The 72,089-nt window shown below is 38.9% G+C and overlaps 2 protein-coding genes across 8 annotated transcripts; both read right to left on the bottom strand.

Moving 5' to 3' along the window:
* Window positions 1-52,518: 52,518 nt before the first annotated feature.
* Window positions 52,519-57,705, bottom strand: LOC107791341 (transcription termination factor MTERF8, chloroplastic). Of its 7 annotated transcripts, none has more exons than XR_012710809.1 (4): window positions 57,306-57,704; window positions 55,423-57,215; window positions 55,009-55,105; window positions 52,519-52,723 (listed from the first exon to the last, which is right to left on the bottom strand). XR_012710809.1 is itself a non-coding variant. In XM_075255607.1 (3 exons), the coding sequence occupies exons 1-2, from the start codon at window positions 57,559-57,561 to the stop codon at window positions 55,906-55,908; spliced, it is 1,566 nt and encodes a 521-aa protein (XP_075111708.1). In that variant the 5' UTR covers window positions 57,562-57,705; the 3' UTR covers window positions 55,387-55,742; window positions 55,891-55,905. The 7 variants fall into 7 exon arrangements, 2 of the variants coding, with proteins under 2 accessions (XP_075111708.1, XP_016468869.2); XR_012710811.1 differs by having other exon boundaries at window positions 55,661-57,215; XR_012710812.1 differs by lacking the exon at window positions 52,519-52,723 and having other exon boundaries at window positions 54,606-55,105; window positions 55,661-55,742; window positions 55,891-57,215; window positions 57,306-57,705.
* Window positions 57,706-58,365: 660 nt separating this feature from the next.
* Window positions 58,366-67,524, bottom strand: LOC107791343 (uncharacterized). Its single transcript, XM_016613384.2, has 3 exons — window positions 66,490-67,524; window positions 58,885-58,973; window positions 58,366-58,782 (listed from the first exon to the last, which is right to left on the bottom strand). Exons 1-3 carry the CDS (start codon window positions 67,270-67,272, stop codon window positions 58,659-58,661), a joined length of 996 nt encoding a protein of 331 aa, XP_016468870.1. The 5' UTR covers window positions 67,273-67,524; the 3' UTR covers window positions 58,366-58,658.
* Between the last annotated feature and the right edge of the window lie 4,565 nt (window positions 67,525-72,089).

Genomic DNA, 72,089 nt, shown 5'->3' with positions numbered 1-72,089 from the left:
ACTCTGTGATAAACATGATCGTCAGTTAGATTAATCGTCAAATGAACTAATTCATATAGGCCCAGTAATTTAACAAAAGTTGTCTGATACCCCTTAGGTCCCTGAACGTATTGTTTATACGAGCGACTGATTATTACCTGCTATAATTAGTATAGTCGACTCGATAAATGTCGTCGATTAGTTTTCTATAACTAATGAATCGAATGAGCTAATAATGTCGCATGACTAATGAGCCTGTATTGTTATTTGAATGTTGGGCATTACCCATGAATGGTAGTTTGTAACTACATTGTAAACAATTAGAGGCCAGGTTGGGGCAGTTCTGAAATCGAATGTTCAAAGCCCAAAGTGCCCTGATGCTGCAATAGGCAGGGCAGTAATAATCCAGGGTTAAAAAGGGCATTCTAGGGTGTTGAAAAAGACAGAAAAGATTAGTATAAATGGGCTGACAAGTAGGGTACTAATTTAGGATTAAACTAATACCAATGGGGAACAAGACACAAGGGTATGGGGCTTAAATTGAATAATAAAAGGATGCCCATAACTCCTGATTAAACAAAACCAGGCGTGGGGAACAAAAGGGGCTGGCACCAAAGATGCTTAGGCATGGGCTTTAACGGGGTATGGGCAAGCTGCAAGTTGCAGCATGAGGGCAGCCTAGCTGCACCGAGTCATTTGGCTTATAAATAGGCCATTTGAGAACTTAAAAGGGGACATTTTTTTCTTAGTCTTCAGAAAAGAAAAACAAGAAACATAAAGTCTCAGAATATTGTAACCAAACACTGTTTGAAAATTACATAAGAGTTTATGTTGGTTTAGCTGTCTTGGCCAATTACTGTTGGTTGCCTGTTTGAGCTGCTTGTGGTTGTTGAATTGCTGGGGCGTTTACATTGAATACTCTGCTATCTCTGCTGGTTCATACTCTGTTTCTGGGATTGTTGTTTGTTGCTCGACTACTCGGGAGCTTCATCTTTGTTGGCTGTTTGTTTGTTGCTGTGTTGTTGTTGTGAATCTGCTGATTGCCCTTGTTTGCTGTGTGCTACTCAGCTTATCCCTTTTCTTCTTCTTCTGTTCCTCTATACCAGGTACACACCTAAGACACTGTCAGATGTAGCTGGAAATTTGAGCATGAATGTAAAGGAAAGACCTGAAGAATGTTTTTTATAGATATAGATTGTTACATTAAATATTCATGCAATGTGTAGTAGTTTTACATTTTTGTTCTGGGTACTAGAGATAGTCTTCATGCCTATAAATGTCAATGTATGGTAGTTGAATGCTAGAATGTGCATATAGGTTGGTGATGAGAGTATGCCCAAGGCAGTAGTTTGTATCTCATATTTAGTTCAAAAGTGTAGTATAAGCCTGTAATGTATGCCAAGCATGAAATTTGTACACTAACTAAGTTCTTTCCTTTCCAATAAATCGCTATATATGACTCTTAAAACCATGTTTTAAGATCCGGAACACAAATTCAGGGCCTCAACCTCACAAAGGTCGAGTTCAGGCCAAAACAGGCCAAGCCGGCCTGCTTCGAACAAGCAGTGGCCCAGGTCTGGCCAACCACGCTTGGGCTGGATTTGGGCCCGTGATTATTTGTTCGGACAGCCTCGTTTCTGATTTTAGGCGTTTCTGAATGTTGTTACAAACAACTTGCAAGCATGTAATTAATTAGGACTATCTACTGTTTTCAATTGATAAGGACAAACGCGATAAGAAACGTAGTTGCTATAGGATATCCTTTTAAAACAAGAACGAGATGAGCCTCGATGAAAATAAACAAAACGTGCAGATGCGGGGCCCTTGTTTAAATGTATAATATCGAAGCATTTAGGTTCCAGGACGGGTTGTTTAGCAAATCTCACAACCCTCCTAAAATAACAATACGTTAGACTCTTTAGGACGCGCCTTAATAAATCTTACCTTCTTAAACTCGGGTGCGCATTTATGTGACCCAAATCCAATTCTCAACGGAGTCGAAATGTGTTTCTAATCACGGGTACATTGATTGTGACGTGGTTCGAGATGCATGTCCATGACGTTGCAAATTCATAAAAAATAAAGAACGAGATGAGCCTCGCCAAATAAAAATACAAATTGCGGGGCCCTCAGTAAATATTTGCTTTAAAAATTATTTGGATTTCGGGATGGACCATTTAGTAAAATTCCACGGTCTTACCCAAAATAAGTACGCTAGTCACTTTAGGCGCGTCTTTAATAATTTAATTTCCTTAAACTCGGGTGCGCATTGATGTGACCCAAATCCCAATCTCAACGGAGTCAAAGTGTGTCGACGACCACGGGTACATTGATTGTAACGCGGTTCGAGATACATTTTCACAACGTTGCAATTCCTGATAAAAACAGTAAAATGATAAAAGCGGTTAAAAGTTAAATTTTGCACATAAGTTCACACTTGTATAAAATCAGATAATCAAGCCGAATATGATAGTTAAGCGACCGTGCTAGAACCACGGAACTCGGGAATGCCTAACACCTTCTCCCGGGTTAACAGAATTCCTTATCCGGATTTCTGGTACGCAGACTGTAATATAGAGTCATTATTTTCCTCGATTTGGGATTAAAATTGGTGACTTGGGACACCCTAAATCTCCCAAGTGGCGACTCTGAAATTAATAAACCATCCCCGTTTTGATTGTCCTTTAATTGGAAAAACTCCCCTGCGCCCCTCAGGTGCGGAAAAAGGAGGTGTGACACCTGGCCGTTGGATGAGATGCGATGAAGGGCCAGGATCCTTCAGCTCGAAGGAAACGGTGTCGTTTCATCTTTTAGAGGGTTTGGGTCGATCCGGGTGGAAACGGGTCGGGGTCATTAGTGGGTTATGGGGAGGTGATCTTGGCCGTTGATCAATCGGAGATCAACGGCTCAGATCAAACTTAACCATTACGACGTCGTTTGGACGTCCTTGGTGTCAGCTTGGACTGGACTGGGCAGGCCTGGTTTTGGGCTGAATTTGTTTGGGCCAATTTTAACAAATTGGCCCAAGTCCGAAAAAGGAAGGGCTCTTTTTTTTATTATTTCCTTTTCTTCTTTATTTTTAAAAAAAAACAAAACTAAGTAAAATCAAATTAAAATTAAATAAACACTTACAATTATTTGCACACACATTAAAATAATTCAAAACAGGTAAAAATCAAACAAAACAAAATCACGGACAAAGACGCCTGTTTATGATTTTCTATTTAACAACCGTGTTACGGTTCAGATTACGCATGACACGTACATTTTTTGTATTTTGTTTTAATAAAGTTAAAATGGGCAAAAATCATAAATAATAAACAAAGTGCCATGTAAGAATCCAAAAATTGTACAACGGGATCAATTGTTATTATTATTTTTATTTCTTTTGGAGCGATTGTCGCGCGAAACAAAAATCATGTGCTCACAGCTGCCCCTCTTTGTTCGGAAACACGAAGAGTTTTCGTGCAAAGATAAAGTGAGCATGTATGAGCGATTTTTGCCTATGGACTACTCCGTGTGAAGCATGTTTTTTTGAAAGATCTGACCGAATCTTGCTTCAAAAATCTCCTACATATCCTGGGCTAAACAGGAATCAGGTCAATGTAGTTCGGGAAGTTTTGGTAGCTGGGACTACCATGGGATTGCAATGCTTGTTGCTACTGTTGTTGCTGTTGTCACTGCTGCGTCACTGACCGCCTTATTACAACCAAACGAAAATTGGAAACTGAACTAACTACTTATATGCATGTCAACTGCTAGTTACAAGATTCCTATCTATGATTCTTTTTCGACTTGATCTTGGGTCTTAGTTGATTCTGCTTGTAGACTCCGATCTGAATCTTGATGCTTGCGGGTTGCGGCGACTTGTTTAATCTCCGGGATGCTGGGTGAGACGCGATTGGCAGGGTTCAGGACCTTAATCAAATGTTGGAGTCAATTTGTCTTCCATTTACTCCGATATCTCGGGGCATCTTCTATTTTTTCTTTTTCTTCTTTGATTCTGAGTTGGGACTCATATCGTGGGTCATTTCGATCCATGTGGCTCGAGGTTAGACCTGCGGGAGAAAACAAACGAACGAAATTTTCTGCCCCAGTTTCACTAGGAAAATTTCGTTAATTATTCGCCAGGAAGTTCATAAAATTGATGAAGGAAGATAAAAATGCTTAGTTCAGGATTGGAGCCCTAATACCGACTAGCTGGGGAGAAGTTCAGTTTTAGAGTTTGAAACTCTAATACTGACCAACTGGGGAAAAGTTCAGTTTAGGGTTTAAAACCCTAATGCTGACTGAAGGAAAAGTTCAATTTAGGGTTTAAAACCCTAATGCTAACTAAAGGAAAAATTCAGTTTAGGGTTTAAAACCCTAATGCTGATTGCATGGAGAAGCTCAGTTTAGGGTTTAAAACCCTAATGCTGGCTGAATGGGAAAAAGTTCAGTTTAGGGTTTAAAACCCTAATGCTGGCTAAAGGAAAAATTCAGTTTAGGGTTTAAAACCCTAATGCTGATTGCATGGAAAAGCTCAGTTTAGGGTTTAAAACCCTAATGTTGGCTGAATGGGAAAAAGTTCAGTTTAGGGTTTAAAACCCTAATGCTGACTAAAGGAAAAATTCAGTTTAGGGTTTAAAACCCTAATGTTGATTGCATGGAAAAGCTCAGTTTAGGGTTTAAAACCCTAATGCTGGCTGAATGGGAAAAAGTTCAGTTTAGGGTTTAAAACCCTAATGCTGACTAAAGGAAAAATTCAGTTTAGGGTTTAAAACCCTAATGCTGATTGCATGGAAAAGCTCAGTTTAGGGTTTAAAACCCTAATGCTGGCTGAATGGGAAAAAGTTCAGTTTAGGGTTTAAAACCCTAATGCTGACTAAAGGAAAAATTCAGTTTAGGGTTTAAAACCCTAATGCTGATTGCATGGAAAAGCTCAGTTTAGGGTTTAAAACCCTAATGCTGGCTGAATGGGAAAAAGTTCAGTTTAGGGTTTAAAACCCTAATGCTGACTAAAGGAAAAATTCAGTTTAGGGTTTAAAACCCTAATGCTGATTGCATGGAAAAGCTCAGTTTAGGGTTTAAAACTCTAATGCTGGCTGAATGGGAAAAAGTTCAGTTTAGGGTTTAAAACCCTAATGCTGACTAAAGGAAAAATTCAGTTTAGGGTTTAAAACCCTAATGCTGATTGCATGGAAAAGCTCAGTTTAGGGTTTAAAACCCTAATGCTGGCTGAATGGGAAAAAGTTCAGTTTAGGGTTTAAAATCCTAATGCTGACTAAAGGAAAAATTCAGTTTAGGGTTTAAAACCCTAATGATGATTGCATGGAAAGGCTCAGTTTAGGGTTTAAAACCCTAATGCTGGCTGAATAGGAAAAAGTTCAGTTTAGGGTTTAAAACCCTAATGCTGACTAAAGGAAAAATTCAGTTTAGGGTTTAAAACCATAATGCTGATTGCATGGAAAAGCTCAGCTTAGGGTTTAAAACTCTAATGCTGGCTGAATGGGAAAAAGTTCAGTTTAGGGTTTAAAACCCTAATGCTGACTAAAGGAAAAATTCAGTTTAGGGTTTAAAACCCTAATGCTGATTGCATGGAAAAGCTCAGTTTAGGGTTTAAAACCCTAATGCTGGCTGAATGGGAAAAAGTTCAGTTTAGGGTTTAAAACCCTAATGCTGACTAAAGGAAAAATTCAGTTTAGGGTTTAAAACCCTAATGCTGATTGCATGGAAAAGCTCAGTTTAGGGTTTAAAACCCTAATGCTGGCTGAATGGAAAAAAATTCAGTTTAGGGTTTAAAACCCTAATGCTGACTAATGGAAAAATTCAGTTTAGGATTTAAAACCCTAATGCTGATTGCATGGAAAAGCTCAGTTTAGGGTTTAAAACCCTAATGCTGGCTGAATGGAAAAAAGTTCAGTTTAGGGTTTAAAACCTTAATGCTGACTAAAGGAAAAATTCAGTTTAGGGTTTAAAACCCTAATGCTGATTGCATGGAAAAGCTCAGTTTAGGGTTTAAAACCCTAATGCTGGCTGAATGGAAAAAAGTTCAGTTTAGGGTTTAAAACCCTAATGCTGACTAAAGGAAAAATTCAGTTTACGGTTTAAAACCCTAATGCTGATTGCATGGAAAAGCTCAGTTTAGGGTTTAAAACCCTAATGCTGATTGCATGGAAAAGCTCAGTTTAGGGTTTAAAACCCTAATGCTGGCTGAATGGAAAAAAGTTCAGTTTAGGGTTTAAAACCCTAATGCTGACTAAAGGAAAAATTCAGTTTAGGGTTTAAAACCCTAATGCTGATTGCATGGAAAAGCTCAGTTTAGGGTTTAAAACCCTAATGCTGGCTGAATGGGAAAAAGTTCAGTTTAGGGTTTAAAACCCTAATGCTGACTAAAGGAAAAATTCAGTTTAGGGTTTAAAACCCTAATGCTGATTGCATGGAAAAGCTCAGTTTAGGGTTTAAAACCCTAATGCTGGCTGAATGGGAAAAAGTTCAGTTTAGGGTTTAAAACCCTAATGCTGACTAAAGGAAAAATTCAGTTTAGGGTTTAAAACCCTAATGCTGATTGCATGGAAAAGCTCAGTTTAGGGTTTAAATCCCTAATGCTGGCTGAAAGGAAAAATCAGTTTAGAGTTTAAAACCCTAATGCTGACTAAAAGGAAAATTCAGTTTAGGGTTTAAAACCCTAATGCTGATGGCTGGGGACAAAATTCGAGAACAACCACTGACTTCTTTTTTTGAATTTTCTTACTTTAGTAAAAGAAATAAAAGGGAGTTTCGTGGAAACTTACATTTCGAGTGGATTCCTTATTGCCAAAATGTTTCTTGTACCCATGTACCTTCTTCTTTGGGCGACACCTGCCTCTTGCACGGTTGTCTCGGATTAAGCCTGTTCGAACTTTTTCAGACAAAGAACACTTGTTAGTTTGGAAAATTACGGTCGATTTGGTGACCTTGATCGTTCCCGGTTGCCTTGTTGCATCTTCATTTCTGTCGCGAAATCCCGCTATTGATTTAATTCATATGTCGGAACCCTTTAAACTGCTCAAGCTTGCATTTCCATATTCTGTGATGATTTGCCTCGTAAGGCTCCTTTTCTTTTCTCTTTTTTTTGTCCCGTTTTAATTAGAGGTTCTCAACTGGGATTTTATTGGAGGTATTCTGTGGGAATTTGTACAAAAGGAAGCTCTGTGGGGGAATATTTACAAAGTGGATTCTTTGTGTGGATTTTGTACAATGGGGCATGCTAGGTATTTGTTTCAAAACGAGTTTCCCAGGGTTTGTTGGGGTAAGCTTGTTGGGGAATATTTACAAAGGGACTCGCTGGAGATGTGCTGAGGAAATTCCAACGGGGATTTTATTTATTTATTTATTTATTTTCATATTGGGGAGACTCTGTGGGAGATTGTACAAAAGGAGAGACTCTGTGGGGATTTGTACAGAGGGAGACTCTGTGGGGATTTATCTGAAAGTGGACTTGCTGGGGGAAATTTCTCTTTTCCTCTTTACTTTAAACACCGTCACACGTCATGATTCATCAGGCTCGGGCAATAGTAATAATGAAATGAGGCGTTTTCCTTCATGAAACGGAATTCCGTGCAAACAAACCTGCCATCTGCCCTTTCCGGTGTATCCTGAACTTGGGGTTAAAACATAAAAGAGATTCGAAAAGAAACAAAGAAAGGAGAAAACAAATCAGAAAAGGAGTGTCCTTTTCAGGACGAGAAAGACTTATCTGAGGAAGATAACGCTGGCTTTAAATGACATGACATGCTCTTTGGACTGGACGCCTGACCTTCCATGAACTTGCGTTTCTCTGAACCATAACGGATCTGTGATTCCAAACCGGTGGAACGTTGTCGAGACCTCCTTGGGGTGGAGTCATTCTTTTTCGACCAACAGCGCCCTTTGCGGGTTTTCGCTGGCTGACCTCTCTCATTTCTCTTCCTGTCATCGCTTGATAGCACTCTTTGTGAGTTTTTACTAAAACAAGCTCTCTCATTATGGTCGGGTCAAAAACACGGCTAGTCGTTCTTTGTCGGAAAACTCTTCGTGTTTCCAGTCAAAGAGGGGCAGCTGTAAGCACGTGATTTTTGACCCTCCCCGAGAATTTTCACATTTTTAGTGTGAATATGTGAAATTGGGTCTAGTATAGCTATTTTAACTATTTTTACTTTATTTCGTTGCAAAAAGAAAAATTACAAAAAAAGGTATATATATAAATTTTAGTTTATGTATCCCTCATAAACTTGAAAAAATAAAAAATTGCACTTTATTTTTGTACTTTATATAAATTCGAAAATTAAAAAAAATATATATATAATTCTATTAATGTTTTGAAGTCATTTTAATACAAAAAATATTATTTCATATTTTTGTCTTTATTAAAAAAAACGAAAATTACAAAAAAATAGTTTTATTAATATTTTTGTAGCTATTTTAAAATCTTGAAAAATATTTAAAGATATATAGTTTTGTTTAAATACTAGTCTTATTTTTGGTAGTTATTTTGCTTACATAGGACTAGTTAAGCAACGTGTTCCTATTTCTCGGGTCCGGGCAAAAGAATAATATTCGGGTTCAAACTACCCGGTTTTAGGCCTAATTTTCGGACCTAGCCCATAATAAACCGTGTCCAGGATACGTGGGGAACCCCACCACGCGTGGGGGACATATGCCTTGAACCCCACCACGCGTGGGGCTCATTTTTTCTGGGCAAACCATGTCAAATACACGGACTAACACATTTGACAGGGGGGATTTTTGGGAATTTTGGAATTTAAAAAAAAAAAGAAAAAAGAAAATAGGTATTGTTGATGAGCTTCTTCTTCTTCAAAAAGAAGAAGAAGCAAAAACCAGAAAAGGCCATTCCCGACCACCTCCGACCAGTCCTAGCACCCCCCCTCGTCGTCACACCACCTGCCCAACGCCAAAACCATCCCAAACACCACCCCGTCACTACCAAAAACACCACATCCAAACAAACAGCCTCCCCCCCCCCCCGTCGTCAATCCTCCATTAAATCCGGCGACCCCCAGCTATTGCTCCGTCGACCCACTGTCGTAACCAACCCAGTCCGTCGCACCCCTCGTCGTCACGCTCCACATCAACCACCATTCCTTACCAGCCCGTCACCTTCCCGTCGTCTTCCTCCTTGGAAAAACCAAGAAAACCCACTGCGAAACCACCACCCCACGACCCAAAACCCTACTGCCCCCCAGCGCCAAAAAACACCGGCAACCACCCCTCCTCCTCCTAGCTCTAACGAACCAGTCCGCCATTTTCAGTCCGACGAGCAGTTATCGCTGCATGTCGGGCAGTCGTAGCTACGTTTCCGAGCAGCGGTGGTTTGCTGCGATCTTGCTTGGCCGGGTTTTCTATTTTTCCATCGAGGTCGACTTTGGTTCGTCGAGGTCCGGTACGTCGAGGCGTTGTCCGAGGTTCCGTCGTTGTTCTTCGTTCAGAGAGGTCCAGCTTGAGTTCCGTCGGAATCGTGTTTGTCGTTCTGAGTTTGTCGAGGTGCAAAGGTCAGTAAACCTCGATGTATTAGATAAATAAACTTTACGTTGAATGTTCGAGATGCAATATAAAAATTGGTATGGAAATTTTCTGCCTATGTTTCATTGTCTGCATTTTGGTTCATTTTCATGTTATGTTATTCTTGTTTATTTGATGTCATTTAATTAAGTTGGGTTAATTGTTCTACGATGCAAGTTTGATGTTAATTTGTTCGTGGCCCTTTGCTTAGTTCATTCGGATAAAATTGGCATTAGTACTTGTTGTTACTACTCCCGAAACACTCGTTCGCTAAACTCATTTTATTAATTTTTTGACAAGTTATGAGATTTTAGTTGTAAAGAAGTCGTAAGGTTAGTATTGTTAAAGGCGTAGAAATGACATCCTTTAAAAATAAATAAATAATAATAATAAAAAAAATAAAAAAATAATAATAATAAAATAAATAAAATGAGACGAGCCTCGCCGGAAAAAAAAACACAAGCTGCGGGGCCCTCTAAATGTATATATTAAATACTTAGATTCCGGGACGGGTCGATAGCAAATTTCACGGCCTTACCCAAAATAATAATGCGCTAGTTGCTCTAGGCGCGCCTTTAATAATTTAATTTTCCTAAACTCGGGTGCACATTTATGTGACCCAAATCTAAATCTCAACGGACTCGAAATGCGTCTCTAATCACGGGTATATTGATTATGGCGTGGCCCGAGATGCATTTCCATGACGTTGCAAATCCCTAAAAAATAAGAAGGAGACGAGCCTCGCCGAATAAAAACACAAATTGCGGGGCCCTCAGTAAAAATACTTGTTTAAAATTACTTAGAATTCAGGAGGGTCGTTTAGCGAATTTCACGGCTTCCGCAAAATAATAACGCGATAGTCTCTTTAGGCGCGCGTTTAATAATTTACTTTCTTAAGCTCGGGTGCGCATTTCATGCGGCCCAAATCCAAATCTCAAAACATCAAATAAAATGCGTTCCGGATTGTGGGTGCATTTCATGTGACGCAGTCCAAAGACGTGTTTTAAGCGATGTTCACATTCTTGTAAAAACAATAATAATAAAGCGGTTAAAAGTTAAAAATTTGCACATAAGTTCATAATTGTATTAAAAATCAGATGATCAAGCCAAATATAACAGTTGAGCGACCGTGCTAGAACCACGGAACTCGGGAATGCCTAACACCTTCTCCCGGGTTAACAGAATTCCTTATCTAGATTTCTGGTACGCAGACTGTAATATAGAGTCATTCATTTCCTCGATTCGGGATTAAAATTGGTGACTTGGGACACCCTAAATCTCCCAAGTGGCGACTCTGAAATAATTAAGCCAATCCCGTTTCGATTGTCCTTTAATTAGAAAAAAACTCCCCCTGCGCCCCTTCGGGTGCGGAAAAAGGAGGTGTGACAGCTCTGGCGACTCCGCTGGGGATTGGACCCAGAACCACTGGTTCAGGGTTAAGAATTCGAGCTTAAAATAATTGTTATTATTTGGCTTTATCTATTATCTGATTTTTACATGTTTGAGCCTAATGTGTTAAATGCTGCTTTTACCGCTTTGATATTATTTGAACTGTATATAAACTGTGCCGAAACCCCTATACTTTCTGAGTCTTCTAAATCATGAAGAAGGGCATACTTCGTATGACTTCTTTTCTGTATAGTGTCAAATCCCAATTTAGAACGAGGTTCGGATAAGTTGCTAAGCCGGTGAAGCTTCTGTATTCCCGGTACGCTGCCCCCCCCCCTCGGCTCGAGCTGTCCGCTCGGGTAAGCCAGGTCTAGAACAAACACCCAGGTTCTGAACCGAGTATAACAAAGCCACATGCCGGATCCCTAGTAGGAACGTTTATTTGCATCATGTGCATTTGACTTAGGGGACTCAACACAGGGGTTGGGTCCATCTAGGACAAGCAACCTGAAAATAATAGACCAGCTTTTGGCATCCTATGTGCTACATGTTGTATTTAGTCAAGGGCGAATGGGTCATTTGGTCATTTCCAGCATGATGTTATTTTAATCAAAGCATGGGGAACATTTGTGGAATCCAAGAAGCCTTGAAATTCCCTATGTCCCCCACGCTTGCTTTTTGGGAAAACACATGGGGAACATTTGTGGAATCCAAGAAGTCTTGGAATTCCCATATGTCCCCCACGCTTCATATGTTGGAAAAAGCGCATGGGGAACATTTGCGAAATCCAAGATGTCTTGGAAATCCTTATGTTTCCCATGCTGCATTTTGAAAACAACAATAAATATAAAAAAAATAAAGATACATATAAAAACAAGGCATGAAAATTCAAAAGATTTTGTATGTTGTCATCATTTTCCACAAATTAGAAAATCGTGAAAAGATGAGGAAATGGCAGTGTAGAGATATAACTACTTATTTTTAGAAAGAGAAAAAAAACGCAAATGTCCAAGTAGTGTCGAAACTCTGCCGAAATTTTGAGAAATAAAAATAAAAAATATGTCTTATTAGTTTGTTTTATTAAAGCAAAGGAAAAGTAGAAAAATAATCATTGTTTTGCCATAAAAGTTTGTCTTGCCATAAAAATGAAAAAAAAAGAGTCTTGTTTTTAAAATATGTGTTATTTATTTGTTTATGAAAATGACAAAATTAAAATAATCCAAAAATATTTTCTCCATTATTGACTTCTTTAGGAAGTCTTTCTAATTGTTTTCAAAAAAAATAATATAATATATATAAAAAAAAAACAAATCCGAAAATATTTTGATTCTTTTTTCAAAATTGAAAAGAAAATTCAAAATTCAAAAAAAAACATTTTGAGAAGCATTTCTTTTATTAAAAGCAAAATTCCGAAAAATATTTTCTTCTTCTTCTTTAGAATAAAGAAAGAAAAAAAAAGCAAATGAAAATTCAAAAAATATATCTTAGAAGTGTTTCTTTTAAAAAGAAAATCAATAAAAAAAAATGCTTCCTTTCTTCTTTTAAAGTAGTTCTTTTAACCGAACTACGCGGGTTTGATTCTCACCGGATGTGAGATACGTAGGCAACCCTCATCGGGTCCAACCCCACCTTTTGCTAAAAAAGCCAAAAAACAAATAATAATTAAAAAAAAAATACATGTCAAATTTTAGTTTTGTCATAAAGAAGTCGGGTGACGCTGTTTTATCAAGACATAGCCGAATGTTCCCGAAAGGGGACGCCGGAAGGCTGACTTTGCATAAATAGCCACTTTTGGGTCATGTTTTGGGATTTGGTCCAATTGGCCCACACAGCCTTAAAAGTCTTCGTCCCCGAGACGTTGAAAGGCCGTGCTTGCAATATTGAGTTTTCTAATTTGAAAAACGACAAAAGAGTCATAAATAAGTCAGGTGATGCTGTTTTGTCATAAATAGCCGAATGTTCCCGAAAGGGACGCCGGAAGGCTGACTTTGCATAAATAGCCACCTTCGGGTCATGTTTAAGATTTTTGGTCTAGTTGACCCACACAGCCTTATAAATCTTCGTCCCCGGGGCGCTGAAGGGCCGTGTTTGCAACACCAAGTTTTTATTATAATTTGAAGAAAAAAAGAGTCGACGGTCAGGTGAATACCGTCTTTTGTCATAATAAGCCGAGCCAGCTTCGGCCGCGTCTTAAACCGTTCTTGCCGAAATAGCCTTAGAATAATCTTTCAGTTGTCGAAGGGTTATTTTCGTAAAAGAATGGACAAGTTTGTAAAGTGTCGAAATAATCCTTCTCGGCCTCAAAATTCATGTGAGAGTTGGAAAGGGCTACGTTTGCAAAAAACAACCATTTGGTTAAAATTAGCAAATGGAAGAAGGAAGTTGGCCATTTGTTTTGAAGTTTGTAAACCTTTTGTTTAAAATAGGTGGTTTGTTTGATTTTCAAGTTTGTAGGTCATCTTTAAACCTTTGAAACCCAGTTTGTTTAATATGAAAGTGAAAAGAAAAAATGTTCATTATTGTTTATCTTTTATTGGTCCGAACTACGCAAGGTCTGATTCATGCAGGGACATGATACGTAGGCAATCTCCATAAGATTCGACCACCACTAAAATGAAAAAAAATAAAATAAATAAATATATAATAATAAATAAATAAAAGAGAGTGTGGAAGATTTTCAGGGGGCACAATTGTCTAACTGCTTAGGTACATTGTATCTCTGATATATGATTGTCTGTCCAATGCCCTAACACTAACGTGATGGCTTCCCTTTGATGTGTCCATATATAGAAAGTGGTTGGTTGTGGTAACTCCTCCCTGCAAAGCAAAATCAAAGGACAATGGCTCAGAACCGCAGAACCGAGTGGGTCGGTACTGATGACCGACAACAATTGATCGAACGGAACAGCGGGTTGGTAGAAGAAGTGAGATTGCTGAGACAGCATGTGGCAGACATGTATCAGGCATGGATAACGGGAAAAGCACCACCCCCTCCACCGCCAAGTCTCTTGAACTCGGTCAATTCCCAAGCACCCAACACCATAATGGAAGATCCCCCATACTCTCCATCCCAACCCACTTATGGCAGCCTTCCCAGCTACCCGAGTAGCTCCATCACTCCCCAATGCTTCTCCGCTCCCCAACACCACTTTTTTCCCCGCCATACTTCACTTTCCAGGCACCCGGCTCCACAAAATGCCTACCCACCTACACAAGCCTACCAAAAGCCACCTGGATCAGGTTTCCGGCCCTGTCAACATGCAAGAATGAAGAGGTTGCTGAAACGAGGAAATGCTCTCACCCCCATCGGGGTATCTTATGTCAGTCTGTTTGAAAGGTTAAGGCATGCTGGTTCGATTGAGCCACTCCCCGCATGTACTATAAATCCGCTTGCAAGGAGCTTTGATCCGGCAGCACGATGCGCCTACCACTCCAATGTCATAGGGCACAACATTGAGAGCTGTCATAGCTGGAGAAAGGAAGTAGAGAAAATGATCCGAGAAGGGCGGGTTGCGATTAATAACAGTGACATGGAGCACTCGAACCTCCTCGAGAACTTGCCTACGGAGGTTGATGAGGTGGAAGCTGGTAATATTGATGCAAAGCTCAGTGGCTAAAATGCCAATTTTGATAAAGTGGGAGGACGTTTTGTTCCTTGGTCAGCAAGAGAGAAGCTTGTGGTGGCTCATTTTATTGTCATTTCTGTTGTTCGGATTATTAGGGTTATGAGTCGGATGTTGTCTTGTCCAGTTTGTTTTTAGGATTTTGTTCTGGATTGTTTTGTTTGTTTTGTTATTTAAACCATTTCACCGGTAGTCTAATACAAAGTCCGGTCTTTTATTATTTCCAGTCATCCTTTTGTTTAGTCCTTTTACCATTTTTTGTTCGATGCTGATTCTAGGGACATGACATGCGCGCCCAGTTTGGGCCTAATCTTAAAAGTTAATCATAAAACCCCGAAAAGGTGATCAGACCATTTAAAGGAAATAAGGGCGGTTGAGATTATTCAGAGCTCGAGTCATATGGAACTGGGGCAAGTTGAACACAAAGAATACCGTTAAAGAAAGATTCGCCTAAATTGGCATGAGGGTCGTTCATAATAATGAGAATGAGAGTGTCGCCCAACGGTGCTTTAGAAGTGACAAATGAACAAATATATGTTTAACATAATTGTCAAGTCCAGCACCCTCAAAAGAGACTACAAATTTAAATTGTGTTGTTTGCACTTGGCATGTTTTGAAGACTGGAATGACGAAGGCATTTTGCTCTGCTACCCAAACACTTTATCCTTCGTTACCCCTTTTGAGCCTTATTTATTTTCTTTCAGTAGCAACGAAGAAAAAAAGAGAGAAAGAAAGAAAACAACAACGAAAAAAAAGAGAAAAAAAAAGAAAAGAAAAGAAAATTGATAACAAAGAAAAAAAAAAGAAAATCAAATGAAAAAGAGGAATTGGGAACTACGTTTGACCTGATTCCTCAAAGAGGATACGTAGGCGCTTCACGGCTCGGTCATAGTTTTGAAAAATGAAAAAAAAACAATTAAAATATTCCCAAGCAAGAAACTGGGGCATATGTTGCGTTTGATTTAAATAAATCTAAGTCCGAAGGTTGTAACTAATAACCCAAAATGAATGCATTTTTGAGCCTTTAATACCCTTTCTTTCTAGCCCAATCCAAAAACCCACATTACGGTCCAAAGAAAGACCTTCCGATCAGTCTTCAAAAGATGCCAAGTCAGACAAATGAAGAGTCTTACCGGTGAACATAACATTCTGTTCCACAGCAGAAAGGACTCTAATCCCCAGCAGAAAGAGTCGTACCGGCGACACTCCAAATCCCCAGCTGGAAAGTGATACAAATGAGAGAGTCTTATCGGTGAAAACCTTCACAGGCACCATAAGGCGATGAAAGCTGAGAGAAAACCAAAATGAGAGAGACTTGATAGTGAAAACCCTTCGGGCACTACAAGTCGAATAAGATTGAGAATCAGAGGGGGAATCGCCAATGGAAGATCTTAAAAGATGATTGACGGCAGAGGATAGGCCACATACGCATGTCATGGCCATTAGAGTCGGTATCTGCGTTTGATAGGTTTTTATTTATAGTTTCTTTTGTAAAAGAGTCATCGTTTCCTTTGTCTTTTATTTTGTTTCTGTTATCTTTCTCCATTCATAAAAAATTTTTCCCAATAGAGTCTGTCCGGTTAGAACAAGTATGAAATGACTTCAAAATATGCCATCAGCTTTCCAAGATGAGATCTGACTAGTATATCCCAATGGTATAGTCAGCGAGGAATAAGCGCGAGGCCAATGTTAATAAAGATATCCCCAGCAAAAGGGAATTGACAAAAGGATTGACGAGCATCAAGAGGGATATCCTTGCCAAAACCAAGGTTATAAACCTCAAAGGCTAAGGCCCATGGACAGAGCAAGGAGAGCAGTGAGCATGATTTGGCGAAATCCATACTAGACTAAAGGGTCGGGAAAATGCCAGTTTCCGAGTTATGCCACAAAAGAAGATGGATATCCCCAGCAGGAAGGGATTATCCCCAGCACATAATAAAATCGTCCCCAACAAGTTGTGGAACACAGAGCAAGGAGGGAGAAAGGGAACACCATCCCAGCAGGAGTATCACAACCAACCACCATGTTTTAAACTAACAATTTTGTTTGATTTGAAACAGGTAAGGGAAATGGCATTGAGGCAGAAACGCATGCCACAAGGGATATTATCAAACTGGGGCAGAAAATTTTCCTTCCATTTAGAAAATTTTCTGGAAGTCAGGTACCCCCAGCTGATAACATTTTACCCCCAACAGGTAAGTAAATAATTCCTCAACAGTGTTATCCCTAGCAGTTGCGAGGGGTCCAACACAAGGTTGGAAAGTCGGTATCCTCAGCGGTTAGACTTCAAAGGAGGAAGCTAATAATAATAATAATAATAATAATAACTAAATAAATAAATAAATAAATAAATAAATAAATAAATAAAAGAATAATAATAAAAAATGGGGAAGGTAGAAAATGAAAATTCATCCCAATCCCCAGCAAGTATTCGAGGTAAGACATTTTCAAGTCTTAAAGATATTTTGGGTTCATCCGCCCTCAAATAGGATATGTCGGGTTCATCCGCCCTCAAATAGGATATGTTGGGTTCATCCGCCCTCAAATAGGATATGTCGGGTTCATCCGCCCTCAAATAGGATCTGTCGGGTTCATCCGCCCTCAAATAGGATCTGTCGGGTTCATCCGCCCTCAAATAGGATCTGTCGGGTTCATCCGCCCTCAAATAGGATATGTTGGGTTCATCCGCCCTCAAATAGGATCTGTCGGGTTCATCCGCCCTCAAATAGGATCTGTCGGGTTCATCCGCCCTCAAATAGGATCTGTCGGGTTCATCCGCCCTCAAATAGGATCTGTCGGGTTCATCCTCCCTCAAATAGGATCTGTCGGGTTCATCCGCTCTCAAATAGGATATGTCGGGTTCATCCGCCCTCAAATAGGATATGTTGGGTTCATCCGCCCTCAAATAGGATCTGTCGGGTTCATCCGCCCTCAAATAGGATCTGTCGGGTTCATCCGCCCTCAAATAGGATCTGTCGGGTTCATCCGCCCTCAAATAGGATCTGTCGGGTTCATCCGCCCTCAAATAGGATCTGTCGGGTTCATCCGCCCTCAAATAGGATCTGTCGGGTTCATCCGCCCTCAAATAGGATCTGTCGGGTTCATCCGCCCTCAAATAGGATCTGTCGGGTTCATCCGCCCTCAAATAGGATCTGTCGGGTTCATCCGCCCTCAAATAGGATCTGTCGGGTTCATCCGCCCTCAAATAGGATCTGTCGGGTTCATCCGCCCTCAAATAGGATCTGTCGGGTTCATCCGCCCTCAAATAGGATCTGTCGGGTTCATCCGCCCTCAAATAGGATCTGTTGGGTTCATCCGCCCTCAAATAGGATATGTCGGGTTCATCCGCCCTCAAATAGGATCTGTTGGGTTCATCCGCCCTCAAATAGGATATGTTGGGTTCATCCGCCCTCAAATAGGATCTGTCGGGTTCATCCGCCCTCAAATAGGATATGTCGGGTTCATCCGCCCTCAAATAGGATATGTCGGGTTCATCCGCCCTCAAATAGGACATGTCGGGTTCATCCGCCCTCAAATAGGATATGTTGGGTTCATCCGCCCTCAAATAGGATATGTTGGGTTCATCCGCCCTAAAATAAGATATGTTGGTTTCAGTCTTTTTATTTCAAGTGTTGAAATTGGGAGCCAGCCCAGATAACAGAGGCATACATTCAGTCTTTTTATTTCAAGTGTTGAAATTGGTAGCCCGCCCAGATAATAGAGGCATACATTCCACGTCTTTACCCATAGGAGATGCATTTCCTCCTAAGTTTTAGTTTTACCCATAGGAGACGCACTTCCTAAAGTTCAGTTTCACCATAGGAGACGCGCTTCCTAAAGCAAGTTTCACCAATAGGAGACGCACTTCCTAAGTCAGTTTCACCATAGGAGACGCACTTCCTAAAGTTCAGTTTCACCATAGGAGACGCACTTCCTAAAGCAAGTTGCACCAATAGGAGACGCACTTCCTAAGTGAGTTTCACCATAGGAGACGCACTTCCTAAGTTCATTTCACCCATAGGAGACGCACTTCCTAAGTTCAGTTCTACCAATAGGAGACGCACTTCCTAAGTTTATTGTACCCATAGGAGACGCACTTCCTAAGTTTATTGTACCCACAGGAAACGCACTTCCTCAAAGTTAATTTCCTCCTAAGTGGTTGTTAAAGATAAAAAAAAAATATAAAAAACAAAAAATGACCTAGTCTGATGAACCTTCTCCTAGGATCAAAATCTTAGTCTGACGAATTTTTCTCCTAAGATAGAGACCTAGTCTGACGAACCTTCTCCTAGGATCCAAATCTTAGTCTGATGAATCTTTCTCCTAAGATAACCAAAAAACAAAAAATGACCTAGTCTGATGAACCTTCTCCTAGGATCAAAATCTTAGTCTGATGAATCTTTCTCCTAAGATAACCAAAAAACAAAAATGACCTAGTCTGATGAACCTTCTCCTAGGATCAAAATCTTAGTCTGATGAATCTTTCTCCTAAGATACCAAAAAAAAATGACCTAGTCTGATGAACCTTCTCCTAGGATCAAAATCTTAGTCCGATGAATTTTTCTCCTAAGATAGAGACCTAGTCTGACGAACCTTCTCCTAGGATCAAAATCTTAGTCTGATGAATCTTTCTCCTAAGATAACCAAAAAACAAAAATGACCTAGTCTGATGAACCTTCTCCTAGGATCAAAATCTTAGTCTGATGAATCTTTCTCCTAAGATAACCAAAAAACAAAAAATGACCTAGTCTGATGAACCTTCTCCTAGGATCAAAATCTTAGTCTGATGAATCTTTCTCCTAAGATACCAAAAAAAAATGACCTAGTCTGATGAACCTTCTCCTAGGATCAAAATCTTAGTCCGATGAATTTTTCTCCTGAGATAGAGACCTAGTCTGACGAACCTTCTCCTAGGATCAAAATCTTAGTCTGATGAATCTTTCTCCTAAGATAACCAAAAAAACAAAAATGACCTAGTCTGATGAACCTTCTCCTAGGATCAAAATCTTAGTCTGATGAATCTTTCTCCTAAGATAACCAAAAAACAAAAAATGACCTAGTCTGATGAACCTTCTCCTAGGATCAAAATCTTAGTCTGATGAATCTTTCTCCTAAGATACCAAAAAAAATGACCTAGTCTGATGAACCTTCTCCTAGGATCAAAATCTTAGTCCGATGAATTTTTCTCCTAAGATAGAGACCTAGTCTGACGAACCTTCTCCTAGGATCAAAATCTTAGTCTGATGAATCTTTCTCCTAAGATAACCAAAAAACAAAAATGACCTAGTCTGATGAACCTTCTCCTAGGATCAAAATCTTAGTCTGACGAATTTTTCTCCTAAGATAGAGACCTAGTCTGACGAACCTTCTCCTAGGATCAAAATCTTAGTCCGATGAATCTTTCTCCTAAGATGCTAAAAAAGAAAACATTTTGAAAAAAAAGTCAAAGAGTCATTTTCCTAAAGCCAGGCGCCCACCCATAGAACAGAGGAATACATTTCAGTCCTCACATTTCAAGCATTGAAGTTAGGCGCCCACCTGTATAACAAGGGAATACATCCTAATCTAGTGTTTAGTTCACTCTCAGCACTGCATCAGTAGTATCAGTGGGCTACGATTTTGCTAACGACTCACAAACCTTCCCAGTACAAACTGGGTTAGGAAATTTTGTTTGTTTTGTTTGTTTTGATTGTCAGGGGTCTGCCTGTAGAGCAGGAGATTGTTATATGTCAAAGATTGAAGAAGTTAGGGGTCCGCCTGTAGAACAGCGGGATCATTCAAAGTCAAGCCGTAACCCATTGGAAGGCAGAAGGCTACAACAAAAATCCCTAGCACTCAATCCAAGATAGAAGCAACAAGAAGCTCGCCCCAAGAATGCGAGTCAACAGTCTGAGAGGGTCAACAAAATCTAGTCACAAAAAAAAAAGAATAAAAAAGAAAAATGAATGAATCCGAAGCACGGAAGTGGAGAACGGATGTGATCTGCTCAAGAACTAGCGCCTACAACTAGCAAGTATCAAGGTTCAAATCCAAAGTCTGTATGAAGCACCATTCAAGACTCAAGACCAAGTTTCAGAAGACTTAAGAGATAGGAATCCTTGTAACTAGTAGCTGATAGGCTTAGTTAGTCTTTTTCAGTTTTCATTTTTGTTGTAATGACAGGACCGCGGACCGGAACCTCAATGGAACGGCACCTCGATCGGCTCTTCACCTCGGTACACTTCACTATCTCTCTCATTTCCGAACTACACGTGGCCTGATTCCTGTATAACCAAGGATATGTAGGCAGCTCGGATACCAGGGCTCGGTCACATTCCCTCCCTTTCCTGAAGTGTAGTCCGTCCAAGTAATGGTCGGGTCAAAAACACGGCTAGTCGTTCTTTGTCGGAAAACTCTTCGTGTTTCCAGTCAAAGAGGGGCAGCTGTAAGCACGTGATTTTTGACCCTCCCCGAGAATTTTCACATTTTTAGTGTGAATATGTGAAATTGGGTCTAGTATAACTATTTTAACTATTTTTACTTTATTTCGTTGCACAAAAAAAAATTACAAAAAAAGGTATATATATAAATTTTAGTTTATGTATCCCTCATAAACTTGAAAAAATCAAAAATTGCACTTTATTTTGGTACTTTATATAAATTCGAAAATTAACAAAAAAATATATATAATTCTATTAATGTTTTGAAGTCATTTTAATACAAAAAATATTATTTCATATTTTTGTCTTTATTAAAAAAAATGAAAATTACAAAAAAATAGTTTTATTAATATTTTTGTAGCTATTTTAAAATCTTGAAAAATATTTAAAAATATATAGTTTTGTTTAAATACTAGTCTTATTTTTGGTAGTTATTTTGCTTACATAGGGCTAGTTAAGCAACGTGTTCCTATTTCTCGGGTCCGGGCAAAAGAATAATATTCGGGTTCAAACTACCCGATTTTAGGCCTAATTTTCGGACCTAGCCCATAATAAACCGTGTCCAGGACACGTGGGGAACCCCACCACGCGTGGGGAACATATGCCTTGAACCCCACCACGCGTGGGGCTCATTTTTCTTGGCAAAGCATTACAAAAACACGGACAGAATTTGAAAAGGGAGAGAAAAAATTTTTGGAACTTTTGAAAACAAGAAAAAAGAAAACAGGTACTGTTGATGAGCTTCTTCTTCTTCAAAAGAAGAAGAAGCAAAAACCAGAAAAGGCCATTCCCGACCACCTCCGACCAGTCCTAGCACCCCCCCTCGTCGTCACACCACCTGCCCAACGCCAAAACCATCCCAAACACCACCCCGTCACTACCAAAAACACCACGTCCAAACAAACAGCCTCCCCCCCGTCGTTAATCCTCCATTAAATCCGGCGACCCCCAGCTATTGCTCCGTCGACCCACTGTCGTAACCAACCCAGTCCGTCGCACCCCTCGTCGTCACGCTCCACATCAACCACCATTCCTTACCAGCCCGTCACCTTCCCGTCGTCTTCCTCCTTGGAAAAACCAAGAAAACCCACTGCAAAACCACCACCCTATGACCCAAAACCCTACTGCCCCCCAGCGCCAAAAAACACCGGCAACCACCCCTCCTCCTCCTAGCTCTAACGAACTAGTCCGCCATTTTCAGTCCGACGAGCAGTTATCGCTGCATGCCAGGCAGTCGTAGCTGCGTTTCCGAGCAGCGGTGGTTTGCTGCGATCTTGCTTGGCCGGGTTTTCTGTTTTTCCGTCGAGGTCGACTTTGGTTCGTCGAGGTCCGGTACGTCGAGGCGCTGTCCGAGGTTCCGTCGTTGTTCTTCGTTCAGAGAGGTCCGGCTTGAGTTCCGTCGGAATCGTGTTTGTCGTTCTGAGTTTGTCGAGGTGCAAAGGTCAGTAAACCTCGATGTATTAGATAAATAAACTTTACGTTGAATGTTCGAGATGCAATATAAAAATTGGTATGGAAATTTTCTGCCTATGTTTCATTGTCTGCATTTTGGTTCATTTTCATGTTATGTTATTCTTGTTTATTTGATGTCATGTAATTAAGTTGGGTTAATTGTTCTACGATGCAAGTTTGATGTTAATTTGTTCGTGGCCCTTTGCTTAGTTCATTCGGATAAAATTGGCATTAGTACTTGTTGTTACTACTCCCGAAACACTCGTTCGCTAAACTCATTTTATTAATTTTTTGACAAGTTATGAGATTTTAGTTGTAAAGAAGTCGTAAGGTTAGTATTGTTAAAGGCGTAGAAATGACATCCTTTAAAAATAAATAAATAATAATAATAATAAAAATAAAAAAAAAATAAAAAAAATAATAATAATAAAATAAATAAAATGAGACGAGCCTCGCCGGAAAAAAAAAACACAAGCTGCGGGGCCCTCTAAATGTATATATTAAATACTTAGATTCCGGGACGGGTCGATAGCAAATTTCACGGCCTTACCCAAAATAATAATGCGCTAGTTGCTCTAGGCGCGCCTTTAATAATTTAATTTTCCTAAACTCGGGTGCACATTTATGTGACCCAAATCTAAATCTCAACGGACTCGAAATGCGTCTCTAATCACGGGTATATTGATTATGGCGTGGCCCGAGATGCATTTCCATGACGTTGCAAATCCCTAAAAAATAAGAAGGAGACGAGCCTCGCCGAATAAAAACACAAATTGCGGGGCCCTCAGTAAATACTTGTTTAAAATTACTTAGAATTCAGGAGGGTCGTTTAGCGAATTTCACGGCTTCCGCAAAATAATAACGCGATAGTCTCTTTAGGCGCGCGTTTAATAATTTACTTTCTTAAGCTCGGGTGCGCATTTCATGCGGCCCAAATCCAAATCTCAAAACATCAAATAAAATGCGTTCCGGATTGTGGGTGCATTTCATGTGACGCAGTCCAAAGACGTGTTTTAAGCGATGTTCACATTCTTGTAAAAACAATAATAATAAAGCGGTTAAAAGTTAAAAATTTGCACATAAGTTCATAATTGTATTAAAAATCAGATAATCAAGCCAAATATAACAGTTGAGCGACCGTGCTAGAACCACGGAACTCGGGAATGCCTAACACCTTCTCCCGGGTTAACAGAATTCCTTATCTAGATTTCTGGTACGCAGACTGTAATATAGAGTCATTCATTTCCTCGATTCGGGATTAAAATTGGTGACTTGGGACACCCTAAATCTCCCAAGTGGCGACTCTGAAATAATTAAGCCAATCCCGTTTCGATTGTCCTTTAATTGGAAAAAAACTCCCCCTGCGCCCCCCGGGTGCGGAAAAGGAGGTGTGACAGCGACGCTTATTGGTTCCCCACCATATTTGGTAACTGATCTGAAGGCTTGTGCTTGGTAAAGAGAGGTAGATGATACTAACTTCTCAACTGCTCGACGTGCCCCGGTTTCAATTTCAGGGCGAATGGGATTTTATTGTTGGTGCGACTGAGCCTCAGGGAGAGGCTGCCTACGTATCCTTTCGGAATCAAGTCAAACGTAGTTCAGGCCTCAATCAATGTTTTTTTTTTTTGTGTAAGCGGCTCAAAGGTTTGTAGAGAGAATTGGGTAGTGTTTGGGGAGTAGTGGGGAATAAAACCTTCGTCATTTCAAATGCGTCAAGACTACTGGAGTATAATTCAGACGTAGTATCTCTTGACTGCATCCGCATTTACTTCTGTGTCGGGGTCATTTCCTTCGATATCACCTAAATACAATGCTCCTCTCGGCAATATCTTCCTTATGATGTATGGGCCTTTCCAATTTGGAGCAAACTTCCCTTTTGCTTCCTCATGATGCGGCAGAATACGCCTCAGTACCAGCTGACCTACTTCGAAATTCCTGGGTCGGACTTTCTTGTTGTAAGCACGGGCCATCCTTCGTTGGTACAACTGTCCGTGACAAACCACGGCCATTCGCTTTTCATCAATCAAAGTCAATTGCTCTAACCGAGTCTTGACCCACTCGCTGTCTTCGATTTCTGCTTCGACAATGATTCGAAGCAAAGGAATTTCTACCTCTGCCGGTATTACAGCCTCGGTCCCATAAACCAAAAGATAAGGAGTCGCTCCTACTGATGTGCGTACCATAGTGCGATACCCCAACAATGCAAATGGTAACTGCTCATGCCACTATCGGGAACTCTGGATCGTTTTCCTCAAAATCTTCTTGATGTTTTTGTTTGCCGCTTCCACAGCGCCATTGGCTTTCGGCCGATAAGGAGTAGAATTCCTATGCGTTATCTTGAACTGCTCGCATACATCTCCCATCAAGTGACTGTTCAAGTTTGCTGCATTATCTGTAATGATAGTCGCAGGAATACCGAAACGGCAGATAAGATTTGAGTGTACAAAATCCACTACAGCTTTTTTAGTAACCGATTTGAGAGTGACAGCTTCTACCCATTTTGTGAAGTAATCGATAGCAACCAGCATAAACCTGTGTCCATTCGAAGCCTTCGGTTCGATTGGTCCAATGACGTCCATGCCCCAGGCGACAAATGGCCAAGGTGCAGACATGGGATGCAGCTCCGTGGGAGGTGCATGAATCAAATCACCGTGCACCTGACACTGATGACACTTCCGAACGAAGCTAAAGCAATCTTTTTCCATGGTCATCCAGTAATAACCTGCTCGAAGGATTTTCTTTGCTAAGACATAACCGTTCATGTGAGGTCCGCACACGCCCACGTGTACTTCGTGCATGATCTTTCTTGCCTCCTCGATATCGACACATCTTAGAAGATTGAGGTCCGGGGTCCTCTTATACAACAATTCACCGCTCAGAAAGAAACCACTTGTGTGTCGCCTAATGGTCCTCTTTTGATCTCCAGTAGCGTGCTCGGGGTATTCTTGTGTCTTCAGGAACCTCTTGATGTCATAGTACCAAGGCTGCGTATTTGATCCCGCCTCGATTATATTGCAGTAATCGTGTCTTTCTTTGATTTGAATTTCCAAAGGATCGACGTGGGTATTGCCCGGGTAGGGTAGCATTGAAGCCAAAGTAGCGAGTGCATCTGCCAGTTCATTGTGACACCTCGGAATATACCTGAACTCTATTGAGGTAAAGCGCTTGCTGAGGTCCTCCACATGCTGTCGGTAAGGGATAAGTTTGACATCCCGAGTTTCCCATTCGCCTTGAGCTTGCCGGATAATCAAGTCAGAATCTCCCATAATCAGTAAGTCTTCGACATCCTGATCGATTGCCATATGCATGCCCATGATGCAGGCTTCATACTCAGCTGTATTATTTGTGCAAAATAAACGAAGTCTAGCTGTGGCGGGATAATGCTGACCAGAAGGTGAGATCAAAATTGCCCCAATCCCTACACCCTTGGCGTTCACGGCTCCATCAAAGAACATCTTCCAAACATGAGCTTCCTCCGACACCACTTCTGCGGTGTTTACTTCTTCATCTGGAAAGTAGGTGTCCAATGGCTAGTATTCCTCATCGACCGGATTTTCGGCCAGATGATCTGCTAACGCCTGGGCTTTCATTGCCGTGCGAGTGACATAGACTATGTCGAATTCCGTAAGCAAGATTTGCCATTTAGCCAGTCTCCCAGTAGGCATTGGTTTCTGAAATATATACTTCAAAGGATCCAACCTGCTTATGAGGAGCGTAGTGTGGGCTTGGAGATAATGTCTCAACTTTTGAGCAACCCATGTGAGAGCGCAACATGTCCTTTCCAACAGTGTGTATTTGGCCTCGTAGCCGGTGAATTTCTTGCTCAAGTAGTAGATTGCTTGCTCCTTCTTTCCGGTTACGTCGTGTTGCCCGAGGACGCAGCCGAAAGAGTTCTCCAAGACTGTTAGATACAAGAAAAGTGGCCTTCCCGGTTCTGGAGGGACCAAGACCGGGGGATTCGAAAGGTATTCTTTGACTTTATTAAAGGCTTCTTGACACTCAGTTGTCCATTTAATCGCCGCATCTTTCCTTAACAGCTTGAATATGGGCTCACACGTGCTTGTCAGCTGGGCAATAAACCGACTGATGTAGTTCAACCTGCCCAAAAGACTCATCACGTCTTTCTTTGTTCTTGGGGGAGGCAGATCTCTGATGGATTTTATCTTAGTTGGATCTAGCTCGATACCTCTCCTGCTTACGATGAAGCCCAAAAGTTTGCCCGACGGAACTCCGAAAGCACATTTGGCTGGGTTTAGCTTCAAGTCATACTTCCTTAGCCTCTCGAAGAATTTCCTCAAGTCTTGGATGTGATTATCCTGCGTCCTGGACTTGACTATCACGTCATCCACGTACACCTCTATTTCCTGATGCATCATGTCATGGAAAATGGCAGTCATGGCCCTCATGTAAGTAGCCCCAGCATTCTTCAAACCAAATGGCATGACCCGGTAACAGTAGGTGCCCCAAGGCGTGGTGAAGGCAGTTTTCTCGGCGTCCTCTTCATCCATCAATACCTGATGATACCCAGCATAACAATCTACAAAAGACTGTATCTCGTGTTTGGCGCAATTATCAACGAGGATGTGGATGTTGGGCAGCGGGAAATTATCTTTAGGACTTGCTCTGTTCAAATCTCGGTAATCTACACATACTCGAGTTTTCTCGTCCTTCTTTGGTACTGGAACCACATTCGCCAACCATGTTGTATATTGGACTACCCGAATCACTCCCGTTTTCAGTTGTTTGGTGATCTCCTCTTTAATCTTGTCACTGACCTCAGTTTTGAACTTTCGTTGCTTTTGTTGAACTGGAGGACAATCAGGATGAATCGGCAATTTATGAACCACTAGATCAACACCTAGCCCCGGCATGTCATCATATGACCAAGCAAACACGTCTTTAAATTCAAAAAGAAGTTGAATTATCGCCTCTCGCGTTTTCTTGTCCGTGTGAATGCTTATCTTGGTCTCCCGGATTTCTTCCGGGGTTCCTAAATTTACTGGTTCAGTGTCATTCATATTTGGCTTAGGTTTATTCTCGAAATATTCCAACTCTCGGTTTATCTCCCTAAAAGCCTCTTCCGCATCATATTCTGGTTCTGGGTTCATTAATTCGCAGTTAAATAACCCATTGTGATCTGGGCGTGAAGTCCACAAGCATGTCATATTTAAAGCCGCATTATTATGAATGAAAAGAAAGATAAAAGGAAAAATAATAAAAATCAGAACAAAAGAAAGAATGGGAAAGCAATGATGATTTTTTTTATTTTTCTTTGGAAAGTTGGAAGACAACAATGTTTACAACTTAGGAATACAAATCAACAATTGAAAAAGGAGAAAATGTTCAAGTTATGTCCTGGAGATAACTTGTGACACAGGAAAGGTGGCAGGACAGGTCTACCCGGACTTCCGTCTAATCGGGAATGGCGTGGCCTCCTAGTTTTGAAGTTGGGCGTTTGGCCCCATGTACAGCATTGCAGCAGTGCTTGTGCCTTCACCTGGTTGAACCATGTGGACCTCGTAGAGCATTTCCTTCATCGCCCCACATATCTCCTTGATTTCCTCAGCTGTGAAGACCTCATCATCTTCTTCAACGTACCTTGGCCTGATGAAAGTTGCATATAAATCTGGCAGTCGTCGAGGTAACTTCCAACCCTCATTTTTCCTTTTCTTCGCCCACTCTTCGTCTGCTGGAGTAGGCTTGAAACCTAGTCCAAAAGTTTTCTTGGTGACTGGCAAGGTAATGGGTTCTGTTATTCCCTGAAGGGTTCATCCAAGCCCCTTCCCTGGCCTAAACCCATGCCGGATCATCTCTTTGGCCACCATAACCGAGGCGTTAGACAAGAAAGACTGGGGGAAGGGTATTCCCTCTTCGTGCTGCTCTGCCCGTACAATCTCAAAAGCTTGATAGACCGTGTGTTCGCTCCCTTCTCTCGGTTCCAGATATGGAATGGATGGGTCCCGGTAAATAGCATGATCATCTTCCCCATGGACCACGATTTCTCGGTTTTCGTACTCGAACTTCACCATCTGGTGAAGAGTGGAAAGCACGGCTCCTGCCGCATGGATCCAAGGTCTGCCAAGGAGAAAATTGTAGGATGTATCCATGTCGAGTACCTGGAAGGTTACTTGAAATTTGACTGGTCCTATGACCAACAACAGGTCTATTTCTCCCATGGTATCTCTCTTGATGCCGTCGAAAGCTCTTACGCAAACATTGTTGGGTCGGATTTTTTCGGCCCCAATTTCCATTCTTTGCAGCATGGAGAGCGGGCAAATGTCAACGCCTGAGCCTCCATCCAACATTACCCTCTTGACATAATAGTCTTCGCATTTAACTGTTAGATGCAAAGCCTTGTTGTGTGCCGCTCCTTCAGGGGGTAGATCGTTCTTACTGAAAGAGATTTGGTTGACGGCGAAGAATCTTTCTGTCATCCGCTCTAATTGCTCAACTGAGGTCTCAACTGGCACATATGCTTCATTCAGGGTCTTCAGTAAGATCTTTTGATGCTCGGCCGACCTCATCAATAATGATAGCATGGACACTTTCTCGGGGTACTTGCGCAGTTGATCTATTACTTCGTAATCCGGCATTTTCATTTGTTGGAAGAACACTTCCGCCTCTTCAACACTTACGGGCTTCTTTGGCGGGAAGCGCCTTTGTGTGGCGTTGTTCAGTTCTTGGGTGTTTGAATACCTTCCAATGAAAGTATTTTCTGGAAGTTCTCCCATGACCTCTTTACCTTTGTACACTACCACAGTCTCTTGATAATTCTACGGCACTGTGGACGGGTTGGTTATTGGCTTTTGTGGCACGCGTCCGATAACCACTGGCTCATTCAGCCGAGGTGGTTGAATCGTCCCCCGGACCACATAGGCCCCTTTTGGCACGTACATAGGTTTTGTCTTTTTGATTCCGAAGTTCTGCGTCTTCTCAGCTTGACCTCGTGGTATGTAAAGAACTCCATCCTTTACCGGTACCACTTTCTTCTCCACCTTCTTTTTAGGCACTTTCTTTATAGCTTTGGCCTCTTCCCCCTTTTCTGGTTTTTGGTCCGTTTCGGGCCTTTTTCCCGTGTCGACAATGGCAATTATGGCTTACAGAGCAGGGTCGAACTCTTTGTCTTCACAAATCATTCCGATCAGCGGCCCATTATTGTGAGCGGGTAATGGATTGTTAGTTACATTCGGGATCTCCTCGTCCTTTAGCACTATTTTCCCTTGCTCTATCAAGTTTTCGACCACTCTTTTCAATGACCAACAGTCATTTGTGTCATGTCCCTCGGCTCCTGAATGATAGGCGCATCTGACTCCAGCTTTGTAAGAAGGTGACGTCGGGTTTTGCCTTGTTTGAGGGATTGGTTGCAAGAAACCCAACTGGACCAGCTTCGGGAACAAAGTTGAGTATGGCTCACCGATGGGCGTGAAAGTCCGCCTTCTGGGTGGCTCCTGAGGGCGGAAGTTATTCTGCGGAGGTTGTGGGTTATATTGGTTACGGTAAGGAGGCTGATTTCTGGGAGGTGGAGCTGGGCCTCGGTTGGCTTGTTGTGGAGGATGGGTATAAGGTTGGGCATTCATGACCATATAAGGTTGATGAGCATATGCCAAATTTGAGTGGGGGTAGTAGTGTTGTGGGGCTCTTTCCGGAAAATGGGGCCTGGGATGACGATACTCCCTCGCTTCCGAGGCTGCCATAGTCGTTTCTTCCTTCTTCTTCCCCCTTGTCGTTCCTCCAGACCCGCTTTGGACGGCCTGGGAGGTCGCCCTTATGGCTGCTTGACTCAGAATCCTACCTGTTTTCAAACCATTTTCCACCATCTCTCCAATCTTGATCGCTTCCGCGAATGGCTTACCCATGGCTGACATCATGTTTTGGAAATAGTCAGACTCTTGAGCCTGGAGAAAGGTAGTGACCATTTCCACTTCATCCATGGGAGGCTTCACTCTCGACGCCTGTTCACGCCACTTAATAGCATATTCTCTGAAGCTTTCCGACGGTTTCTTCTTCAAATTCGACAGAGAGTTTCGGTCTGGCGCAATGTCGATGTTATACTGGAATTGTTTTACAAAATCTCTGGCGAGATCATCCCATATATGCCATCGGGACATTTCCTGATCCATATACCATTTCGAAGTTATCCCTACTAGACTTTCCCCAAAATACACCATCAGCAGTTCTTCTTTTCCGCCGGCTCCCCGTAATTGGTTGTAGTATTTCTTAAGATGCGCAATGGGGTCACCGTGCCCATCGTATTTCTCGAACTTTGGGGTCTTGAAACCCGTTGGCAGGTGCACGTGAGGGAACATGCACAGGTCGGCGTAAGAGACGCTCTTTTGTCCGCTCAATCCATGCATATTCTTCAAACTTTGTTCAAGGCTTCTCATTCTCTTGGCAATCTCATTTTGTTCTGCAATTCTGGGGTTCTGATCCTGCCCGGGTGCAAGTTCGCACTGAGGCGGTAGAGGGTTAGTACTGGTAGTGAACCTAGTTGGTTCCATTGAGAACGATGGTGCTTGGAATGTAAAAGAGGATGAGTCAAAGCTTGGCTTGTACGTGGCTGGTTGTGCCGTGATCGGGCAAGGCGATGCAGTAAAGATGTTCATGCTTGCATCAGTGGCCGACATTCGGGGATGAGGCTCAGAAGGCGATCCAGCAGAGAAGGCTGAGGTGGCTGGGTACCCGAATGGGGCAGCAGGATAATTTATGGGAACATTAGAAGTCCCACTTGACCTGGAGAATAATTCAGGGAATCCGGGGACGACACTTGGCGGCTCTTTCCCATTATTCCAGTCGTCCAACATTTCCAACATGCGGAGCCGTAGGATTCTATTTTCTTCCGCGGTTGCGGATTCAGGTGTGAGGACGGCTGAGATCGAGCTTTCCTCGGAAACAGGAATTGTTTGCAATGGAATTTCTGAAGACATTTCCACACTTCCTTTTGACCTGGTAAAGTAAGTGTGAGTACTGCTTCTGGTCCTAACAACAGGTAGTTGAACACTTTTCCTTGACCTCGTAAAGTATGAGTGCGAGGCCAGACTTTCACCAAACCAACCGTCTTCCCAAAAACCCTGAATGTTCAACGACCAACGCACGGTTAATTTGTAGCAAATAACAGATAGTTAATCTCACGTTGGGCATGATGCACCTATACAGTTAAGTGGATTACTATATGTTTGCTACGAGAGCATGCGTCATTCCGGCATTTTTCCTCTTATTAGTTTTTCCTTTTTTTTTCTTTTATTATTATTTTTTTTTTATTTTGCAGTAAAAGAAATGCGACCGGATCCGATGAGGATTGCCTACGTATCACGATGCCTACGTGAATCAGATCATTACGTAGTTCGAAAAACACAAATGAGCGTAAAAGAAACAACCTCTTTATTGTTGAAATGGTCTATTACAAACTACATTTTGCAAAAGAAAGAGCGAACTTTGAAAATAAACCTAGACTCAAAATAGACTAAAAATCACCCTGATGGGAAAAACAAGCAGAAGATGCTAAGATACAGGTTTGACTTATGAGTGCATTATGGTTTTGAAAATTGGTGTCCGCGGGGCGTCGTTCGGCCTCGCCGCGGTCTTAGGCGCGATATCCCTCTCAAGTTGCTCCAACTCATTCATAGTCTGCTTGACATAACCCATCACTACCGAGAGGACGGTAACGCTGGACATGTTCTCACATCGTAGACATCGTCTGGTGATGGCATGGGCAATGGCCTTGATCCTATCTCTGGTTTGCTTCTTCTCTATGAGTAGGCGTTTTATCTGATCACTACATATCTTGAATACTTGAGCATCCTGTATATGCTGGTGCTTCAGTCGCCGTACTTCCAACTTCATCTGGGCTATTGAGTCGTACCAGTATCTGCTCTCAATTTGGAAACCCTTGGCCTGATTGGCTGCTTTGATCTCAAGTGTAGCCATCTCTCTCTTTATTTTAGCAACAGTTTTCTCGTGGTCGCCTTCCAATTGATTCAGGTATCGGCGATGCTTATCTGCTCTTGTATCCCACTGTGCCCTGAGCTCTGCTATGACGTTTTCAGACTTCTCCGAACCATCTTGCCATTCCCTGATTTCACCTTTCAGCCTTTTTATCAGCTGCTCGTCTGATCGATGCCTTGGCTGTTTATCCGCATCCACCCTTATCTGTTTGATCTGGGCTCTGAGCCTTTCGTTGTCCTGAATTAACCTGTTCCGCTCTCCCAGATTGGTAGCATCTTGCACATTGTGCTCATATTTCAAACTTTCCACTTGTTGCTTTAACCTGCTGATTTCGGCGCAATAGCCTCTTTCCTTTGCTAACCAATCCCACTGCCTTTGCGATGATTCGGTGAAATTCCGGATGTGGGGTCTCTTAGCTGGCCTTTCATGCTCAAGTTCCCTTCTGTACCATGCAAGGTAACCTGGCGCCGTCTCTCCTTTGGCTCGATCCCGCACACAAGTATCTGATTTCAAATATTGACACTCACTCCAGATTTGGCGAATCTTTGCTTCTGGGAATTGTCCGCTAGGACTTATCTCAACTGCTTGAGTGCTAAGATCTTCCTCATGAGGTACTGTTTGGAATCTTCCGAACTATCTCAAAACTCGGCAGGGTGCGTAAGGTTGAATGCTCTTAAGCCCCATCAGTAAGAAATGAGTTTTAGTTGCCGACATATATAGGATCTCATCAACAGTCAACCATCCTAGCATCCATTGTATTTGGCTGGCAGTAAGAGCTTGAAAGAACGAGGTCCATGCCAGGACTCCTTTGGGAAAACTGATCTCCTTGGTTCTCGTGTAAGATTCTTCTATGCAGGTCTTTCCCGGGGAACCATGGCCCGAAATCTCGGAATGATGGCAGAGGTGCTCGGTCATCCATATCTGTAGGAGCAAGTTACAACCTTCGAAGAAATTTCCCCCAGCTTTACAAGCTGTAAGAGCTCGAAAGATGTCAGATACCACCATTGGCGCGAGAGTACTGTCACTTTGCGTGAGTAAAGTGCTGACGACCCCGGATATCTTCAGATCAATTTCCGTCTTTCCTTGGAAATACCAGAAGGCCTAGGAACATCATCATGAAAGCTACCCGTCTGTGCTTGTCCCACTTCTGACGAACTCCTTTGCTGCACAGTTTGTTGATTGGATTATTGAATCCCCCTTATGACCGTACCTATCATATATGAAGCATGGAGTACAAAATCCGGCTGCCAGATCCGTGTTGTGGACTGTTCTAGGTATCTTCAATGAATCTAGGAACCGATGTACCGTGACGACTCTTGGGGCGACCAAGTATTTTTCCTTCAAAGGAAGTTCAGCATTCCCGATGTATCCGGCCATTTCTTCCAAAGTGGGGGTGAGTTCAAAATCAGAGAAATGGAAAACATTGTGCGCCGGGTCCCAGTAGGTAACCAAAGCTCTTATGATATCTCCCCGAGGCTGGATTTCCAACAAACCCACGAGACCTTTCAGATGTTTCTTGACCTCATTTTGTCCTTCAGCACCTAGATCATTCCACCATAGCCGTAACTTGACAGGGATTTTGGTCATTATTGAAAAATGTTCATTTTGCATCGTGCTCATCCTGCACATTTATTAAGGTGATTTTAACAAAAATGACTTGACTCAAAAATATTTTACATAGGGGATCAAGTTTTGAACACGGCCTTTAAACACTTCGGGGATGAAGATTTTAAGGCGATGTGGGTCAACTGGACAAAAATGCTAAACAAGACCCAAAGGTGGCTATCTATGCAAAGTCAACCTTCCGGCGCCCCTTTCGGGAACATTCGGCTATTTATGACAAAACAGCGTCACCCGATTTATTTACGACTCTTTTAAAGTTTGAAACGCATTTTTTTATTCATTGATTTTGGCTATTTCAGCAAAAATGGGGGTTGAACCCGACGAGGGTTGCCTACGTATCTCATACCCGGTGAGAATCAAACCGGCGTAGTTCGGGCGATCGTGAACGGAGTAAGTAAACTAACTCTCTTTTTTTTTTGGAATTTTCAAAAGAAATGCTTTAAAAGAAGAAAGAAGATATTTTTTTTATTTGATTTTTGTTTTATTTTTTAAAGAAAGACTTCTAAAAACATTATTTGCTTCTAAAAAAAATGTGTTTTGGTTGATTTTTCATTTGTTTCACCTTTTCTACGGAAGAAAGAATATATTGAATATATGATGTTGCCTCTTAAATTTTGAAAGAGGGACTTTTAAGAAAAATGATTTGGAATTTCTGAGTTTCATTTATTTACAAAAGCACTTCTAAAGAAAAGTCCTAATATTTTGGAATTCAATTTTTCAACTATTTTTTTTTTGAACATTTTACAAAAGAGACTAAAAGCCAAGAGTATTTTTTTTGGATTTTTATTGCTGATTTTTAATTCTTATTTCATTATTTCACATGAAAGACTTCAAAAATAAAGAGACTATTTTATTTGAGTTTAAAGAAAACTTCTATATTATTTTTTATTTCTTTTTTTGTATTTTCTAAAGAAACATTTATAAAGAAAGAACTAAAGAAAAATATATTTTTTGGATTTTTTTTTAAAAAATTGGGGCCGGAACCGATGAGGTTTGCCTACGTATCTCACATCCGGTGAGAATCAGACCCGCGTAGTTCGGTACATCATGAATAGAGCAAATCAATTAAACCCAGAAAGCAAGCATATTTTTTTTTTATTTTCTTTCGACAAGAGATAAAAGACTAAAGAGATTTTTTTTTAAGGAAGTATTTGGACTATTAGTCCGAATTTATAAAGAGGTGCTGCGAAAGAAACAACACATTATGAATTTCCAAAATTTTTTTTTTTACTTTTAAATAAATACCCTTTTTGATTTTAAAAGAAAAGAAAAAATTTTATGTGTTTTCTTTTTAGTAAATCAAACTAAAAGACAAATGTTGGTTTTATTCTTTTTTTTTTTAGAAAAATTCCGGCGAGGTTGTGACACTACTTGGACATTGGTTTTATTTTCCCAAAATAAGTAATTATCTCCCTACGCTGCTATTTTTTCTTTTTTTTTTTTAGAAACCGGTCAGCATGCGGAACCGAAGCAAATAAATGCACAACACAGATAGGAATGCAGCATGATGGTCTTTTCATTTCAGGTTGCTAGTTCTAGACGGACCCAACCCCTGTGTTGAGCCCCCTAAGTCAAATGCAACATGATGCAAATAAGCGTTCCTACTAGGGATCCGGCATGAAGTCAAGTTATTCTAGGTTCGCAACCTGGGTATTTGTTCTAGACTGTGTACCCGAGCGGACAACTCGAGTCGAGGAGGGGGCTACGTACCGGGGACCCGCGAGATCGTCCGGCTTTGTAACTTGTCCGACCTCTTTCTTATTTCGGGTATTGACACTAACAGAATAGGGAGTCTCGACCAGTGAGCTTCTCCCCGGAGGTAAGAAGAGAAGGGTTTCGGCACAGTTTATATACAGTTCAGATAATATCAAAGCGGTAAAAGACAACATTTAGCACGTTACGCAAAAACATGTAATAAAGATCAGATAATAAAGCCAAATATAACAATTATTCTAAGCTCGAATTCTTGAACCCTGAACCAGTGGTTCTGGGTTTTCTCCCCAGCAGAGTCGCCAGAGCTGTCACACCTCCTTTTTGCGCGCCCGGCCCCGAAGGGTTTAAAATGCGCGAGGGGAGTTTTTCCAATTTAAGTGACAATATTCGAAATGGGATTATTTATTTAATTCAGAGTCGCCACTTGGGAAAGGTTTGGTTTTTGGTGTCCCAAGTCACCGGTTTATCTTGAATCCCAAATCGAGGAAATTTTCGACTTTTCCAAATGAAGTCTGCGAACCAGAAATTCTAAGTAAGGAATTTTGTTGACCCGAGGGAAGGTGTTAGGCACCCTCGAATCCCGTGGTTCTAGCACGGTCGCTTAAATTGTTATAATGGCTAAATATCTGATTTAAATACATGTTGTGACTTATGTGCTTTTATTAAGTTTAAACCGCTTTTTATTATTATCATTTTATTTTTTATAGAATTGCAACGTCGTGAAAATGCATCTCGAACCACGTCACAATCAATGCACCCGTAGTTGTTAACACATTTCGACTCCGTTGAGATTTGAATTTGGGTCACATAAATGCGCACCCGAATTTAAGAATGTATTTTAATTAAGCCGTGCCTAAAGAGTCTAACGCGTTATTATTTTGTAGAAGGCCATGAGATTCACTAAACGGCCTAGCCTGAATTCTAAATATTATGATTAGTTGCTGAGGGCCCCGCAATTTACATTTTTATTTGGCGAGGCTCATCTCATTATTTTTAAAAGGATAGACCTATAGTGACTACATTTCTTATTATTTTTTTTGGTTTCCAGAAATAGAAGAAAGAAAGATGTATGCTAATTGAAGTATATGCTTTGGCCTAAACCGGATTCCTATCAATTTCTAATTACTTATAAAGTGAAAAGACGCCATACCTTACGAAATACTTTGGTTGAACAAAGAAGTTATATGTGAGATGGATGGAATGCAATACTTAATCCGAACATTTCTCGAATCGAACTTAACTAGATTTATTTAGGCTAGATTAAGGAAATTGAACGCTAGGCATTATTACTAATGGGGATTCGAACGTGCTCCTATATATTGCTTAGCGGTCTTGATAAAGAACTAAAAATAACACAGAACATTATTGTGTAAGGTGGAAATATTCTATCCCATGCATGTCATTAGTTAAACGGGAATCCAGTCGAGAATTCTATACCAATTATCCATACCTTCTATATATTGTACCATTACATCTTATACTAGCAAACAACTATAAACTAAGATGCAAGAGGCTAAAACTTGATTAAGTATTATCTAACTAGTCTTTCACTACTGAATCACGCACTAATCAATTTATACAAAAGAAGTCAATATACCATGAGCATTACAAAACAGACATCTAAATTTCTTCAAACTCCTTTCATTTCATGCTTTCGAACTGTTACAGTTAACACCAAAATGGGACTCGAAATGTGTACCTGAATGTTGAAATGCAAAGAAGAAGTGAAGCAGAAGGGTCAGCGGCAGTAGATAGCAGAATAGCAGCAGCAGCAACAAAACAAAACAATTGGGGTAGAACCAAAATCCCAGCTAGACCAAATCCCAGAGTGAAACCACAAACAACCAGCAGACTCAGTCGGATTTAGAAGAAATCATGTATTGGACAGAACAGGTCAAGACCATTGAAATCAAGACAGCAAGCAGAATGCAATTTATAGTTTTGTCTGTCTGTGTTATCAAAACAGAGTTCCTTCCAGTTTTCTGCTTTTCAGAACTGCAACCCTCAATCTCCAAAACTAAATTTTCACGTGTATTCTCTCTTTATCTGTCTATGTGTATGTATCTATGTCTATCTTAAAGTCTGTATGCCTGACTTATGTGTGTATGTGTATATCTCTCAATGTGTATCACCCTCCCTTTATTATCAGATGGTCTCCTATATGCTCTCTCTTCACCCTCTTCTTTTTTCTGTGTTCACTCTATCTCTGCCCCCTATATGCTCTGTATATCAGGTGTTATCCCCCTTTCCAACTGATGGAAGTCTGTGTCTATTCCTAATCCCCTCTCCCTCTGTGTTCTCTTCTTTAATATCAGGTGGTATCCCCTTTCTTTTTTTTTCTCTATCTGTCCTCCCCCTTAAAACTGATGGCAGTCTGCCTTTTATAAGCCTAAAAGCAAACCTTTAACAGCCTGTTTAGAATATCACAACACCCCTCCCATGTGCCTTCACATTTTCAGATTCCACTTGGCTAATTAAGTATGAACAAAAACCCATGATATTCCCTGTCATACTCACTTTAAGTAATGTTTATTATTTCTGAGGTTAAAGTAGAGTATGGGCAGCAGAATGTAGTCTGACAGCATATGCTGTCAAACTATTTTAATTCAAACAGGACCTTTATGCACATGTTGTGCACAAATGCACATGACATCAATTCAGATTACAATTACAAACCAAGCCTTAGGTTTCTGAAATCACATTAACAACTATAAGTAACAGAACTTAGTTCTTAATTGATTCAGGCAATGTTCAACAGAAGCAAATCGATTTATTCTTGTTCAGACAGTTGAAACTAATTGACGACATATGTCGACTCGACTATATTAGCATTAACACATACAATCGTAGCCAAAAATCAGACATTTAACAGTATCACATAAGGGATTCATATTGCAATGTTAACACAGAAAGGCCCTAGGAACCAAATGAATGACCAATTACGAATTCAATTGAACATACATTTTATACACACGCATTATGAAGAAAGACTTGACTGAATACAGAGGTCCGGCCAAGGTGGACAATAGCAGTTCAAAAACACAAAACAAAAGTTTGGCCATACGGACAGACCTTTAACAACACACAAACATACGAACTGAAATAAAGAAAAGAAAATTAACTCACCTTAAAGCTTTTTAAAGAACAAATCAGAAAAATCCACCGGTGTTTGAACAGACCTTCTTTAAGGTTGGATGGACTTTTAAACGAAGTGTTTCTCGGATGAGAAACACTTCGATTAAGGTCCATTAGACCTTAATCTCTTCGGTTTGAACGGATATGGACCAGTGACGAAGAACCACAAAGTTCCAAAAATCAGATCTGGGATTCATGCTTCCCTGATCAGATTCGGACCAAACCAAGCATGGTTTGGTCACGAGGGGGTCTGGGGAGTGTCTGGTGTGAAACTGGGGTTAAACGATGTAGATCGGGTTTTGACTCGAATCTTCAAATGAAGATTCGAGAAGGTGGGATGGTATTCGAGATAAAGTAGTTAACAGGTCCATGTTTAGGATGGCCAGGGGATTCTAGGGTGTTAAGGTGAAGGTCACCGGCGTCCATGCCGCCGGTTTTCATGGTGAAGGGTACAGGGGCGGCTCTAGGGTTTGATGGGGAAGAAGGTGAAGACGGAAGCTGGGGTATTGGATATGGGGGCAGGGTAAGGTTACAGGCTTATATAGTTAGTGGGTAGGTAGATCCTGGCCGTTGGATGAGATGCGATGAAGGGCCAGGATCCTTCAGCTCGAAGGAAACGGTGTCGTTTCATCTTTTAGAGGGTTTGGGTCGATCCGGGTGGAAACGGATCGGGGTCATTAGTGGGTTATGGGGAGGTGATCTTGGCCATTGATCAATCAGAGATCAACGGCTCAGATCAAACTTAACCATTACGACGTCGTTTGGACGTCCTTGGTGTCAGCTTGGACTGGACCGGGCAGGCCTGGTTTTGGGATGAATTTGTTTGGGCCAATTTGTTAAAATTGGCCCAAGTCCGAAAAAGGAAGGGCTCTTTTTTTTATTATTTCCTTTTCTTCTTTATTTTTAAAAAAAAACAAAACTAAGTAAAACCAAATTAAAATTAAATAAACACTTACAATTATTTGCACACACATTAAAATAATTCAAAACAGGTAAAAATCAAACAAAACAAAATCACGGACAAAGACGCATGTTTATGATTTTCTATTTAACAACCGTGTTACGGTTCAGATTACGCATGACACGTACATTTTTTGTATTTTGTTTTAATAAAGTAAAAATGGGCAAAAATCATAAATAATTAACAAAGTGCCATGTAAGAATCCAAAAATTGTACAACGGGATCAATTGTTATTATTTTTTTTTATTTCTTTTGGAGCGATTGTCGCGCGAAACAAAAATCACGTGCTCACACCTACGTATCCTCTTTGAGGAATCAGGTCAAACGTAGTTCCCAATTCCTCTTTATTTTATTTTTTTCATTTACCTATTATTTTCTTTTCTTTTCTTTCTTTTTCTCGTCTCTTGTTTTTTTTTGTTCTTTCTGTTGCTTTCTTTTCTTTTTTTTTTCTTTTTCTTTTTTTTTCTTTTTTTTTCCATGCTCGTGTTTTCTAGTCGTTGCTACTGATTCCGAACGAGGGGTATGAAAGAAAACCAATAAGTCTCAAAGGGTTAACGAAGGATAAAGTGTTTAGATAGCAGAATAAAATGCCTTCGTCATTCCAATCTTCAGAGCATGTCAAGTGCAAACAACACAATTAAACAAAGATTTGTAGCCTCTTCTGAGGCTGCTAGACTTGACAATTATATTCACACATTTGCTTTTTCATTTGTCATCACTAAAGCACCGTTGGGCAACACTCTCACTCTCATTATCATGAACGACCCTCATGTCAATTTGGCGAATCTTGCCTTTAACGGTTTTGTTTATGTTTTACTTGCCCCAGTTCCACATGACTCGAGCTCCAAATAATCTCAAACCGTCCTTATTTCCTTTAAATGTTCCGATCACCTCTCAATGGTTTTATGATTAACTTTTAAGATTAGGCCCAAACTGTGTGCACATGTCATGTCACTAGAATCGGCGCTGAAAAAAATGATAAAAGAACTAAACAAAAAGATGACTGGAAATAATAAAAGATCGGATTTTTCATTAGACTAACGGTGAAATGGTTTGAATAACAAAACAAACAAAAACAAACCAGAATAAAATCCCGAAACAAACCTGGACAAAACTAAACAAACTGCTTTGACAAAAATGGAAAGATAAGAAAGTTTGACACAAGACAATATCCGGATTACAACCCTAAGAATAATCCAGACAATAGAAATGACAACAAAATAAGCCACCAAAAGCTTCTCTCTTGCTAACCAAGGAACGGAGCGTCCTCTCACTTATCAAACCTGGCATCTTAGCCACTGAGCTTTGCATCAATATTGCCAAGACCATTACCAACTTCAATATCATCAACCTCAGTCAACAAGTTCCTAATAGGATTCGAGTGCTCCCTGTCATCAGGCCTCATCCCCACAAAGTGTGCATCATGATGTGCAGGTAAAGGATTCTCCGTGATATTCTGGGTGTCATTGTCTTGGAGAACAATTGGGTTTTCCTGGATCTTGTGTTTCCGGCTTACCACAGACCAACCACCTTAACTTTCTTTGCGATTCAAAACAAAACAGGTTAGAATGGACTCAGTCGGTCCTCATTATTAACAACATATTTTTCCTTTTTTTTTCATTTTTCTTTCTTTTTTTCGATTTTTTTCTCTTTTTTTTTGTTGTGGTCGAATCTTATGGAGATTGTCTACGTATCATGACCCCACATGAATCAGACCTTGCGTAGTTCGGACCGAAAAAGATAAACAACAAAAAAGTATTTTATTTTTTTGGAATTTTCAATTTTCATAATAAAACAAACATGATTACAACGGTTTAAAAACTGACCATACTAACAGATTTTGACGAAAAGACGACCTACAAACTTGAAAATCAAAACATACCACACCCTAATCAAAAGAATTACAAACTCGAAAACAAACGGCCAGATTCCTTTCCCTATTTCCTAATTTTAACCAAATGGTTGTTTTTGCAAACGTGGCCCCTTCCTAATTTCACATGAATTTTGAGGCCGTGGAGGATTATTTTATGACACTACAAACTGGTTCATTCTTTTACGAAAATAGCCTTTCGACAACTGAAAGATACTCTAAGGCTATCTCGGCAAGAACGGTTTAATACATCTCCGAAGCTGGCTCGGCTTGAAAAATCTAAACGGTATTCTTGACCACTGACTCTTTTTTTTTTCAAATTAAAATAAAAAGGTCAGGTTTTGCAAAGATGGCCTTTTAGCACCTTGGCGGCAAAGATTTTAAGGCTGTGTGGGTCAATTGGCCAAAATCTAAAAAAATGACCCAAAGGTGGCTGTTTATGCAAAGTCAACCTTCTGGCGCCTCTTTCGGGAACATTCGGCTATTTTTGACAAAAACAACATCACCCGACTTATTTATGACTTTTTTTTTTTAAAATAGAAGACCCAATATTGCAGACACGGCCTTTCAGCGTCTTGGGGACGAAGATTTTAAGGTTGTGTGGGTCAATCGGCCGAAAAACTAAAAAGGGACCTAAGGTGGCCATTTATGCAAAGTCAGCCTTCCGGCGTCCCTTTCGAGAACATTCGGCTATATTTGACAAAAAGCGGCATCACCCGACTTATTTATGATAAAAATTAAACTTTTGACACATTTTGTTTTTGTTGCTATTTTTGCAAAAGGGGAGGTTGGACCCGATGAGGGCTGCCTACGTATCTCACATCCTGTGAGAATCAAACCGGCGTAGTTCGGGCCGATCAGGAATAAAGGAAATAAACTAACTTTCTTTTTTTCGAATAAAATACTTACAAAGAAGAGAGAAAATATTTTTGAATTTCGATTTGTTTGTTTTTTTTTTTTTTGAAAAGAAACGACGACTAAAGAAATATTTTTTGAATTTTAACTTCTTTTCCCTTTTTTTTTGGAAATTTCGAAAAAACTTCTAAAGAAGAAAGGAAATATTTTTTGGACTATTACTCTGAATTTATGAAAGAAATACTACAAAAGAAAAGAAAAATATTTTTGAATTTTTAAACAAATATTGTTGGATTTTGAGAGAGATTAAAAGGAAATATTTTTGTATTATATTTTTTGGATTTTTTTGAATATGGTGGGCCGGAACCGAAGAGGTTTGCCTACGTATCTCACATCCGGTGAGAATCAGACCCGCGTAGTTCGGGCCACGACAATGAACAAATTCTGACAACAAGACTTGTTTAAACAAATTATACTAAAAAAACATTTTTTTCCACAAAATTTTGGCAGAGTTCGCCGGTAACTCAGAATTATCTTTCTACACTGCTATTTTTTCTCTTTTTCACAATTTTTTTCAAAAATTCCCGATTTCAGAAGCCGGTCAGCATGCAGATCTGAAGCAAATAAATGTGCAAAACAAACAGGATGCAACAGGATGGTCTTTTTCATTTCAAGTTGCTTGTCCTAGACGGACCCAACCCCTGTGTTGAGTCCCCTAAGTCAAATGCAACATGATGCAAATAGGCGTTCCTACTAGGGATCCGGCATGAGGTTTTGTTATACTAGGTTTATCCTGGGTGTTTGTTCTAGACCTGGCTTACCCAAGCAGACAACTCGAGCGGAGGATGGGAACTGCGTACCGGTAACCAAAAGATCATCCGATTTTGCAACTCCTCTGAATCCTCGTTCTATTTTGGAATAGGACACTAACAGAAAGAAGTCACGACCAGCGTGCACTCCTCAAGAGAGAGAAGAGAGGGATTCCGTAGCAGTTTATATATACAGTTCAGATAATATCAAAGTGGTAAGAGTAACATTTTGCACATTTAGGCTAAAACATGTAATAAAATCAGATAATAAATGAAGCCAAATAATAACAATTATTCTAAGCTCGAATTTTTGAACCCTGAACCAGAGATTTTGGGTTACCTCCCCAGTAGATATTCAGTCCCCTAAGTCAAATGCAACATGATGCAAATAAACGTTCCTATTAGGGATCCGGCATGAAGTCAAGTTATTCTAGGTTCAACCTGGGTATATGTTCTAGACAGTGTACCCGAGCGAACAACTCGAGTTGAGGAAGGAGCTCCTTTCCGGGAACCAAAATGCCAGCCAGCTTAGAAACTTTCTGAGCCTCTTTTATTTCAGGGTATGACACTAACAGAATAGGGAGTCTCAACCAGTAAGCACATCCCCGGAGGTAAGAAGAGAAGGGTTTCGGCACAGTTTATATACAATTCAGATAATATCAAAGCGGTAAAAGCAGCATTTAGCACATTGGGCCCAAACATGTAACAAAATCAGATAAAACCAAATATAACAATTTATCTAAGCTCGAATTTCTAACCCTGAACCAGTGGTTCTGGGTACTCCCCAACAGAGTCGCCAGAGCTGTCATACCTCCTTTTTCACCCGCGCCGCCCGCAAAAGGGGCGCGGAAGGGAGTTTTTTCCAATTAGAGGACAATCGAAACGGAATTTATTTATTTATTTCAGAGTCGCCACTTGGGAGATTTATGGTGTCCCAAGTCACCGGTTGAATCCCGAATCGAGGAAAAGAATGACTCTGTTTAACAGTCTGCGCGCCAGAAATCCGGATAAAGAATTCTGTTAACCCGGGAGAAGGTGTTAGGCATTCCCGAGTTCCGTGGTTCTAGCACGGTCGCTCAACTGTCATATTCGGCTTGATTATCTGATATAATACATGTTGAACATATGTGCGAATTTTAACTTTTAACCGCTTTTATCATTATTATTATTTTTATCGAGAATTGCAACATCGTGAAAATATATCTCGACCCACGTCACAGTCAATGTACCCGTGGTTGTCGACACACTTCGACTCTGTTGAGATTTGGATTTGTATCACATAAATGTGCACCCGAGTTTAAGAAAGTAAATTGTTAAAGGCGCGCCTAAAGCGACTAGCGTATCATTATTTTGGGTAAGACCGTGAAATTTGCTAAACAACCAATCCCGAAGTCTATACAATTATTAACCATTTATTGAGGGCCCCGCAACTTGTGCGTTTTATTGGGTGAGGCTCATCTCATTTATTTTAAAAGGATAATCCTAAAGTGCCTACATTTTTTCTATTAAATTTGTCTCTAAAAAATGAAAGAGAAAAGGTCCTAATTTATTTACATGCTTACGAGTTGTTATAGTCGGGTTCATAACGCAATTTGTTAAATCAGAATGTAAACACAATATGGACAGTCCGTTGGCCAACGTGGACCCAGGCCCAACGTGTATGGCACAAAACTGGACCTGGGTCATCTCATTCACATGTTACTACCTAGTTACATTATACTAGGCATGCTCACAGTTTGTCAAATTAAAAAAAACTTGGCAATCTAATTTTAATCCTAGGCCATTTACATGCTGAAATTAACCAATAGTATCTAGCTAAACAATATTCCCACAAGTTCCGAAATGGTCTATTCGTTGAATGAGCTAACTGTGGAATGTTTAAGAATAGTCTAAATCAGCTAACATGCTTTTTGAGACATGATAATCATCCAACAATAACGAACTAACTGGACAGAGTTACTACACCATTTATTTATTTTTTTAGGCAATACATAGACAATTCGTCCACTAAGCTACTGTCAGATGTTCCATTATATATATTAAACAACTACATGATTCTGATTAGAGGAAGCTAAATAATGTATATCTACAAATAAAATTCAGAATATAACTAAGATAAATTCAGAACTTCAACTCTTCATTTCATATTCATGCTTCATGTTTCAGTTTACAATAATCAGCGTGTCAGTTGTGTACCTGATATTGGAAGCAAAAGAAAAGGAGGATCAGCAGGAATGCAGTAGCATACAACAACAGCAACACCCAGCAACAGATTTAAAAACCGAGCAGAAATCCAGCAACACCCAATGAAACAGTGGCAAATAACCAAATAGCAACCCAGGAAAAACCAACTTGAAACCCAGCAATACCAAACAATCACAGGCAGAATGCAGATTGAACCAGAAGCAAAAGATGCAATGGAACCGTTCTGATTTTTGTTCTTTTAGCACTCAAAATAGAACACGCTCAAACTACTGACTCTCAAAAAGAAACTGAATTCTTAACGTTAAAATCTAGTTCTTTTCTCTCAAATTCTGACTCTCCAAGATTTAAAAGTCAGTCAATTTTTAACTTGAATTCTGAATCTCTTCTCCTTCTTTTTTCTTAATATTCAGAAAATTCTTTCTTTTAAACCCTCTTCAAATTCGAATCTTCAAAAATCTTTTAATATTTCCCAACTCTTCTCCTCTCTCCGCCAATCTCCCTCTATTTGTGTCCAGCCCCCTGCCTATTTATTTACAAACTAGCAGCACCTAAATTAATTCCCACCATTATGTCTTATCCACCATTATGCACTAATTAATTGTATTAATTCCCACCATTATGTCTTGTCCCCCACTATATTATTTTAATACCTTATTTTAATATTATTAGTTTAGTGGACAGAGCACTCAAAATAAATAATTGTTCAAATTTTCAATTCCAAAAATACCCCTCTGAAATTACTGAAATTACCATTCTACCCCTGAAAATACTGCAATTTACCATTCTACCCACATCAGCTATAACCAATTCACCTAATCAATTAACCAAAATATAGCAGCTATAACCAATCAAACCTGACAATTGACAACTAATAATCAAACTCTGCATAATAAACTTGCCAAACAAACTCCTAATCGACAACGTTCATGAATTAACAACACGGTCAGATTCATATCCGAATAAACTCAGCAGAACAAACAAGTAAATACAAATCACTAAACTCGATCATCAATCGAACCTCGAATTAAATCCAACAACATTACAACAAAGATGAATGATTCAAACTAAATCAAAAACTAAAAACCAAAACATAAACACTCACATTAAATCACTTGATGAAAAACGAACTTCAAACAAACAATGAACACGAATTAAATCTAACTCAAACAACAAAGATGAATGATTCAAGTGATTAAACTAACACACTTCTATATTAAACTAAACAAAAACAAATGAATAAAAACAAACCGAAGAAATAATCAAGAAATGAAAAACAACGAACAAGAAAAGAATCAAACATATACTGATTTCAAATCCGAGAATATCAAACAAAATACGGACAGAAATGAAACTTAAAGCAACTAACCGGAAATGAACAACAACGAACTCGAACGGAAATGGCAAACTCGAACCAAGACTGCCAACGACCTAACGGATCTCGACTTCAATGAAAACCCACCTTCTCTTTTAACCTTGACGAACTCAGACTGGACCTCACCGAACGACGAACAACAACGGACTCAAACAAAACCAAACGAAACCTTGACAGAACTTCGTCGGACTTTAACCGGACTGTCTCGCTTTTCCTCCGTGTATGTGCGTGTGGTCGTGGAAGCAGCAGCAGTGGGGGCTGTGTGTGCGTGTGTTGAGAAGATGTTTGACGAGAGAGGAGATGAAGCAGCAGCAGCTATGTGTTTGGACGTGAGGTTGTACGTGTGTGTGTGTTGAGGTGAAGCAGCAGCAGTGGGTTCTTGGGTGTTCTTTGCTGGAGGCCGACGAGGCAGTCATGGGAGGTGAAGCAGAAGAAGCTGCAACTTTTGGTTGGAGCTTGACGAAGGCAGCAGCAATGGTGTTATGGTCGTCGATGGCTGGTGTTATGGTCGTCGAGCAGCAGCAGCCATGGCGGGCTAGCTGGAGCTGCGACTGGACGAAGCAGAAGCCGATGGGGTTCGTTTGGACGTGAGGCTGTTTAGCAGATGGTCGTTTGGGACCTATGGGGACGAAGAAGAAGAAGAAGCAGCAGCGATGGTGGTTTGGGTGGACGACGCAGGCAGCCATGGTTGTTTGGACGTTGGGTTTCAATGGCGGACGGGGAGGGTCGTTGGTGGCGATGGACTGGTTGAACGGAGGGGGGCTGTTTGGACGTGAGGATGGAGATGACGAGGGGTGGTTTGTTGGGTTGGGGTCAGCCATGGGAGTTTGGGACGAGGGGAAGGGGGGTGGTTTTGGAGAAGAAGAAGAAGAGAGGGCGGGCGGGTAGCTTTTAGGGTTTTTTAGGGTAATGAAAAAAATGAAAATGGGGGATGGGATTAGTTTGGGTTATGGGGCGGACTGGGTCGGGTCGACCGGTAGGGTTATTTGGTTTGGGCCTGGTTGATTTAAATTAAAAGGTGGCCCAATCCGATTTTCTTTATATTTTTATTGCTTCTTTTTTCTTCTTTTATTTTTTCTTAAACTAAAACTAAATTCTATAAATCCTAAATTATCATATAGAACTAAATTAATTTATAAAAGTGTAAAGTAACTCTCAATAACAATTAACACACAATTAAATAGTAATTACGATAAATCACACAATTTGGACACTAAATGCTAAAAATGCAACGTACATTATTTTTATGATTTTTTGTTTTTGTAAAAACAAACTTAATTCCTCCTAATTGTAGAATTAAATCCTAAATGGAAATGCGACATATTTTTGTATTTTTTATTAATTTAACAAATAAACATGCATGGACAAATACAAATAATTATCAAAAATGCCACGAAAATTCTCAAAATTGCACACAAAGGAAAATTGTTTTATTTTGAATTTTTTGGGAGTAATTCTCTCATAGGGCAAAAATCACGTGCTTACATACATATATAGTAAAAATAATTTCATAAAATACGTATTTTTACTAAGTTTGATCTCATTATTCCCAACAGCAGCAACAATCGTCAAGTGTGTCAAGCCGATTTTGAACATGATTTCAATCTTGAAGTGCTTGACTTATTTGTGTTTATACAATGAAGTGAAGAATTTAAATATCTAGCATGTAGTGCCACTAATATTGAGGGTTATTTCTACTACATGTTGATGAGATTCATTGTCCATTATTGTTGTTGTAGAACCCAAACATTTATAATCTCAGACGCCATTATCTCCTTTGCCAGAAAAAAAAGGCAAAATACATAATAGAAGTGTACAAAGGAAGCCAACAAACCGCATCAACCCGATAATCCGAGTCAAATCGAGAGAAAAATCCGACTATGGTTTGGTTTGATTTGGTTTGGTGTTGGAAAAAAAATCTGACCATAATTGGTTTGGTTTGGTTTTAACCAAAGAAAGTCAAACCGAAACCAAACCAACCCGTCATTACATATATAGAAATTTTAGATATATTTAATATATAAATATATTTATTGTGATGTAATTTATAAATATTTCTTAAAAAATTTCATAATTTTATCTTTTAAGGTATTATTTCAAAGTTGGACTTAGAACTTTTGAATGTTCCAATAAGTTTTATAGCCATTAATATTAGTAAATTAAATAATGCTAGCAAAAGCCCAAACCAAAATCAAATCAATACTAGTACTAACAAAAGACATTCAATTCAATACTATAACGGGAATGAATTAAATATATCTATTTTTTGTTTTGCAATAACTTTGGATAAAAATGCATAGCCTATTTTTATTTTTTCTTTAGCGTTTAGTTATGTAATTAATACTCCTTTATTAGTCTACTTATTTTAACATGACTTTGTACTTTTAGATTATATTTATTTTTATTATGGCTTTTTAAATTAGCAATATTTATATTACATAATTCTATTGTCTTTATTGTTGAATATTTTAGGATAATGTCATGACACATCTCATATTTTATATTATTTTCTTGAAAAATACTTTATATAGTTGCATTTTACTAGGATTAAAGAAATATTTTGAGCACAAGTTATATGTTTTGTTCTACGAAGATTTTAACGGAAAAAGTCGAGATTGAAAAACCCGAGTTTTATTGGTTTGGTTTGGTTTTTAGATTTAATAACCTGACACAATTGGTTTGGTATGGTAATTATAAAATCCGAACTAATCTGATCTATGTACACCCCTAATACATAAGTTACCCCTTAAAATATGGACCAAATTCATGTTACGTAATTTTTGGTAAAAATGGTGTGTGGTAGACACTAAATAAGGTGGTATTTATTTTTTATCCACTAATTCTAATGCGAGCAAAAATAGCCACTACTCTATTAAAATTATTTTGAAAAGACATTTTTACCCTTTCTTCCATTTCTTTTCTTCCCAAACCCTCGCTTCTCTCTGTACACAAGTGGCTGGCTATGTGTGCTTCTCTTTCAATCTCTTCTGTGCATTTTTCTCTCAGTAACCCTCGCTCCTAATTTCTCTTCTCTCAAACATCAATTTTACTACAGATTCAGTTAAGCATTCACTCAAACATATAATCTGCATACCAGTTTTGTCTTCTCCGTTGTTCCTCATTCGCCAATTGGGTCGTCGATTTCCGGCATGCGACTCCGGCATATCCGAAAACCCACCTCGTATACATCGAATTTTCTTCATCGGAGCTCAAAATTTAAGCCAACACAATGATGATACTCAAATACACACTGAAGTGGATAACAAGCTTAGCAACAGTATAATAGACCTGCAAAAGCTCCTAATTTTTTTCGTTGTTATTCTTGTGAAATGGCATATAGTCCTGAAGTCCTGAGCTTAGAGTTTCAAGTTCAAAAGTTAAGGACATGTAGTTCTGAAGTTAAGTTCAAAAGTTAAGGACAATAGGTCGTGAAGTCCTGAACTTCGAATAACAAGCTCAAAGTTAAGGACAATAGGTCCTAAACTTAGGCTAAGAAGCCCAAAAGTTAAGGACAATAGGTCCTGAACTTACAGTTACAAGTTCAAAAACTAAGGACAATAGGTCCTGAAGTCCTGAACTTAGACTAACAAGTTTAAAAGTTAAGGACAATAGGTCCTGAACTTAGGCTAAGAAGCCCAAAAGTTAAGGACAATAGGTCTTGAACTTAGACTAACAAGCTCAAAAGTTAAGGACACTTGGTCCTGAACTTACAGTTACAAGTTCAAAAGTTAAGGACATGTAGTCCTGAAGTCCTGAACTTAGAGTTCCAAGTTCAAAAGTTAAGGACATGTAGTCCTGAAGTTAAGTTCAAAAGTTAAGGACATGAGCAGAAGGGTATTTTCGTCCGGACAGTTAAAGTTTATTAAAGTAGTGGCTAAAGACTAAATACATTTTAAACAGTGGCTTAAAAGTAAATACATGTGTTATTAATGGCTAACCGTGCACTTTCCCCTAATTTTTGCGGCTGAAAATCACCTTACTCTACTTCCCAAGGACCCCCTCCCCAACTAATCTCTCATCTTTCCTGACTCCATCTCCTCCATTAAAGTTTTTTCCGCCACTAAATCATCATTGCCACCACTTGTCACAACTAATGTCGTAATAATAGTGGCGGGTCCAGAATTTTATGCAAGCGGGTTCAATCTTAATAGTACATAACTTTAGTCGTAAAATAGTAGTTATCAAGTGGGTTCAAATAAAATATTTATATAAAATTTACGTTGTTTTAATCGTAATTTATACATATACACAGTATTATTTTTTGGTAAAGCCACTGCATAGAAACCATCACCACCAACATTAAGTTTAAGCATAAAACACACAAACACCATAACTCCCTTTCTTCACAACCATTCAAAAAATATTACGCAAGAAATTCGGGGAAGTGCAGATATAGTCAATCGAGGATAACCAGCCGGGTTGACTATTTACTTACCATTATTTACTTTTCCTAGTCGGTATACATAGATTATATATTAAATTTATATATATTGTGCATTCACCAACTACTTTTAGCTTAAGTGATTGGATAGACAATTATTTGGGTTAATTCTTCTATTCGATTTGGAACCACCATTTAAGCCGGAGCCTAAGTTTATAAATTTTTGTAAGTTTAGTCACTTCGGAATCCAATATAAGTTGCAAAAATTTGTGTTTGAAGTTTTACCTAAAGTTTGACATATTACTTGTGCAAGTAAACTTCCGAGAATCGTGCATGAGAAGTCTTTGCGTATTGATAGCAAATACAGAAAGTACCCATAGAAAGAATGATAGGTCAAAATGGTATTATCTTTAAATGAAATTGGGTAATTTTCGACCAACTTCAGCATATTCTAACATGAATGATATTTTAGGAAATAAAGTAAAAATTGAGTAACTTTATGGTTAGAAAAATAAATTTAGCGATTTCACTGCAATTATATTATAATTTGAGTGACCTTCTTTGTACTTGATACTTGAAAAATTGAAAAGTCATTCCATATCCATACCATATCAATGAAGGTTATTACTTGTTCTAAGATAATTACTGACTTCAACTCAATTCATAGGATACTTTATTCTATTTTCTAAAATGGTAACCAATTCAGAATTATTCAAGGAACATGAACTGGCATCTTGTGCGTCTGCTCTGCACCAGGCCCATAGACATGAGCCAGGAATTTAGTATGGCAAACTGGTGGTGGGTACCAATGAGATCATGCAGAGGCAGAGGCGAACCCAGAAGGTGAAGGTGGCGGGAACATGAAACCAATACATATACAGTATATATATATATAGGAACTTAAATCGAGGTTAACAGGGTATGGTGACCCCTCGAATGAAGCGAAACATCCCATGAATGTATGTCAGCGACTTCTTCAGTCTGCTTCTTCTTCCAGCACACTTAACACTCTGCTGATTCGAATCTTAAACCCCCATAACCCCTTTGTTTTCATAATGAATTATTATTATATATTACTTATGTCCAGAAGACGTATTATAGGAGACAATTATTATTTATATCCATAGAAAGTAGTACACGCTCATATATCATTACCTTGGATTGCTCTCTTTTTACTTTGGACTATTTTCATTACTTAAATCTACAAAAAGTAATATACACTCATTTACCTATATCAGTACAAAGCAATTTCCGTCTCTTGAGCCAGTTAATTGGGTAAACACTTCATAAAATTTTGCTTGACCAACATTTCCAGTTATATATTTTGAACACGAGTACTAGTAACAAAGTTTACCTGATACTGATAGATGGAGCTCATTCCAAATTCTTTGGGCTACACAAAAATTTTGAATTGCTCTAGACTGGGTGGCTCATTGCATCGATTGTCCATTTCTCCTATATTGGATTCCCAGCTCTCTGAAAACATGTCCAACGTTCCTTATGGATCCTCCAACTCCAACCAAAGTTGAATTTCTTACTTCCACATACTCCTTATAAAGCCATGCAGAGTGACATTTTTTTTTTTAAAAAAAAAAAAAAAAGATATCGAGAGAAAGTCTTAGCCCTTAAAATGCATTGCGAAGAGAGATCCAAGACGAAGATTTTCTGACACAGTGCAGGCACGGGAATGAAAAGACAGATAAAGGAACAACCCACCGGATGGGCATATACCTCTCTTCAATTATTGTTGGGATGGGAGGTAGGTCTTGCTTCATATTTATACACCTATAACCCCAATACTGACTCTAAAACTATATGATATGGATATTAAGAAAAAGAACAGAGGTATGCAAACCAGAAGCTTCAAGCAGCTAGCTAAAATGGAAACACACAAGTGTGTATATCCACTCTCAAGTATACTGTGGCAAGAAAGGGGCTTTGCAGAATACACATACAAGAACAGCAAAAATGTTGAACTTTAATTTTCATTCATTGTTACCCTTTTACCATATCAATTGTGAGTATCAACAGCTCCATAAGATTCAGTGGGAACAAGTCACTGGAGCTACCACTTTCATATTCACATTATAAAACTGTATATGGGAGCCTTCAGTCCAGAGCCATCTAAAACTGTATGTAACATGACTATGCCTACATACAGAGTCAAATATATCATTCTCATAAAGTTAAGCCTTGGGAATTTATGTCACAAATTCTACAGTCCTTGTTTTGAAAAGGATGCTATCCAATTAAAAGACCAAAACAGATGAAAGGGCCAGTCTTCGAAAAAAAACCGGGCAGTATAAAACATCAGGAATGGAGGAGGAAAAGATGTTGTGAAACTGAAAATACACAGTTATAAGTTTAAGAAAGCAGAAGTTTTGCACATCTTACTGGAGGGTTGAGACCAAATTATGGGAAGAATCAGAAATTTATTATAATTCAACCTTGTAAAGGATCTGAAAGCCATTTAACTGAAGGTGTGGCCATTGGAACCATGGGAGACCAGAAAAAAGAACTATATGACTCTTCCCATCTGTATAAGCCTTAATGGATAGAGCTACCCGATACATGTACTAACAAAAGGATGCAAGTATACTGTGGAATAGTCGAGGTGTGTGTAAAGTGTCCCTGACACCAATATTATCCAAAAAAAAGAAGAGATCTAAAAGAATGGTACAGCCAACAAGACTGAGTGACTTAGTCATGAAAACTAAAAAGGTTGTCCCAGCGGCAGCTAATTCTATATAATTTTTAAATTAATGAAAGCTTCAGCTGAACTGCTGATTCATTTATTCAAGGGAAAAGGAAGGATGTGCAGGATGGCTTTATAGAAAGGGAAAATATCCCAACTTCATGTTCATCCAGAAATTGGTCGTTTGAGCGTTTAAGAAATCACCAATAAAACTTCTGCAGTGTTTCCTTTAATCTTTATAATTAGTTAGAAGTCAACACGGACTAAATAGAATTACAGATAAACTAAATTTTCAGACTGACAGAATCCTCAATTTCACTGCTGAATAGACGGTCATAGACACAAAAGAAGTGCATAATTCCTTTCACACTTGCTCTTTACGAAATGACTCTCTACTGTACTCGCTTAACTTAGTTGATGCAACTCATAACCAAGGTATTCCAGAAGCAAGCAGTTAGTACATACAAAAGTTAATAGCAAGACTTCTAACTGTTGCTGTCGTTCTAGGATGCTCTAATAGTTTTACCATTTTCAATTCAGGCACAGAGGGCCATCCAAATAGAGCAACGAAGTTTATATGTGTTGTGGAAGTTAATCAAGTTGAAGAAACAGAAATCAGCTGAGTAGAATTACTTCAAAAGAAATACCAAGACTAGTCAGGTCTTCATATACAACGTTAAAAAACTGGTTTCATGCACTGCCACAATTCTTACAGCTGGTTTTCTTTGACCAGATTAATATTTAAAAGAAGGTGCTAATAAAGAAGACACTGAACAATGCACAGCACAGATGTCAATATGTGTTCAACATGTCGCAAAAGAAATTGAAATGACATATAAGTCAACTTCGTAAATGACTTCAGAAACAGAAGCAACTTTTGGTGGAAATGAATTTACTGAACATCTTCAATGAAATCTCAGATATGGACATCAAAATATATGACTCTGGAGAGGCCCAGAGGGTAAGACTTCATTGACGAGAAATGAGTCTCGAACTTTATATGAACGCTGAAAATCCAAGTGCCAACATTAAAGTAGACCCAAACAAAAAAGAGAGGAAAACCCACCTTAAGGGCTACAGTAATATGATGTTTCTGACAAACTTGAGATAAGCCCATTTGATGAGAATCAGATATGAATCCATGGTTTATAGCCACAGCAATTCTGCAACAAATCCACAAAGTTATTGTGTCTCCAACAAAAGAATATGATCTATATAGTTAAGGCATTATCGAATCTTATGCATCAGTTCAAAATCCGAAAGAACAGTAGGACTCAGGGAACCAACTCAATTTTCATGGATCAAATCACAGAAAACAAAGACACCTAAATGAAGACAAAATTCAAAACAACAACCATTACGTCCTTATTTTCCTAGTATAACTGTATAATTTGTATTCAAAACGCACATATGCACCAATATATAAGAGGAAATAGGCATCAGATAGTTCAGAAATTTGCAATATATATTACTGATTTACATTTAAAGAGTGTCGATATCAAAGTGCATTAGCTTTTCAGCAGCTCTGTTGTACATCTTCAACAGAAACAGCAGTTTCAGTCTGCTGTCAATTTTCAGTTGTGATACAAAGTTGTATTGAACACTTGCACTAAAGTATGATCACTAGTTCATAAACAGCACTGAGTTCACCAATAACGCAAGGACGGTCACCTATCTATTATAGAAAGACAACCTAAAAGTTAAAATCGTGTCCTCACTCAGCCATGTAGAACATCACTACCCCATCATTCAGTGCTCAGCAATTGAAAGACGGTGTTGTCCATAAGTTCTTCCATTCCCCTGCAAATGTCCACAGGCACATTCGGCACTCAGGCAAAGGAAGCAAAACCGGGAATCCTCAAAACTGAATTGATCTAGCGGAACCATCAAACCCTTGGGTTTAACATTTAATACAGGTTTTCACATGATTAGGACAACAAATATGTACCATAACTCATTCCAATCAGTCATCACTCTCATTGAGGCGATTAATGGCAGGAACTCGTTGCTTCCTCTTGCTTTTTGTTGAGAATCTTGCTGCAGATACACTCAGGAGTTTATTGAGCGACATGCCTTCACCTAAGATTTTTTTCTTCTCCTCGTACCTGTGTTTAATCCTTCCGTCAAGCTTGTACCCAAGAAATGCAGGAAAAGCCAATAGTTCCCCAACTTCACGACCCATCTCCTCAACCAAGTAGTCCAACTTCTCCTCCAATGACTCATGATTGTACTGTAATACCTGCGGATGCTTCATGCTCATCTCCAGAATGTCATCAAAAGTCAAGCCGTAGTTCAAAAATACCCCAATAAGCTCTTGCATATTTTTGCAGCTAGTCCTGGTAACAGCTCCCATTGCCATTGCCAATTCCTTGGTATTATTCTTATATCCAATCTTCACCAAAAAGACCAGCTTGTAAGCAAGATTGCCCTCAAATGACAGACTTAGAAACAAAGGGGCTTTTATTAAGAACCTGAATATATCATGTGAACTCAACCCACATTGCTTAAGAAAATCAATTCGAGGATGCAATTTCCTTTTCCTGCTGGCGCTAAACATATTGGGATAAACTAGAACAATTCGAAAAATCTCCTCCTCACTTAATCCAGCGAATGATTTGAAGAACTCTACATGATCTTTTAAGTGGTCAACACTGTATGCTACAACAAATGGCAACTTACGCAACACGGTTGCAGTTCCAGCCTCATCACCTCCACTCAGCTCGAATAGGAACCCTATCCTGGGAATCAACTGCGCGTCAAGGTCATAATTGAGAAGCGCTGGACGGCGAAGAATCAAATCAACACCACCAAAACGGTTCAAGAAAGTGAGCAATCTTTCTACATCTTCAAATGATTTGAGACAAAAAGCCTTGGTTAAGTTGGCATTGTTGAGAACGTGAGCAATCTTTTCTTGGGGCATCCCAAGTTGGAGTAACAATCTAACCTTTGCTTCAAATCCTGCAAGAAACCTCGGTTCTGTTGAGTTAAAAAGATGTTCAATTTGTGAAGGTTTGATCTTTCCCGCCAATTCCAGTTCATCATTGAGAAGAAAACAAACGAAGGCATCGATTTCCTGAGCTGTTAAAACATCCGGTCTTTTCACGATCAATCGTGAAAGAGCAAGGCCGCTGACACCAAGGGACTGCAATGAATGAATTCGTGTACGTATGGATTGGAAGGGCCTGAGTTTGACTACAGGGTGGGCGTCCAAAAGGGCTTCAGTATCTCTCTCATTGAACCCAATTTCTTGAAAGAGAGAATATAGCATCACCCCTGAGAAAAATAGAGTATCACCCGCAGTTAAAGAAATGAACATTGCACATGAGGTGTTTGAAAATTGAACTGAGAGAGAGAGAAACTCACCCGAATCAACAAAAGAATTGGTAGAGCTGTCGTTGACGACGAGGGCGTTGCATTTGAGCAGTAAAATCCTGGAATCTTCAGGACCCAAAAAGTGTAAAGGTAGTTTATCTTGTTTCTGTGAAGTGTTAGCGGCAAATGTGAGCTTCTGAGAAGGGAGCAAAGCTGAAGGAAAGAGAGTTCGTATAGGGGGAGATAAAGCCCGAGAGAAGCAGGAAGGAGAAGGTGAAAGTGGGAAAGATTTGGTTGGTGTCGACATGGCAGAGGAAGCAACACTGAAACTGTTGCTTGGCGATAAGGTAGAAGATGAATGTTAGTTCAAGCTATAGCCCACATAGAAAGAGGATTACGCTGTGGCTCCTAAAGTGTCAGTCTCCAACTAGAAACGGGTTAAAAAATACTTTTTTCTTATCATGGGGCGTATATACTGGCGCGCCAAAGTCTGTTAATTTCAAACAATTTTACACGTTTGGGGACATCCAATAAAGTATATATTGACATAAAAAAAAATTGTCTATAAGATAGTGAGTTATGTAAACGAACTCGAGAAATACTGAGTAATATTTCCTAGAGTATGACCCAAATATTAACTTAATCTACTAAAGTTAAAACAAGGACCAACAAAGAAAAAGAAAAACATATAAGAATATAATTAACTTAATTTATTTTTAGTAAAATCAGAACAAAGAAAAGGAGGATATGATCTCCTATGGTAAATTTTAATTTGAATCGAAAATGACACTATAAAAGCTCCTGTGTTTTATTTACGGCTCTTCTGTGTTTTTTCTTTACCGATCTTTTGTGAAAATTGCCATAAACCAACCTCCCGGGACCAAAGTGTGGTTTTCCACCATTTTATCCCCAAGCTTTTTCGTCGCACGAAATAGGTTATTAATTATTTAATATTTTCTAAAGCAGGGAGAAATTGTAGAACAAGAAACCTGGTACATAGCAAAAAAGGGGAAGCTTCGGCTGGCACTTAACTGGATTCGTCCTAAAACATATTCATCTGGCAGAATTGCAAATATTTAATAGTAGCACTTATCAGCAGCTTCCCATCTCCAGAAAAAAATGATATTTTTTAGAAAATACACTGAAATAATTCGACTTGAGCAACGAAGCAATTTACATGATAGCTAGAATGGTTGCATCCTAATAAGCAGAACAAGGTGTTACATCAAATAAAGAATTGCTATAAAGAATTGTTCAATTTCTCTGCGCACTGGTACTCATATAATTGTTCCTGCTCCATTCTGCACATTATATAGTGGAGTATTTGTTTCTGGAAGTCATGCTACATTACTCCAGATAGCAAGGTACAAATAAATTTACAGTGACACAAGTGTGTTTAGTTGATTATTGAGCCTGGTAATGTCGATGAGATGGCTTCAGACTATTCTTAGCAATGCCTGTTCCATTTTTCTTACTTGTTGGGATGCTCTTAATTAGAACAACTGACGAAGATGCCTTCTTTAATTTTCTGTGAAACCCAGAAAATGCAATTTATCAGACCTCAAAGTTTGGGTCACACACTCAAAAAAGCAAGAAGGAAGATAGAAATTAAAACTTGAGCAATTCTTACAAGTTCCCTTGTTTCTTTTTGGAAGGCTGGCCAACAGAATCAGATGTCCTTCTACAAGTTTCTTCCAATTTATCATTAAACCAAAGCTCCTGCATAAGACAGTACAAGTCAAGACAACTTAAAAAGTGATTGAAATAATATTCTTACGTTAAGAACCAAACCAGCTACCGAAAAGCACTAGGTACCAGGTCCAGCAAGATTGCCTAATATCTACAGTTAATCAACCCTTCTCCACTTAAATGCACAGAAAAGATCTATTGGATTCTGATTCCTTCATGCATGTGAAATTCAAAAAATTAACAAATTAGAATAGACGTTTACTTATATTATTTTATGTAGACACATAAACATGAAATTCTGTCTGTTGTATTTTATGTATGTATATAACTTCCACTATGCAAGTAAACATTGAAAAGATTGGGTTGAAAAGTAGGAGTAATACTAAGCAAATATATCTCGGGAAAAAGTGAAATCACAACTTGAGACCCGCAGTGTTCTTACTAAACTTAACATCTGCATAAATAGAGGAAGGATGTAGGAACTGTGAAATAAGATACCTCCAGCCATTTCAATGAGAATTAAAGAAAGGATCCCACAAATTTCTAGCAGAGCATCTTAGAAACCAGATTCCATCAATTTGACAACAATTTGACAGTGGAGTTTGGTCATCCGGAAAAAAAAACTCCAGAAAAAGATATGGTATTTTGGTAATCAACAATGTTTCGGCGGCATTAAGAAAGAACAACCTAGGTTGTTTCAGATATTTGTGTTTTCCTTTGTTGACTTGTCTTTTCTTATTTGATCTTTCAACATGTGATTTGTAATTAAAGAGATAACTAGATCTTGTCAAATAAACAACAAACTAAAATGACGTGTTGTATTGTATAGTTCTTCAAATATCGATGAAAGTTGTTCACTGTATCAGAATTTGGACTTTCTTATTGATTATATATCCCATCACGTCATAGCTCTAAATAAGTAAGTTCAAGCTCAAACGCATGAATTTACCACGAGGCATCTTCATCTTATGTTTTTCTTTTTATTCATGCTCGTATAGTTTTTGTTCTCTTATTTTTGCATTAATAGAACTTCTCTTAATTTTAATTTTATAAAGATTTTTAAATTCCTTCCTTTTTTGTTTTATTGTCATAAAAAGAGAGATATTAGGTCTCCAGTTTGACTATATTATTATCAATGTTGACAATACGGAAGGTGGCAGTGGTGCATATATGAAAGTTGTTCTTTCATATATAATCTAGATATAGTTAATATCTAAGTTACCAAATTACCGTTAAGTACTACTAGAATATTTAATTTAATGCATCGTGATGAGTCAATCTACTTTCATATAAACTTGTTAAGACATAATCCTGACTCGAAAAATTAATGTAATGTTTTTATGTGCTGTTACAAAATTTCATTCTCAAACCAAAACGATTGTATCAGAGTATAACTTTCATATCAGCTGATAAGGAAATCAACATATTTTATTAATTATTGTATGAATAAATTTGCAACTTGAATCGAATAAGAAAAAGAGCATGCAAAACAATATTACTAAAAAGGAAACAAGGATTTAAATACTCTTGAAATAAAGGGAGCACCTGAGATGATATATTAAACAATCGGCTAAATAAAATGAGGCAGTACCATAAGGTTTCTATACCAAAAAATATTCCGAAGATTCATCCACCAAAAATATGTAACTGGCCCCTAAAATATGCATAATGTTGGCTCTTGATAAAAGAAACTAAGGGAAATAACGGGGAAGATGACAGGAAAATAAAAAGAGTATACTGGAATAGAAGTAAAAGGAACTGAAGCTGAAAATTCTATATTATTTTACTGCATTTGGACTACAATTTATAAGGGAAATACTAACTTAAAAGACCTAAAAATCAGCACAAAATCTGCTGAAAATAACAAACTCCTAGAGACTAGTTCAAAATTATTTCAAATTCAAACTAAATTACAGTAGTAAATAACTCTTAAGCTAAAACAGTAAAATAATTTTACTGAGAGCAGCTTCTAAAGCATATTTCTAACACATAATAACACCCACTATTGATATCTACTTCCCTGTAACTATATATCGGGTTATTTGTTATTAACTTAAAAGTCATGAAATAACCTCAAAATTATGTCAATCTTAGGATTTCAAGTAAATATATTGCACCCATGGGTAGAGTCATTTTCATAAAGTTCATGGAGGAATTTTTAGAATTTATTTAGCATATGATCAGCTGGATTTACTCAATCTCACTTATCCGTACAAATTATTGCATATGCATCAACTACATACTTGGAAAGTTAATAGAAGTAAAAAAACTTATCAAGTTAGTTTCTCTGACATTCAAAGTAATTGTGATGACGGGCTCAAATCTATTTAATTGTATGTTTCAGTGCAAATCTCGTTGTACATGTTCTCTTGTTTGCCAATACAATGTAGTCTGTCACATGAGTACAACTTTCTCCCAAGTATTCTTGAGAGAGTCGCTAAATTATTTGTATTATTTTCGTATATAATCGTAAAAGTTGTATCAACTTTTCAATATCCTCTATAAACCACTGCATTTGGATAGAATGTGAAAAACTCCGAGAGGACTCTGCCAACCTAGTTATGCTCTACAAGTGTTACTAGGAATCGACATCCAATAAATATCTTTGAAAAACTGAAGCTTTCAGTACATTTTCTTTCAAATAATAGTATTCTCAGATGAACCCCAAGACTTCACCAGAACAAAACCATTACACCGAATTTAAGACTCAAATAACTAAGTTGCTCTTGTGTTTCTTTAGGAGCATATGCTATTTCACTTCTCGTCAACAACCAACCCGAAACACAAATAAACTGAGAATTCTAAGCTAATCATGTCTAGTTTTCACAAGCTTTCTACAATGCTCGTATTTTTCTGGATTGGTGCTAGTATGGGGTGTATTTTTGGTGCTTGTACCAAGGAAATCTTCATGAGTTGGTTCCTTGAGATAAGTTATTTTATCAGCACGCTCCTTTGGCTTCTTTAACCCAGGGCAAAACCATTTTTGTTCCAGGAATATACTTAAAGGTTGAGCACTCATATAACTTCTTTTCTAGAATTATGCCCATTTTCTTATTTGCAGCAGAGTAAAAGTAACCTGAACTTTTACTATATTCTATTCCAACGGCCCCGGCTAAATTAGGTCCTTGTTTGTGACCAACGCCTTTTTTGACGGTGCAGCCCCTATGTGCACTTGTTCTTGAAGATCTTCTCTCTGGCTTAAAATTACCTTATTGATGGAGCTTATTCTTCTTCATAGGCTATTTTCTTGATCACATCAGTGTTTTGGATAGCGTGCGGCGACAAATAGCGACGAGGGCCTGCTTCACTGAGGCGAGAGGCGTGCAGCGAAGCGCTCGCTTTTTTTATGTGAAGCGACAGTTTATACGAAAACATAAAATATTATATACATCTAACTAAAAACTCAATAACAATAATATATTAATAAATATATCATTCAAAAACAGAGCAACAAAAAAAAAATAAAGCTACTGCCTCTGCTCGATTTTGAAAAACAGAGCAACAAATTGAAAAAACAGAGCTGAAAGAGATGATGGAAGAAACAGAGCAAAGAACCCAAAAACAGAGCAAAGAAAGAAGAAGAAAAACAGAGCTGAAAGAGATGATGGAAGAAAGAAAAACAGAGCTGGGCTGAAAGAGAAGAAAATCAGAGCTGAAAGAAGAAGAAAAACAGCGATCACTGAAGAAAGAAGAAGAAAAAGAAAAAAGAAAACCAGCAATGGTGGTCGAGAGAAAGTAGAAGAAGAAAGGAGAAGAAGAAAAGAAAAGAAAGAAACATACTTGGTGAAGAAGGGGTCGCTGATAGCTGACGATGGAAGAAGAAGAAGATGTGAACCCAAGCCCTAATTTTGTTGAAGGAGAACTGGAGAAGAAGGTTGCAGCTCGTATCGTGAGAAGTGTTTTAACCCAAGCCCTAATTTGTTGTTTTAGACTTTTAGTAATAAACAGATGCCTTTTCTTGCGTTATATTCAAATAGCGACGCCTCGAATCGCTTCTCGCATCTCAGCGCCTCTCGCTACAAAGGCAGAGGCGCTCGCTTTTCTTCATCGCAACACAACAGACCAGGAATGGCGACACTGCCTCGCATCGCATCGCTACACGCTTTAGTGCTGTAGCGAGCGCTATTTATAACACTGGATCACATGGCTTCATTTTTCTGCTTTTTGATTCCGGTGTGTTTTCAAGGGACGGGGATTTCTCTTCTTTTGTTTAGATCTTTTGTAGTGGAAGAGTGACTGCCTTTATAGGGTAGAGGTAAGGCTGCGTACACACTTGACACTACTCTCCCCAGACCCCATGTATGGAATCAAGTTGGGTTTGTTGTTGTAGTGCAGAGTGACTCCGTTCAAAATAGAAGAGAATAGTTTACTTGGACTAAAAGTGCACCATTTTTATAAACTTAAAGGAATGTTAGTGCACCCCTTTTTTATGTGCTTCGGGTTGCTTGTAGACGAGAAGTGAAGCTAGTAGATACTCCTGAAGAAGCATGAGAGCAACATAGTTATTTGAGTCTTAAATTTGGTGTAATGACTCTGAATAGTGAAGTCTCGGAGTTTTGCATATGAGAATACTAACTATTATTTAAAAGAATATGTGAATTATGTAAGTTTTAGCTTCCCAAAGATATTTGTTGGATTTCAATTCCTAGTTTCCAACAAACACTTGTAAAGCACATATAGGTTGGCAGAGTCCTATAGTACTTTTACTCTCTATCCAAATGCAGTGATTGCTACAAAGGTTGCTGCAGAAGATATTGAAAAGTTGATACAACCTTTAAAATTATATAGGGAGAGGACACGGATAATTCAATGGCTCGCTCAAGATATTTGAGAGAAAGTTGGATTCATGTGACATAGCTACATGGTATTAGCAAGTAACGGAATATGTACAATGAGCTTTGCATTGAAACACACAATTAAATGAATTTCAGCTCGTCATCACAATTACCTGGAATGTTAGAGAAACTGTCTTGATAAGTCTTTTGCTTCTATTAACTTTTCAAGTATGCAACTGATGCATATGCAATATTTTGTATGGACAAGTGGGATCGAGTAAATCCAATTAATCATATGCTAAGTAAATACTGAAAATTCCTCCCTAACTTTATGGAAATGGTTCTGCGTGATGATGCAATATATTTACTTAAAGTCGTGATATTGGTATCAATCCGAAGTTTTTCGATGGACTTTTAGATTAACAGCAAATAGCATGACACATAGTTACAGGGTAGTAGGTCTCAATATTGGGTGTGGTAATGCATACTTTTAGAAGTCAAATACATATATTTGGTGGATGAACCTCTAGAATTTTGTTGACATAGAAGCCTTATGGTACTGCCCTCGTTTTACTTAGTCAAATGTTTAATATATGATCTTCGCATATGACAGGTGCTCTCTATTTCAAGAGTACCTAAATCCTTATTTCTTTTTTATTATTGCACTCAAGTTGCACATTTATTCATGTATGATTAGTAAAAGAATGTTGATTTCCTAATTTTTTTAAAAAACATTTAAGAATGTCTATTTGAAAAATGCACTCCAATGCAATAAATTTGGTTTAGGAATGAAATCTCGTAACGGACATGGAAACATCACGTTGATTTTTCGAGTCAGGATTAGATCTTAAAGGGTTTAAACCAAAAAAGACTAACTCACTATGACGCATTAAGTAGAATACTCTAGTGGTGCTTAGCGGCAATTTGGCAACTTAAATTATTATATTTGAAACCAGTACCACTTTCCCTGCTTTCAATATTAATAACAACATATTGGAGACCTATGTCTCTTTTTTTATGACAAGAAATTACTTTTACATACTAAAATAAGGAAGGAATTTAAAAAAATAAAAATCTTCATAAAAGAAAGATGAAAATGTTTCATCATAAACCCATGAGCAGGAACAAAAAAGAAAGATGAAAATGTTTCATCATAAACCCATGCGCTGAAGTTACCTATTTAGATGTATGGTATGATAGGATATATAATCAACGAGAAAGTCCAAATTCTAATGTCGTGCACACACACTATCACTGATATTTAAGGACAGTACTATACGCCACGTTATTTTAGTTTGTCATTTATTTCATGAGATCTAGTTTCTTAAAAAATGAATTAAGAAAAGAAAAGTCAACAAATATAAAAAATATATCTAAAACAACCTAGGTTGTTCTTTCTCAATGTTAGCAAAATTCTTTGGCACTCGAGTCCCAGCAATGCCGCCAAAACATTGTTGATTGCCAAATTACACAATGTTTTTCATCTTAGTGCATCTTACCCTATCGCATATTTCAACCCAGAAAAAAAACTTCAGATCTTCCGATATAATGGAGTTTGTTCACAGAAAGAATAGACGTCCAAACGGGATGAAACAGCTTGAACTATGCATCAGATGCTGAAGAAACAGACTACAGATTAGAATGAAATAATTCCAAGTTCAAGAAGGAAAACTTGACGGTAATTACCAAATATGGTCATTATTAGAAAGTGTCAGAAATAACTATGCGTGGTTCACAAAAGGAAAAGAAGTGCAGTACCGTTTTCTGACATAAAAAGAAATTTTTTGAATTTGGTGGACTACATATCTAGGAACATCTTCAACCCTACAATATGGGAGGAGGAAAACCAAGAAAAGCTACCATAAATATCAGAGAGGAGAGCTCCAACACCCTTTTTTATGAGAAGATAGAGAGCTCCAACCCATTAGTATGGGGAACTTTTTGAAGAAAAACATGAAGTATGGTGGATGATACACATGACTTAGAAATAGCAGCATAACAACTCCATTGTCATTTTGAAATTGAAGGCTAACAAGTAGTACAAGATACATGATCAGAGCTCTCACTTGCAACAGAGCCAGAATCCATATAAGGACTAGAAAAGGCTAATCCAGTTACACATCAATAGCAGGTTAGGCACTCAAAATCAAGGCTTCTTTTAAAGGAAATGTAGTGTGCCTCAGTCATCAGAAAGTACCACCAGCATATGCTAAACTTTAACACATGATTAAATAACATTCTGATGGCAAGACAACCCTTTTCAATACTTAGGTTGATAAGCAAGTAACAGAATAACCCAGGACTTGCTAGCTTAGTATAATTATCCTATTGTGATCTACTTTCGAATTCAAAGTGCACGTGAGAAGTGAAAACCATGATCAAATATGTCACAGGAAGACAGCAAATTCCTTTCTGTGCTCATAATGTAGGCCAAAAGTTGTATGAGAATATCAATAGCCATCATCTAGTTGGGCACTCAAAGCAATATAAGTTGAATTGATATGCAGATACATTCTGCATGGGCATTTACTGCAATCATCTATACTAGAACAGAGAAGATATGCAAGATTTAGCTTGATTCTTGCAATACTAAAACATAGAATAACAAGAACTCTACATAATTAGAAAGCTTCCACCACAAACACGACGCACGCCATAGATAGATGTTAGTATTTGATCACATTCCATAAAAAGCATCTTACTGAGTAAAACCCAAGTAACATATAACAGAACATGATCATTAGCAGCAAAATTGGTTTAATTGAACTTACTTCATTGACCGGAAACTTGCATACTCCCACCTTTTCGTCCTTAGATGATCCACAACCATCATTCCCGCTTACAACCTTCGGTTTCTTCTCACCAGCAACATCCTCATTCACCACATCAGCTTTCTTCCTCTTCTTATTACCCGCACTCGTCGCCTTACTCTTCTTATCACGTACCTTCCACACGTTCTTCTTTCTATAAAGCAATTTCTCAAATTTCCACGGCGCACAGCTCGTATCTATCACCATAACTTCGGTCCGCGAAAATCCCAACAGATTGGGGTGGGACTTGTCCTCCTCTTCAGCTACGTTTAAATTACTGCCTTGTTCTAATAGCTTGACCTGAGATTCCTTAATTTCCACTCGACTGTTGTCATCGCTCATCGGCGACGCAGCATTGTTAATTTCAGATGAAGCACAAAACCTAGGGTTCGTTTGTTTGCGTGACCCCTTTTTGAAATTAAATTTAGGGAAACTAGTTGATTCTCCCATACAAAAGAGCTCGGAGAGAACATTTGTAACTACATTGCACAGTTGTTCGTTGTCTCCACTGTTACCTGGTGCTGCCGGAGTTTGGGCAGGTTCGTTTACGGACCGAATTGGATCGGAGCTGGATTCTGAACCGACATTATTATTGTTATTACCTCTTAGCTGAGTTTCGGCGTGGGGAGAAATAGAATTGGATCCATCAGGAGTCTGGTGATCGGCAAAGGAAAAGCCTTTTGATGATCGGAGCCGGTCGAGCCAGTTGGAACCGGATTTCTGGGTAGAAATTGAACAGAGCATTGTCGGAGAGAGAAAGGTAAACGAGGTGGACCTTACCAGAAATGAGCAGACTGGAGTAGGAAAGCAGGCTTAGGGTTTACAGAGTCCATGATTGCACAGCGAAAGCTATTACAGGCCGCCATCGGATGTGCGAAGGGAGTATGTGAAAATTGAAATATCGAGAAGTTGACACGTTGCTTGTAAGTGGTTGGAGGGAACATGAAAGAACAGCCAAAGAGTAGTAATAGTGTAGTAGTAGTAATAATTGTTTGTATCAGAGTAACGGCGACCATTCTTCAAGATAACAGCAGCCATCAATTTCGCGGGCGGAAAAATCCGGAAAAAAAAAGTGAAATATTTTTCAAGTGAATATGGTTTTAAAAATTAGAGTTGTGTTTGGACATGAATATTATTTTGGATTGTTTTTGAATTTTTATGAGTCATCTGAATGAAAATAATGAAAAAAAGCTTTTTAAAGTTTTTCAAATTTTCAAAAAATTCCAAAATTCATCTTCAAGTAAAAATTAGAAATTTTATGATCAAACACTGATTTTCAAAAAAAAATGAAAAATTTTCGAAATAAAGGGAACAAATTTTCATGGCCAAACGGGCTTTTAATTGCGCATGCACGCGTTTCACCTCCTAACTCTTTAATAGTTTGTTTGGCCAAGCTTTAAAAATCAGCTTATTTTGAGAAGTTTTTTTTTAAAAAAAAATTTTGTAAAAAACAGTTTGTATTTAGCTAATTAAAATAAAAAGTACTTTTGAGCAGCAATTACTGTTTGACCCAACTTCAAAAAAATGCTTATAGTGTATTTTTCTCAAAAATATTTTTCAAATAAGTGCTTCTTGGGAAAAGCTACTTTTTTCTTCTTCTCCAAAACTGCTTCTGCTTCTATCTAAAACACTTTTTTATTCTTCTAAAAAATTGGCCAAACAGACTATAAGTCTAACCATGGCACCATAAGTACAATTAGGGGTGTTCACGGTTCGGTTTGATCGGTTTTTGATCAAAACCAAAACCAAACCAATTTAATCAGTTTTTAAAATTTTAAAATCAAAACCAAACCAAATTAAATACAAACCATCGGTTTGGTTGTCATTGGTTTGGTTCGATTTTTCGGTTCTTAGTAAGCTAATAATAAGTCGATAATAGTGAAATAACACTAGACAATAATCTGAAAATAATTTGCTAAATTTATACTTTTTTATATATTTCTTTCGGAATTGAAAGTTTATTTACCTCTTTATATGAAAAGAATGAACAAAAAAACAACTAAAAGTTTGCTTTCTCAAGCTTTACCCACTATAGTCCTACAATTTGAGTTTGTTTTCTTTACTCTTACTAGTATTAGTACCCGCGCGGATGCGCGGACATTAATCATGTCAAATATTTAAGTTATTTGGATTGTATTTTAGTAATCTTAAAATTTACACTTTCTCAGTAATGTCACGACCCTAAACCCGGACCCGGCCGTAATGGCGCCTCTCGTGAAGACAAGGTCAGCCAACTAGTCCCAATTCAATTTTTAAACAGTTAAACATTAATAAACAGTCTAAGCATGAGTGACTAAACCAAAGACTAAGCAAAAGATTTTATAATGTACGAAATACAGTCCAAACACAGCTCGATACCGGGGTGTCACAAGTCACGAGCATCTACTAGGGTCTAAATACAACTGAAAAGTCTGAAATGTGCAAAATACGGATTAATGAAATAAGGAGGGAGAAAAGTAGTGTTGCGAACGCCGGCAGCTACCTTGCTAAACTCTGATGACTCTGTCTCCGATCAGCTAATACCCACTACCGGGTTCAGAAATACCTGAATCTGCATACAAGGTGCAGGGAGTAAAGTGAATACTCCAAATCAATGAGTAATAATCATAACTAAAGTCTGAATGGTAAGAAATCACGAAACGTGCATCAACATGCTGTATAGAAGCAGTACAAAATCAGTAAGAAAGCAATGAAGCTGTAAAATCTCTTAAAAACATCTTAGCTCAATTTAACTCCTTTAAAAATAACTTTTCAATAGTTACGCAAATGAATGCAAAACAATTAATGCAAGCAAGCACAGAAAATTCGCCCATCGGGCACAAATACACAATTAAACAGGTACATGACAGGCAAATAAGAAAGATAAGCACACAAGGTTCGCCCCTCGGGCACAATGTCAACCAATCCGCCCCTCGGGCAATATCTCAGAATAATACCAGCCCCTCGGGCTATATCTCACATCACAATGGGTACCCACGTTCACTGGGGGGTGCAGACTCCTGGAGGGGCCCCTTACGGCCCAAGCGCAATATCAAGTCACCTCGTGGCATCATAAACAGGCTCTCGGCCTCATATCAGTATCAACAAGTCACCTCGTGGCATACATATCTCAGGCCCTCGGCCTCGAAATCAAATCAGTGTATCACCGCTACGGCGTGCAGCCCGACCCAAAAGTATCCTCACAACACAGGCCCTCGGCCTTACTCAGTCAAAAATCACATAAGCCACTCGGGCAACAGTAAAACATGATGCTCAGCCCAAAATATAATTTAAAATATCATTTCAAGTGTTAAAGCATAGTAAACATGACCGAGTTTTGAAAATAGTAGAATATAGCATGACTGAGTACAAGTTTAAAGTCAAAACAGTGAGGAAATATCAATAAAAATCCCTGAAGGGTTCAAATAGTTGGCATGAAGCCCAAATGTGGCATTCAACCCAAATAATGATAATAGCAAATAGATTTCAGTCAAATATGCGGTAAAATCATTAATCGGGACGGACCAAGTCACAATTCCCAATAGTGCACGACCCGACGCTCGTCATCAAGCATGTGCCTCACCTCAATATAGCACTACGATGTGCAATCCGGGGTTTCAAACCCTCAGAACATCATTTACAATCATTACTCACCTCGATCCGGTCCAATCTCTAGCCCGCGATGCCTTCGCCCGCACAAATCGACCTCCGGATGCTCCAAATCTAGCCACAATCAGTACATAATCATTAAAATATGCAAAGGGGACGAAGCTCACTCAAAAATATCCAATTTACATCCAAATCCCGAAATTGTTCAAACCCGGCCCCTGGGCCCACATCTTGAAACTCGATAAAATTAACATCAATGGAATCCCCATTCTCTCATGAGTTCATACATATCAAATTTACCAAAATCCGACCTCATCTGGTCACTCAAATTCTAAAAATTCATTCTCCAATTTCAAGCCCTAAATTCCCAACTCTTCCTCTATTTTCTGCCAAATTTTCATGATTAAACAATGATATAGTCACCATAAACACAAGGTATAAAGCCCAAGTAGATTACCTCAGTGGATACACTTGATCCCCTCATGAAATCACAGTTTGGAGCTCCAAAATCGCACAATAATGGTGAACAAATGACTGAAAATTGCGAAGGGGCACTTTTATACCTTCTGTCCAGCTCTTTCGCACCTGCGATCCTATAAGTGCATCTGCGCTTCCGCTTCTGCGGAAAAACATCCGCTTCTGTGTATTTCACTTATGACACCAGGACTTGCATCTGCGGTCAATCCACGCACCTGCGGACCGCAAAACAGCCAAAATTACGCATTTGCAATCACACTTCTGCATCTGCGACTCCGCAGATGCGGTCCACATAGCCGCTTTTGTGGTTCCTGCTCCTCAATCCCTTTTTCGCTTATGTGACTAAAACTCCACTTATGTGGCGCTGCACCTGCGCTTCCCAATCCGCAGGTGCAAAAATACCAGAAGCAGCAAATTCAGCAGCTGCAACAAAATTTAAACTTCTCCGTCAACCATCCGAAATCACCTTGAGGCCCCCGGGACCTCAACCAAAAGCACCAACATATTCTAATACCTTATTCAAACTTGTTCCGATCATCGAAACACCTCAAACAACATCAAATCACCCAAAACACATCGAATTCAAGCCAAACTTTCTAAAATCTTCCGCATTTCGCTTTTGATCAAAAACCCAACCAAACCACGTCCGAATGACCTGAAATTTTGCACACACATCCCAAATGACATAACGGAGCTGCTGGAACTTTCGGAATTCCATTCCGGCCCCTATATCAAAATCTTATTTATCAACTGGAAAACGCTAAAATCTCAATTTCGCCAATTCATGCCTAAACCTTCCACGGACCTCCAAAATGCATTCCGATCACGCTTTTAAGTCCCAAATCACCTAATGGAGCTAACCAAATCATAAAAATTTGATCCGAGATCATCTACAAATAAGCCAAATCTTGGTCAAACCTTTCGAATTACAAGCTTCAAACTGAGAACTGTTCTTCCAAATTTCATGCCGATTACCTTGAAAACCAAAACCAACGATTTACATGAGTCATAATACATCACATGGGGCAAGTCATGCCCGAGAACTGGCGAGCCAAGTGCAAAAGCTCAAAACGACCGGTCGGGTCGTTACAAGTAAATATAGATAATCATTGGATATTAACTACATAAAAAAATTAACCATTTCTTCTATTTTTCTTTTTTGATACCATTCTTGACAGTGTCATTGGATCCTAAAAATAGTCAGGAAGCAAAATAATAACTCATATTTATGGCAAAACAATCAAATGTTGAGACAATGAATGACTCTTTGGATAAGACTTAACTCTTTTACTACTACTTGAACTCTTATTTGGTGTGTTGATATCTCTTAAAAAATATTTCTTTCTTAAAATTTCAGTTACTAAAATATTATTTTTCAATAATAATTTTTTTTATAATAATGTAATTGAAAATATTATTCTTAATTCAAAACTCATTTTAGTTGGTTATCTAAAAATAAAAAAAAATTCTTTAGCTAGTGAATTTTTTTTTACTCC

Source organism: Nicotiana tabacum, chromosome 6, assembly GCF_000715075.1.
Source record: "Nicotiana tabacum cultivar K326 chromosome 6, ASM71507v2, whole genome shotgun sequence".
Classification (NCBI taxonomy): domain Eukaryota; kingdom Viridiplantae; phylum Streptophyta; class Magnoliopsida; order Solanales; family Solanaceae; genus Nicotiana; species Nicotiana tabacum.
Note: the sequence above shows the minus strand (reverse complement) of the source record. Positions and strands in the feature narration are given on the sequence as shown.

What these genes read in the sequence shown, in the direction of transcription:
- LOC107791343 (XM_016613384.2), bottom strand. Translation starts at nt 67,272, where the DNA reads ATGCTCTGTTCAATTTCTACCCAGAAATCCGGTTCCAACTGGCTCGAC. An exon ending in GCAAGTTTCCGGTCAATGAA is followed by an intron (nt 58,974 to 66,489) that starts GTAAGTTCAATT and finishes TGTCTTATGCAG; the next exon opens with GAGCTTTGGTTTAATGATAA. An exon ending in AAAAAGAAACAAGGGAACTT is followed by an intron (nt 58,783 to 58,884) that starts GTAAGAATTGCT and finishes TGGGTTTCACAG; the next exon opens with AAAATTAAAGAAGGCATCTT.
- LOC107791341 (XM_075255607.1), bottom strand. Translation starts at nt 57,561, where the DNA reads ATGTCGACACCAACCAAATCTTTCCCACTTTCACCTTCTCCTTCCTGC. An exon ending in CAATTCTTTTGTTGATTCGG is followed by an intron (nt 57,216 to 57,305) that starts GTGAGTTTCTCT and finishes TATTTTTCTCAG; the next exon opens with GGGTGATGCTATATTCTCTC.